The 71,373-nt window shown below is 41.0% G+C and overlaps 5 protein-coding genes and 1 long non-coding RNA gene across 6 annotated transcripts in view; 4 read left to right on the top strand and 2 right to left on the bottom strand.

The window, feature by feature from the left end:
• Nucleotides 1–7,678: 7,678 nt before the first annotated feature.
• Nucleotides 7,679–8,090, top strand: LOC143857686 (uncharacterized). Its single transcript, XR_013238732.1, has 3 exons — nucleotides 7,679–7,766; nucleotides 7,855–7,933; nucleotides 8,026–8,090. It is a non-coding gene; the product is annotated as an uncharacterized LOC143857686 (long non-coding RNA).
• A 127-nt stretch (nucleotides 8,091–8,217) lies between these two features.
• Nucleotides 8,218–8,891, top strand: LOC143858246 (putative ubiquitin-like-specific protease 1B). The gene is made up of 3 exons (XM_077368902.1): nucleotides 8,218–8,436; nucleotides 8,537–8,631; nucleotides 8,723–8,891. Exons 1-3 carry the CDS (start codon nucleotides 8,218–8,220, stop codon nucleotides 8,889–8,891), a joined length of 483 nt encoding a protein of 160 aa, XP_077225017.1.
• A 22,182-nt stretch (nucleotides 8,892–31,073) lies between these two features.
• On the bottom strand, nucleotides 31,074–31,881 carry LOC143858247 (uncharacterized). The gene is made up of 2 exons (XM_077368903.1): nucleotides 31,231–31,881; nucleotides 31,074–31,148 (listed from the first exon to the last, which is right to left on the bottom strand). Exons 1-2 carry the CDS (start codon nucleotides 31,879–31,881, stop codon nucleotides 31,074–31,076), a joined length of 726 nt encoding a protein of 241 aa, XP_077225018.1.
• An 11,796-nt stretch (nucleotides 31,882–43,677) lies between these two features.
• Nucleotides 43,678–50,551, top strand: LOC143857736 (luminal-binding protein 5-like). Its single transcript, XM_077368195.1, has 8 exons — nucleotides 43,678–43,816; nucleotides 45,679–45,946; nucleotides 46,056–46,270; nucleotides 46,402–46,644; nucleotides 47,711–48,190; nucleotides 48,952–49,106; nucleotides 49,660–49,742; nucleotides 49,853–50,551. The coding sequence occupies exons 1-8, from the start codon at nucleotides 43,759–43,761 to the stop codon at nucleotides 50,346–50,348; spliced, it is 1,998 nt and encodes a 665-aa protein (XP_077224310.1). The 5' UTR covers nucleotides 43,678–43,758; the 3' UTR covers nucleotides 50,349–50,551.
• Nucleotides 50,552–58,083: 7,532 nt separating this feature from the next.
• On the top strand, nucleotides 58,084–60,147 carry LOC143858138 (uncharacterized). The gene is made up of 2 exons (XM_077368770.1): nucleotides 58,084–59,457; nucleotides 59,537–60,147. The coding sequence occupies exons 1-2, from the start codon at nucleotides 59,014–59,016 to the stop codon at nucleotides 59,999–60,001; spliced, it is 909 nt and encodes a 302-aa protein (XP_077224885.1). The 5' UTR covers nucleotides 58,084–59,013; the 3' UTR covers nucleotides 60,002–60,147.
• Nucleotides 60,148–70,516: 10,369 nt separating this feature from the next.
• The window catches only part of LOC143858000 (glucan endo-1,3-beta-glucosidase-like), an 8,000-nt gene continuing 7,143 nt past the window's right edge, over nucleotides 70,517–71,373 (bottom strand). Inside the window, exons 4-5 of the mRNA XM_077368579.1 lie at nucleotides 71,270–71,373; nucleotides 70,517–70,760 (exon numbers count right to left, since the gene is read on the bottom strand). The exon at nucleotides 71,270–71,373 is cut by the window's right edge and continues 203 nt beyond it. Coding sequence (XP_077224694.1) covers nucleotides 70,732–70,760; nucleotides 71,270–71,373 — 133 coding nt within the window. The 3' untranslated portion in view covers nucleotides 70,517–70,731. The remainder of the gene's footprint in view (nucleotides 70,761–71,269) is intronic.

Genomic DNA, 71,373 nt, shown 5'->3' on the forward strand with positions numbered 1-71,373 from the left:
ATGGCCTTGCAGTTGTCTTATAAAAATTTCCCTTCAACTTGGTAGGGATTTTACGGTCGCACAAAACTCCTTAGGCAAACTTCCACTTCAACCAATCTACTCTTCTTCTATGGTTAGCATCATCTTCAATCTCTCATTCCTTATGTAGAATTGAACCAAGATAGCGAAAGATATCTCTTTTAGGTACCTCCTGTACAGTCATATTTAGTACATCCTTGTCCTGCCTACTTACATTACTAAAGTTGCATTCCATATATTCTGTTTTAGTCCTACTCAGTCTAAAACCATTAGATTCCAAAGTAGTTCTCTACATCTAGTTTAGCATTTACTCCTACTTTGGTTTCGTCAATTAATAATATGTCATCTGCAAATAACACACACCTCATCCTTGATACCCTCCGTAAGCTCATCCATAACTAGCGTAAAAAGATAAGGGCTTAGAGCTGATCCTTGGTGCAGTCCTATTGTAATTGGAAACTCACTAGACGTGCCATCCATAATTCTGACACTAGTTACTGCTCCATCGTACATATCCTTATCACATCAACATATTTAGTACGCACTTTTTTCCTTTCAAGGACCCACCACATAACACTCCTGGGAACCCTATCATACGCTTTCTCCAAATCTAGGAAAACCATATGAAGATCCTTTTTATTTTCTCTAAATCTCTCCATTAACCGCCAACGCCAGAAGATAGCTTTCATAGTCGATTGTCTGGGCATGAAGCCAAACTGATTCTCTGACACCTTAGTCTATTTGCTTAGTCTATGCTCAATTACCCTCTCCCAAAGCTTCATTGTGTGACTCATTTGCTTAATTCCCTAATAATTGGTGCAACTCCGAATATTACCTTTATTTTTATAAATAAGTACTAATGTACTCTTCCTCCACTCATTAGGCATCTTCCTAGTCTTCAAAATATTGTTAGACAATGTAGTTAACCAAACGAAACCCACATCACCCAAGCATCTCCAAGTCTCAAAAGGAATATCGTCAGGCCCCCTAGCCTTACCTAATTTCATATTTTTCATAGCTACTCTTAACTATGATGTTCGGATTCTACAAACAAATCTCCAATTTGTATCATCAAAAGTGTTATCAAGTTCTCCCAAATTCGCTACAGATTCTCCATTAAACAACTTATCGAAGTAACTTCTCCACCTCTCTTTAACCTCGTTTTCTTTTACTAACAATCTTTGATTCTCATCTCTAATGCATTTTATATGATTCAAGTCTCTGCACTTCTTTTCTCTCATCTTAGCAACCTTGTAGACATATTTTTCACCCTCTTTTGTCCCTAACTTGTGGTATAAATCCTCATATGCCTTGCCTCTAGCTTTCCTTACTGCCTTCTTAGCTTCTTTCTAGCCAATTTATACTTCTCAATGTTCTCCTCTTTCTACACTTATGCAAACATTTATAACACTCTCTTTTAGACCTATTCGCCTTTTGGACCTCCTCATTCTACCACCATGTGTCTTTAGACGGCGGCTCACTTCCTCTAGATTCTCCAAGTACCTCCCTAGCCACTTTCCTGATATAACTAGACATCCCATTCCACATAATATTAGTCCCCTCGTCAAGACTCCAAGGTCCTTTAAGCAGTCTATCCTTAAACATCTTTAATTTTTCCCCTTTGAGAACCCTCAAGCTAGTCCTCGGATGTCTAACAACTCTATCTTTTCTCCTCCAACGTTTGATGCATATATCCAACACCACCAACCTATGTTGTGTGACTAAACACTCATTGGGTATATGACTTTACAATCTTTACATGCAACTCTGTACTCTCTCCTAGTGACGATAAAAGCTATCTGGCTACAGTTGTTGCCACTGCTAAAGGTTATCAAGTTTTAATCTCTTTTCTTAAAAAAAAAAATTTGTTAACATAAAATCATATGTCACTGCAAACCCTAAAATATCTTCTCCTGCCTCATTCTTACTTGGACTACTTCATCCATATCGTCCCAAAATTGCCTCTTGACAGAATCATTTAATCCTATTTGAGGGGCATACGCACTAATAACATTAATCATCTCTTCACCTAATACTAATTTAATTAGAATAATTCTATCACCCTTCCTTTTAACATCTACAACCTCATATCTTAGGCTCTTATCTATTATGATCCCTACACCATTTCTATTCCTCTCCTTCCCTATATATCATAACTTGAAACCCATATTTTCTATTTCCCTAGCTTTTTCTGCTACCCATTTAGTCTCTTGAAGGCAAGCTATATTAACTCTCCTTCTACTCAGTGTATCAACTAATTCCCTCAGCTTACCTGTTAGTGAACATATGTTCCAACTGGTTAAACGAATCCTACTCTCTTGGACTAGCTTCCTCGCCCTCCGCACCCATCCAGTAGAGTGCGAGGACCCTTGCCCATTTTCCACCACACCCGGGCGCCAATGTGGCACGTCACTAAGAGAGTGACGGCCCAGGACTCACCTCCTCACCCCCTGCACCCGCCCATGAAGGTGCAAGGACCCTTGCTCATTTAATACTACATCCGGGCGCCGATGCAGCACTTCGCTAAGAGGGTTATGCCCCAACGAATTTTCTAATGGATTCATTTCATAGAAATTCTAATCATATGGTAGATCCAAATGATAAGAGAGAAAAAAGTAAGTCTATTTTCCTAGAGATTCCCTACATGGAGGCATTCTTATCATTTGGTAGATCCAAGTCCATGGCCTAATTCGGGTTCACTCGGAGCTTTGGAAACCACCGTAGGAGGTGTGATGGACATGCACCGATTTCAAGGGTAAAAGTTTCCCTGCATGTTGATAATTCGTGCTTTCCGAGACGTTGCCTGTCACTCAGCATGGGAGAAGGGGCTGAACTGCACACTTTCGTGTGTCAAAAGTCTTTTGACTGTTTGAAGATGGCAATGGTGATTGAGCTGGTGCTGAAGTTGCTTGAGTTTGATAAGCCATTTTCGGTTTCACTTTCTTCTGATTACCCTCGTTCTCTCACTCCTTCAAGAGCTTCTTCAGAATGTGTAAGAAGGGTAAAATAGTCTTCATCCCTCCTCGTCAGGTGTAAAAATGTGCATTGAGGAATTATGTTGAAAAGTGAACAGGTAGAGAAGTTGAGCGAATTAAGTCGTCGTATTGGGTGTTTTCCTCTTCTCTCCCTCTCTCCAACATGAAATGTTGGCGGGGCCTAACAATTGGTTTATTTAAATCTTTGAACAAGATAGGCCCCACTCTTACTTATTATCACAACTCTCACTCTTATGTCTTTGAACAAAGGGCTAGTAATGAACGGTTTAGATATTTGAAGAAGGTGGACACCATATAAATGTATTTTTTTTAAAGATACTTGGGCTTACTTTGTTCGAAGATCCAACCGTTCATTTGTTGCAACCCATTGTAAAAAGGCCTTGCTCCAAAAACAGGTTGTTCCTGACAGTTTAATCTGTTGAGATTCATATACGGTGTCGTCGGAGGGTTAGGATCGCCGAGATGATTTTTGGGACATATCTTATATACGTTGAAGCTCAACAAATGAACATCTTGGATTTTCAAACAAAGTGGCCCTGTGAATTTCCGAAAATATACGTGTTATAATATGTATGCATGTAGGTAAGGTGGGTCCTATTATATATATTGCATATGTTTGTAGGTGAGCATATATTTCAAAAAGTACAATGAAGGCCATCTTGTTTGAAGATCCAAATCATTCAATTGTTGGGCCTTTATGTTACTAGAATGTGCCCAAAAAATCAGCTCAATCGGATGATCCTAAACCTCTCTTTTCTATGGATAAATTATACCGTATATTTATTTCTATTGATCAAAGGGGTAGGTCATCCAATGGAGATGACTTTCATGGTAAGACGTATTTACATTAGGGAATACCAACTGAATGGCTTGGATCTTTGAATAAGCTGGGTTCCACTCTATCTTAAAAAATAAATACGTGCACCTCCGTACGTATTCCACATAGGAAAAATTTCCAAATGACATCGGAAAAATAGGGAAATGTCTGTTTGAAGTCACCAAATTCCAACATGTCAAAGTGGTGTCGAAATTTAATTCCCGCCGGGGAAAAAGACGGAAATGCCCTCACGTTTGAAAATCAAAAGCAGGCGAGAGTTACTTTTTACTTCAGTCTTTTTTTTTCACCGTTTGGAAACCCTTGTTTTCTTCTTCCTCCGAAACCTAATGGTGGCCGGAGAATCGTGGTGGTCCCACCGTTTGGAAACTCTCGTTTTCTTATTCCTCCAAAACCCTTACCTTTTCATCTACCTTCGCCGCGGCCATCGCCGTCACCGTCGTCTTCCTTCCGACGTTTAGTCTCCCGGCATAAATAGGTAAGTGGAAGTTACTTTTTTCACTGGTTCTTCCGGCTACTTTCCCGAGAAGACAGTGGGTACCATTGAAAATCCCCCGTTTAGACTTGATACCCCCTCTAAATATTGGATAACCCCCATGTATATGTTGAAACGTTGTTTTGCTTATGATCTGAAACCTATTTTACAAATAATAACTGATATTTGGATTTTTTACCCTTCTTGGGACTTCAGAAACTCTTGATAGCCTGTGTAGATAATTGATAACCCCAGTTTACCATAGAAAATCTTGCTTTTTTGGTGTGTTCTGAAAAGTTATTTAGTTTCTTTGATTTTGTTGGTGTGTTCTGAAGAAGTTGGTATGGTATAAATTGATAACCTCAGTATAGAATTGGATAACCCTTGTTTATAAATTGATGACCTCAGTAAAAATTGGATAACCTCTGTATATTTGGATAACCTCAGTCTAGATAAGCTTAGTATAGAATAAACCTCAGTATATAATTGGATAATCCTTGTATAGAAATTGATAACCTCAGTATAAATTGGATAACCTCTGTATAGAATTGAATAACCCTTGTATATAAATTGATAACCTCAGCATAAATTGGATAACCTCTGTATAGATAACCTCATTATAGAATAAACGTCAGTATAGAATTGGATAACCTCAATATAACTTGGCATCCCATATGTATAACTTGGCATCTCTTATGTATAATTGGATAAGCCTTGTCTATAATAGGATAACCCTTGTTTAAACTTATAAGCATTGCCGTTAGATTATCCATTTGAATTACTTTGAGTTTCCTGAAATTAGATCACAATACGAACAAGCAAACTAATAGATTATTGTTTATACCTCTGGTATGAAACCAAAAAAATCCATCTTTCTTCTTCTTGTTCTTCTATTTGTCATTTCCATCTGTTTGTTTAGATGTGCTGATTTCTAATGTGGGTTTTGTTTATTGATTATGTTGGCAATGAATTCAGTTTAGTTCTTTTAATCTCTAATGTGGGCTTTTTTTTTAATTCTTTGTATCATGAATGAATTCAGTCTAGTTAGAAGGCAACATAATATGAATGAAATTATTTATTTGTATCTTGAATGAACTCATTCATTTGTTTCTTTAATGTGGGCGGTTTATAACTTTTTGATGATGTTTGTACAGACCTCGATATATTTGTTGATTTGTTATATGGCTAAGGGAGAAAGAAGGGAGGGGGGAAAGAAGGAAGGGAAGAAACCTGTAAGTGTACTCTATTATAGTTTACTATTTGATGTATTAGTAGTTCTTTTATGTTCATTGATGACTTAACCTATCATGCAGGTTAAAAACGTGCTGGCACGATGTTCGCCTGCATGTTTTACAGCTGCTATGGGGAGGATAAAGCTGAGGGAATGGCATAAGAATGCTCTGAAGATGACTCCCTTCAAGGATTTAATGAATTTAGAAGATGTGGTGATGCACAAGCCCCTAATCAGAGCACTACATTCTAATTGGAATGCACATACGAAGTCCTTTATTTTAGGGAGCATCGCAGTTCCCTTTGAAGCGACCGATGTTGCATTGGCGCTAGGCCTCTCACTGAGAGGACAAAGACTAAACGTAGCTAGCGTAATCCCTACTGACAAGAGGAATCCCCCTCCTCTTGTGCCGGGTTGGGTGTTTCCCAAAGCATCTGCGATGGCACCGGAGATTGAGAAGAAGATTATGAAGGTAGTGAACAGGGAGGACCAAGTGTCGATCGACGCAACAGTGAAGTATTTTCTCCTTCACCTATTTGCGACGGTCCTCTACACGCAGACCGCACATCGGGCAGACCAGATGTTCTGGCCCTACATAGAAGACCTGCAGAAGATAGGCGACTATGCCTGGGGCTACGCAGTATATGACTGGTTAGTTGAGTACCTGTCATCTGGAAAATACCTCTGCGGCTACTCTTTGGTAATTCAGGTATGGTGTCATTTTAGCTTCTTTAAATCATTATATGTAGTTTTTATATGTTCGCTAGTTATATGACGATTAGGTGTATTATGCAGGTGTGGCTCTATGAGCATACCAAATTATGGGTCCCAAAGAATCCAGAAGCCCGACCATGTCTACTGAAGTGGGAGTGGAATACTAAGTCCGGGTCGGAGGAGGAGCGGCCGAAGTATCAATGGATAAAAAAAAACGCATCAGTTGACATGAGGTGAGACATAACCAACATGATTGTTCATTAATTGTTGTTTTTAAATGAGGTTAGACAATGATAATAGGTTATTGAAATCATCAGGTGGTCGTCTCATTAACTCCGGATGGGGAGGATTTACGGTACCTGCCCTCAAGCTACCAGGTAATGCACTTTATATTGTAATCACGGTATTTCATCGCTTATTTCTCTCCTTACTGTCCTTTTATTATTTACTCTTTTTGTATGGCAGGAGGATGATGAGCCAGGTTCGATAGAGGGGCTTCTATCGCTGACGCATTCCCCTACGACCCCTGCATTTGCCAACCCACCCGAGAGACCAGAAAATGAGAGAGAAGACGACCCAATTGGTGGTGGTGACTTTAACGATCCTATGAGAGAGAAGACAAAATAGAAAAGAAGAGAGATGAGCTAAGAAAAGAGAGAGAGGAGTTAAGGAAGGACAGAGAGGGGAGAAGGAAGGAGAGAGATGAGCTAAGAAAGGAGAGAGAGGAGTTAAGGAAGGAGAGAGAGGAGAGAAGAAAGGAGAGGGAGGACATAAGCAACGCGAGGGAAGAAATAGGGAAGGAGAGGGAGCAGGTAGCAAAGGAGAGGGAACAAGTACAAAAGAGAAAAAATGAGCTGAGAAAAGAGAGTGAGGACTTTGAAGAAGAGAAATCTTCCTTTAGGAAGCAGACTGAAGAATTTAGGAAAGTGACGGAAGCTTTCGTAAAATAGAGGGAGGGGGTGAAGAAGTAATAGAAGAAAGGGTTGGTGCATTGGAGGAGGAGACAGTTGGTATAATGGGGATGGAGGGTGGCAGTGTTTTGGAGGAGAAGGATGGTGATGTGTTGGAGGAGGCTCGAGTTGGTGTATTGGAGGATTTAGTGGGGAAGGAGATTGAAGATGTGTTGAAGAAGGTGGCTCTCACCATTACTGACAGTCCTCTACAAGTTGTAGATGTCTTGGAAACGGTGGTTGTCACCATTAATGACAATCCTCTAGAGGTTGAGAGCACACCATTCATTATTAACATTAAGGACAACCCTCTGAAGAGGAAGCAGGCCGAAGCTCCTCCTATGGGTAGTACTGAAAAGGAAGTGAAACAGAGAACGACCAGGGCTATGACCAGGTTCAAACAATCACCCTTTGACGTGGAACCTCAAACCGATGTGCAGGAGACGAAGGCAGCCCCCAAGAAGGGGAAGCGAGCCCTTAGGGTGAAGAAGAATGGAGGAGGCAGGCGAAGCGCAGCTATTCAAAAGCTCATAAAGTATAATAAAAAGTACGTAAATGCGAGGTTGTAGCACATAGATTTATTTCTCCCGGTAATGCGAGTGTGTTGCAATTTTAACGGCTCTATGATTATGCAGCTTGGAAGTCATTACCTGCGACGATGGCGCGAATGACTTGTACGAACTCTAGAGCCTTAGAGGGTACCTTGCAACCTCTGTAAGTGGCATTGCACTCCTCTCTTCAAATTTGGTTCGCATTAGCACCAATAGTAGTTTTGAATTAAATTCGAATCCTTTTTTTTTGAACAGATAGTAGACATATGCGCGAAGGCCATTCACTCCAATTACCCTTTAACCGGTCAGAACTGAATTGCATTAGTCAGTTCGTCACTCCATGTAAGAGGGTTTCTCTACATATGCATGTTACATAATACCTTTATTTATTAATGTTCATTTCTTTTCAACTTAATATTTGCATACACGGTTGTTCAGGGGTATCTAATGGTTGGCCTTGAGCGGATGGATATAAAAAGAAAGCTGGAGGTCTGGGACGAGAAGAAGATGTTGGCCGTTGCTATTGGGGATGAAGATCTGACCCAATTGGATATGATCTTATTCCCGTTATGTCAAAACATGCACTGGGTTTTTCTCGGGGTTGACATGGTGGAAAAAGCCTTCGTCGAGTTCAATTCAGAAACGGGCATGAAATTTGAGGAATTAGTAGCACCGACGTAAGTAAAACACCTTTTGTATAACACCGTTTGATTGACACCCTAATTTATTTGTATAACACTGTATCACACCTTAATTTCTTTTTCAGATAGACTACATAAACCAGTATTTCAAGGATCGTGGTATGAATATAGATGAGTTTCCGTATGAACAGAGGAGTGATTGCGCACAGCAAGACAATGGGTTAGTCAGAATAGAAAGTTTATTGTAAAGTTGTTTAATTGTAACTTTAGTAAAAGTTTTCTCACTGCTTTTTTCATCATTTATTATGCAGGTTTGACTGTGGATTGTTTGTTCTACAATTCATCGACCATCTTTATCGCGGAGCCCCTTGGAAATTTGGCCCGGCAGACATCCCCGACATGCGTCAGGCTCTTTGTCAAAGATTTCTAAAGGGGGACTTTGGAGAGTGTAAAGTTAGCAAAGATGATCGTGATATGTAAGATGTTGTAGGTTGAGTTCTTGAATACGTTGTGTTTTGAGTTGTTGTAAATATTTTTTTTGGTGTAAAGGATTGGGACATTGTAAACATTGATCTACGGAAGTTGAATTGATAACCTGTTATCAATTGTAAGTGAAGTGTTGAACAAGCACCAATGTAATTTTTAGAAAATGTGTTTTGAGTTGTACACATTTTCTTTTGTGTAAAGGATTGAACGTTGTAAACATTGATCTACGGAAGTTGAATTGAGTTTTTGTTATGGAGATTCATTGGGTGTTTTAACTTGTACATATACAGGTTTGAGTTGTACATAAACATGTTTTGAGTTGTACACATTGTATCACTGAGTTGTTTGAAACCCATTACACATGTTTGGGATGTTGCTGAACAAGCACCATTGGGTGCTGATATCTGACAGCTACACAAGCACAATTGGGTGGTGAAGTAGGGAATGTTACTGTTTTTCAAATCTTAACCCTTAAGACTAAGCAGGGTCCCCCATTATTACTGGGAGTGTAATAAAATGGCGGTGCTCCGTGTAACAGAAGTTACCACGGAGCTTTGAAACAGGTCCCCCATTAGGCCTTTTTTTTTAAACACACAGAAGATCCCACGGAGCTCCGTCAATTTATACGGAGCTCCATGTAAATGCACAGAGCTCCGTGGGAGCTACTGTTATTTTTTAACAAAAGAGTACCACGCTCGGAGCTCCGTGATTTTCCGCAGAAGTCCGCACATGGAGCTCCGTATAGTTACACGGAGCTCCGTGCGAGATTTAAAAAAAACAGAAGTTCACACGGAGCTCCGTGAATTTCCATGGAAGTCCGCACACGGAGCTCCATGTAAATGCACGGATCTCCGTGCGAGATTTAAAAAAAACAGAAGTTTACAAGGAGCTCCGTCTAAATTTACGGAGCTCCATGCGAGCTTCTAGCTCGTTTTTAAAAACCGGGCCCTAGTGATGCCCTTTAAACTTCAACTTCCTTCAAATCCTTTTTCCCCCCTTTCTCTCTCCCTTCTCCAAATACACTTTTTCCCCGCTCTCTGTCTCCCTTCTCCAAATTCCCTTCTCCAAACCCAAAATCCACTCATTATCTTCCATCCAAACCCTTTTTTCTTCCCCAAATCTTCCCATTTTTTATTTTTCCCTCGCGTGCGGATGGCACGTGGTGAGCGCTCACGCAGTCGTCGCAATGACAATCCTTCTCGAAAAAGGGCTACAGAATCTGATCTAGAAAACCCTTCCCTCTTCGACAGTCCATCCACACGCGACACATGGAACAAGATTCGTAATCGGGGCATCCTAATGGGTAGGTACGTCGAACCTCTCATCAGTGAACGATTCAATCTCCATTATTGCTTCGATACCTTGGGTTGGACACCCATCCTTCAAATTAATGAACTTGTGTACCCCCGTTTAGTTAAGTTGTTATATGCGAATCTTCGCATCTCACCTTCAAATTATGTAACTGAAACCCGCGTGAAGAAAACTACCATCAAAATGGACCAAGGACAATTTAGTACTCTCCTAGGCATTTCATCGGCAGGCAACGACTACTACTTTAGGCCAGGTGATAAAATTGATACAACTAACGTTACTAGAGACACCGTTTATAGGACTATCACCAATGATTATGACCCAAACATCCCCGTTCGATCTGGTCATCTCAAACTTGCTGCAAAGATGCTTCATAATCTCTTTTTCAACAACATTACCCCTCGCGGTGGGCAGACTGATGCCTTGCGGCCCCTTGAGGCCTTCATCATTTATTGCATCTTAGAACATCGCCCTCCTGAATCTGGCAAACATTATCTTTCGTTTCATGAGCGAAGCCCCTCGACGAGCCCATTCGTCCATGCCCTATGGTATGCTTTTGACCCGAATCTTCAAGGGCTATCGTGTTCCTCTTTCTGGTGAGATGACCTACACTCCTACTGCTCCATTTGATGGACGATCCATCAACAGGATGGAGCTGGCTGTTGCACCAGAGATTGACGACGAGGAGCCCGACGATGAGGACGAGGCAGCTCATCATGTTGAGGAGGACGACGAGGCAGCTTAGCACGTTGAGGAGCAGGACGATCAGGCAACCACGAACATGGACAGTTCACAGGACCTCACTCGGGCAGCATGTACCCATTAGGATTTATTGGCCCTGCAGCAAACACTTGAGTGCTCTATGACCTCTCACTTCCAGCAGCTCCATACTCATAGATGATCAGTTTACATCATTTTGAGAGTACCTCTCCAGCGGTCAGTGGGGACAGTATCCAGGCAGTTCATCACACCCTTCACCTCCTTCAGAGCAGTAGTTGGATTATGCTCCTTTCATCACAGCGCTAGCCGATGTTCACTCATTTTGGGCTTATCGCTGCTTTTGATATTATGGTTGATCTGTATAGGCTACATAGGTTATCTTTGTATGTATGGTAGACATAGTTAGCAGTATACTCAGCTATGTTTTGATGAGTATGGAAGTATGTTATGTATGGCCTTTCTCCTTATATGACATGCGCATTGCCTATGCTCTTCAGCTTGTATGGTTTTATATTGCTTGGGCTGCTTACATTTCCTATCTTGGCTTATATTCCCAATGGTTCAACAAGTACTCCCAATTAATTGTCTTGATGATTAACATGCTCAATTTGCTCAACAAGTACTCTCAAGATTGCTCACCAAAGGCAAAATGATTCAAGTTCAAGTCAATTAAAAAAGCATGAGGAAGGCAAGATCTTAGCAAGTGCAAGAGAAAACCTCAAATCAATCTTGAAACATTTTTTTTTGTATTTACAAAAAGTGACTACATATATTCATTTCATCCACAAAAGAAATGATTACTTACATCAAGCCCCTACAAAAAAAACGGAGCTTGATTACATCAAAAAATGAGTATACAAATATTCAATTCATCTACAAAAGAAATGATTACTTACATCAAGCCCCTACAAAAAGAACGGAGCTTGACAAGATACACCCGACCTTTTGAATATAGGTGTAGAAGCCCCAATAGCACTATGGTCAGCAAGCTGCGCTACGATAGGAGTTTCTTTGCAAGTTCTTTTGTTGTGACCAAGCTGTCCACATTTGCTGCACTTGTAATTTAATCCACTCTGCAATTCGTGATCCGTTCTTCTCGTTTGCGGCCTTCTAGGTGGTCGTATTGGACGTGGCGGTATTACTTGCATGAAAGGTTCGAGAGAGACCTACCATTGGGTGTGATCTAATGTGGGGTACAACACCTCATCATACGTCTGCCAATATCGGTCCACTTTGTAGCAAGGCTTACAGAAGGAATACGGATTCTTTTCTTTTGTGATGGCAATCGCTGCCATGGCATGTCCGCATGGTAGCCCGATCGTTTGGAACACACGACAACTGCACGTTTGAAGATGCAAGTTTACAGAATCTTGAATTTGAACGGATCGTACTTCGAAAACATGTAAACCAGCTCGATATGCCACATACTGCAGGATTTCTTCCTTTTCCAATCTGATATGTTTTTCTGCATAATTGGTTAACTGTGTCCGCCACTCATCACCATATACCCGACGTTTCTAAAAGAAGGCAGAAGTCTTCCATCTAGTGTGCTCCACCAATGATGCAATCGGCAATTTCCTAGCATTCTTCAAGACTGCATTCAACAACTCCGATCTGTTGGTTGTAATGACATCATATCTATCTCCCGTAAAATAAAAACTAGCCCAGCTTTCCTTCAAAATTGCGCTTATCCACTTGTGAGCATTTTCATTCCTTGCCTTAATTTGATCCATGGTATCTTTAAAAACACTCTCCCTCAAAGAGTGGGCAGCTCTCCAAAATAACCTCTTAAGTAGGACATCTTTGAACTCGGAGTAGAAATTGGCGGCGAGGTGACACATGCAGTAACTATGATGAGCTTGATAAAACACAAGCTTTAACATAAACTAAAGTTATCACGTTTTTCGACATGGTCAGATTTCGAGCGTGTTTGATTCGGCATAGTGACCAGTGTGGGAAGTGAAAGCGGGAAGCGAAGGCTCTCAGGAAGCGGGAGACATCAAAGGTTCTAGAAGCATCAAGGGAATCAATAGGGAAGTGTGAAATAACAGTTGGGTTTTGTGGAAATAACAACAAAGGCCCTCCATGTTTGAGATGTTAGGCTTAGCACAGTTGGGTATTAAAACCGGCCTCCAAAGTGTACCAAAGATAGTTGGATTTGGTGGAAACGGCCTCCTACAAGTTTTTTCAAACTAAATACAGTCGAGGCAACAAAAGGGAATCCGAGAGAATCTGGTGGTGGAGGGGTAGTCTGAGATGCCTTTGCAAAGGTTATAATAGCCTATTTTGTATTATGAAAAAAGTACTAATATGATAGTAGAAACAAGAGCGCTTCTCGACGGCCTTAGGATTTGAAAATGAACTCGGCAACTTAAGAGGGGGTGAATTAGGTTTAAAAACTTTTATTGTATTTAAAAACTTAGCTTTATCAAAACACCTTTTAAAACCTTGTTAATAATTATTTTATCCCTAGTTACTTTGAGGATGTAAAGAGTAAAGTTAAAGATATTACCAAGAAGTAGAAGCAATGAGAGATATAGCAAGAACCGCACCACAATGAATGCCAAGATTTATAGTGGTTCGGTCTTCTCAAAAGACTTACTCCACTCTTCCAAGTTTGTCGTCCTTGGGTTTCTTCACTATTCCGAACACCACACTACGGCCGGGTCCGAGGCCTCCTTACAAACAACTGGTCTTCAAACTCTCCAAGGGTCACAACCCTTCTTTTACAACGAGATGAAGAAGTGAAAACTCACTTGCCTCTCTTTTAGGCTAGTACAAAGATAGAAGATAATAGATTAACTCTTGTCTTACTCAATACACAAACCCCTAATGAATCTCTCTTGAAGAATAAAAGTAACGGCACTAAAGAGTAGTTAATGTTGACTCTCTTTCAATCAATAGGCAAAGGAAGTGTAGGTAGGAGTTAAGGCTTGATAATTGATGCTCAAAATTACAAGAGTTGTTTTTTTAGGGTTTTTAATGATGTATATGTATGAGTGTCACAAAAGAAACATTAGTTTTTTGTCTTAACGGGCATCGTGGATGAAGTCCGGACGTCCGACAAATAGTGTCGTTTGAAATTCCAAAGCGCGCCCAATTCCGTCAAGGACGTCGGCCGATTTCCCAGACGTCCGGCATTTGCTCGATTAAATTTTGTTTTCAAAACAATTCTTAGACTGACATCCGCCAATTTCTTGAACGTCCTCAATTCTCTCGTTATCTAAAATTGATTATTCAGGTTTTAGACGGACGTCCAACAAACTTCTGGACATCCGTAATTTCCTTGGAAATCAAAACTTATATTTCTGAGGGGAATTTTCAACGGACTTTGAACCTACTTTGGGGAGTGTTTTTCCTAGACATGTCCAAGGTTAATTGGGGACTCCCTAAGTGCCAAAACCATTCAATTCAAACAAGAGAGATTCTACAATATGGATTCACTTAACTAATCTTCTCTTCTTGTCGTCTTGAATCTTCATTAGTCTTCATGAGTCTTCGAACTTCATTTGACTCCAAATGTGTGTGCATCAAGGTTCCATGGGTCTCTTGTAATGTCCGAGTCGCCTTGCTTGAATGTGATGTGTTATACCTGGTAACTTCACAGGCAAGCAACATCAGGTGTGATAAATCAATGTGGGTTTGATTCCAATCAAAACTTAGTGTTCGATAGCCGTTCGACTTACAATCTACCCCTTTTTGATTGATGGCAAACCCAGATTGATTGAGAGAAATGAGAATAATTATAAAGTTAGTTTTGCTCCCCCTCAACTGAAGCTCCCCCCTGAATGGTAGCCATTTGAGACTTGGGAGGCTTCCATTTTTACATCAATCAATACTAACAGTTCTCCCCCTTTTGACATAAGCAAAAAGGGAGCAATAGATATAGATCCGAAGAACTAATAAGTAAAATAGCATGTTGCAGCACATATCCATGTGATAAGAAAGAGATATTCAATCAAAACATACCAAGTGACCACGACATGATAGGAATATGGATAATATCGATGGAAATAGTGAAAGATGATTAGAGTTCCTATACCAATAACATACCAAACCAAAATGAGGAGCCATTGGGCACCTCAAGTAGTATCAAGTGTTACGTGCAGAAAAGTAAAAAAAAATAGTATGTGAACCTGATTAATACATGTCAACAGATAACTTAAAATTAAATAAAGCACAAATGATAAAAAGGGCATGTAAGAAACAACACAACAGGACCCGAGGTCCTAATCCTCTGATGGTGGTGATGGTGGCGGATAGAAACGCCCCTGAAAAGCGGTAAAGTCCTCCTGAAGATGGGCAACATCAATAGACAACGACTCAATTGACCCCGAGAGGCTGTCATGCTGGGCCTTGTTCTCCAATCGCAGTTGCTCCACAGAGTGCTGGAGCCTATTATAGTGATGCAAGAAGGAACCTTGGAGACCACGGTACAGAATGTCGAAATCACGAGCCGTGCCTGTGAACTTGGGAGGCGTATGACCACCGGTGTAGGAATACTGTGGAGGAGAGGTACGTAAGTAACTGGAAGAGCGGTGGTGTTGTCCTCATCGTGGGTGTCCTCAGGAGCATCCGAGTCGACATGCGAAATAGAGGAATCAGAAAGAACCTGAGGAATACGCATACGACAAAGGGTGGTTTTGTCTATATCGATAGAGGCAGGAGAAGTCTTTTCATTTTCAAGGTCAATTTCAAGATAAGTAAAAAGACGATTGAGTAGAAGGCCATAAGGAAGATGGGTGTGTGCCTTTGTTTGAACACGAGATGTGGCGGAAAGTGATATACGCAAGGTTGACAGGGGTATAGTGAGAAGGACAAAGGTCATAAACACCTCGAGAGGGCCTACTTCATCCTTGCAACTGGCCCTAGGAGTGATGTTACTGTAAATGAGCAGGTGGTATAGTGGATGGGTCGTAGGCTTTGCAAATGGCACTATAGACGGTGGACGGTGGAATGCCAGTGGAGGCAATGCCATCATCTGCCCAAAAATAAATATCCCCGTCATTTGAAAGGTAAAAAATGTTTGCAAATTTAGAAAGGGTGAGTTTAACCCTACGGTGCTTAACTTTTGAAATCAGAATTACGTTTTCTATGGAAACTCGGAGATTTGTGAAAAAATCATAAAATAAAGAGGGACATGCATACCATGGATCTTCATATGTAAGGATGCCTTCCCATCCGAGAGTGGTGAACTGCTCTACGAGAGGGAATCATGAGTAGGCAATCGTGTCGACGCGGCAACCGCTAAGGATTTTCCTACGGGGGATTTGTTGAATCATGAGCTTGGAATACGTCTCGGGTTGACATGGAGGAGGAGAGGGAGACCGATCGTGGTCCCTAACTCTTTTTCCCTTGTTTCGTCCTCAGGAAGATCCTTCGTCGGGAGTAGTGCGAGTGCGAGGCATGATGAACACGCGTAGAGAAAGAAGAACGGAGAGAAAAGGACGGAGAATAGGAAGTACAATTGCCGGACGCTCGTCGCCGGAGGAAGAAGAATCCCGAAGGAAGTAAAAGAACAAAGAAAGAGTTAAATGTAAAAATGAGGTAGAAAGTGAAAAAATGAAGTTTTTATAGGCTTTGTCCGCTGGGCGAGCGCCTCCTCCGCGCATCGCCGAACGTCCGACAGATTGCAGACGTTCGCCAACTAGAAACAGTGCATTTTGAATTTTTGACCATTTTGGTTGATTCTGTCATGGTTTTTGGACATTTCAAGATGAGAACATACATATAGTGTCATGTGAAGAATGTTATATCATATAGAACCACATGCACTTGATTTTAAGATAAAAATAGCCAAGGAGACTTGCACAAACAATCCACAATATGATCCATAAGGACTTTTTTCATTCACTCCGGTTCCAACTAGTTCCTATGACCAGAGTATGGTCGCCATCCCACTCTCCATCCCACGATTTGGGGCACGATCCCAAATGTGGTTCGTCCGTGACCCAGATCACCAAACATGGCAATCTGAAGGAGAGAAAGAGAGAGAAGCACATACAATGAGAGAGAGAGAGAGAGAGAGAGAGAGAACTACAAATTTAATATATTTTGGGTTTGATTGGAACATGAATTTTCTTTTTGAAAAAACACGCATGGCATACATGAGGTTTTTTTATTTTGCGTATTAAATGTATGTAGTATATACTATTGAATGATATTCTTGAAAAAATATATGATGCTAGGGAAACTGAGCGTAGGACCTAAAATGGCACCGAACAATTGGGATGTCAGCACATAATCAAAAGTGACACGAGACAACCCGTAGATTTTGGAAAATACCAAAATCTAATCTTTTTTGGACATATGACACATTCTCATTGTAGGTTCCCTACTCAGTGGTACTCTCAGTCTCCATATCATTTTCCTATGTGTGTGTGTCTAGTGTGTGTGTGTGTGTGTGTGTGTGTGTGTGTGTGTACTAGAGCGACCTGAATTAGCGCTTCAAACTGACCTGCGACCCCAAATAGCGGGCCAATTTAGCTTACTATCATCGGAGTGCATACCAGGCTACCATCATACCTCGTACCGGAATGAACCGTGTTCTAGGTAATATGAATCCAAAGAAAAACATGGCGCTCAAAGAAAGATGTACTAGATCAACGTTGAAATTCCCATCTGCGATAATAATTCAAAGAAAAATCAGTCCATATATATTTGAGCAACAAAATCAGAAGATCAGTTAAACATAATCAGGAATCATAGCTCAATGATTGAAATCCTTTGAAGTCCCTCATAATTTACCATAATAAACCACCACATGTACATCAGTTACAGATCAAACAATAAATTATGAAGAAAGACATCTCAAATAAACACAAATTCAACATTCATATGAAGATGAATAGACAGTTAGATGTAGTATATACATGTTGTTTATTTGTTCCATAGATGAATTTGTGTTTGATTTTCCGTTTATTTTAATATAAATCTCTCATGTCATCAAGATTTTTTGGTTGATTTCAACACCTGAGGAAATTGATATTTTCGTTAATTTCTGGTTGTTATCTATAATCGTTATGAAAATCTTTATTTGCAATACCATACATGTCTATCAGCCACGACATTTGCTTACAACCAAAGTAACACTTTTTCATTTCTAATTTCAAGACCTGTTAAAGAATACCATACATGTCTAGGGTCACACAAGAGATTAATAAAACTTACAATTCCCTTGCTTAATCGACATAACAAAACTCAGCGATAATGAAAATAGACCTATTTAAAGCACTCAAATGATGAAAGAAAAGTAGAGATCTCGAAAACTTAACACGTTGAGAGAGCTTGGTGATGACAAATCCTTGAATTGGAAAGAGAGAGACGAGGGAGAAAGGAAGTAGTGACCTACTCAAAAATTAGTAGCTCAATGCTATCAAGGAACCACATGTTGCCACCACAAGTCCCTTCATCCATCTAGTATGTGTGTAGCCTCCTTCCTTAGACTGAAAATAATTTCCAAACATGTAGCCCCTTTGCTAGAAAAATCTTCATTTTCCTTAAGGTGCACCCTTTTTCACTTCAAGATCTTGCTTCTTCCCTTGGATTTCCGATCAAAGGAAGATGGGATCTGTATGATTAAAAGTAGACCTCACGCGCGCACACCATATAAAATCTCACCACGCATACGCATACGCACACACACGCACACATGGAATTTTATCTATAGGACTATCTTTTGTTAATGAGACAACTCCCTTGGTTTACATCTAATTTAGTTTTAATAATGAGACAGATAACCTTGTTTTACATATCTAAGTGAGCCGTCTCATGATGGTCGTGAGGCTATCAGTAGTCTTATCAAAACCATACTAGTGACACATATATAGGGTGATATATGCCATTAAACTAGTTAGCTCGCGCCGAACTAATGATACTAGCTGAAGGGTTTTCTACCAGCTAAATGTCAACTACTACAATTCGTTGGTCAATATCGAACAGTTGCCCTTATGCCATTAATCTGGTTAGCTAGCACAGAAAAATTATCCTGGTTGAAAGGGTTTGTACCCACTAAATGCCTACCACGCTGAACTGATGATCCTAAGGCTATGTTTGTTTCGACGTAATATGGATGTAAAACAGTTTTTTTGCTCATTTTTTATTGTAAAAATAGGCCTAAAATTTGTTTTTACGCCCATTTTACATAGAAAGAAACGGAGCCTAAGTGAAGGTTTTTTACCAACAAAATGTCAACCACTATAGGATTCCTTAGTCAATATCAGACGGTTACCCTTTACACCATGACTAGACCTAAGTGCAAAATGGATCATCTTAAAATCGTCAAGATCAAATGGTTACTATAACCCATATCACTCTAGTGGTGAACCAATCAAATCAACAGTTGTGATCACCACACATGCAACATGTCTCGTGGGCTCGGAAAGGATAAGGCCGCTTTGTCAAAATGGGTAACAAAAAATCACGGAAAAATACACGCATGTAGTGGATTAAGATTTTCCGTCTGCTTGCTGTGTATCTTCTTCTATTGCGTCCCTTCAAATATAGCATCTCTATACACCTCATCTCTTAAAGACCAAAATCTCTCTAAATTTACTTACCAAACATATACTATTCATTTTATTTTACCGTTAACCTAAATAAGAAAGAATATTATCAGGAAATCCATTTGTTAGATTTGCCACCCTTTTCTCCTACTATAAAAATTGAAAATCCGCTCTCAACAGACTCACACTTCCTCTAATTTGGCCTTTGAATCTTACCACCAAATCTATCAGAGATGGACTCCGATCAGCTTTCTCTTCAATCCGACGCAAATGACAATCTGACGAACTGCTTACCAGAATCTGAAACATCCGTGGAGGATTCCGGCGACCTATTCATGACTCCTCCTAGCACAAATCTCGAGCAGCAGGATTCCTTAGGGGAGGAAGGTGTATGGTCGTCTGTGAGTTCTACAAGCTCCGTCGGGGGAGTTGTAGGGGCTCTGGTGACTCCAGTCACGAAGAGTGACAAGACACCGGATTGGTTGCCAGCGGGATGGCATATGGAAGTGAAGGTTAGAAGTTCCAGCAAGAACGCAGGGGCAAAAGACATGGTATTCTATCTTTGAATTATTTTTTTCTGTACAACTCTTATTACTTTTTTTGTAAATAGAAACTCTTTGAAAGTAGATATTTTGATGTTGTTCTTTGCTTCTGCATGATGTTTTTCTTGTTATTTCAGGGGTTGGATAATTAGAGAGGTTATGTGCTTCTATTATTCTCTAGATCTTTTATATATTCTTTAAGTTTCTTCTATTATTATTTAGATCTTTTATATTCTTTAGGTTTCTTCTATTAATCTTTAGATATTTTATATTCATTAATTTTCTTCTATCTAATCTTTAGCATTACGAAGACATGACAATGGCGATGTTAGTAATGGTACCATGAAAAATTACTTTAATTATGTCCCGATCTTAGGTGTGTACGTTTTTCAAAATACAAGCTTTAACATAGACTCAAGTTGTCTGGTTTTCAAACTTTACCAGTTGTCATGGTCGGATTCTAGCCTTGTTTGGTCACAGTCCCCGATCGCTTGAAGCTTTAAAATCCATTTGAGCGTGTTTGGTTGAAAGGCATAGACTTGGAGAGTAGTGAAATACGTAGTCAACTGGAAGGAGACAATCATTGGATTTGCCTGGAACTCTCCTTGGATAATAGAGGTAAGTAACGTTTAGTTGTCTACGTCATATATTTGTATTAGGGGGTGTCATTACCAATATAGATATATAAAGTTGGGGCTCTTATATCTTATATTCCTAGTGGCAGCACTTTATATAAAATATTAGAGTGTATTAAGTATTAGAAAATAAGTCTATCACCCGATTTTTCTTACAATCTCACCACCCCTTATCACCCTGGCATAAATTTCATTTATTTTTTAACATCTAATATTGAGACTCTGAGAGAGACAAGGAGAGGGTTATCCTTGTAGCTCAATGACTGAGGCTTTGTATCTCAACTTTGAGGTCGCACGTTTGATCCTAGCTTACCTGCCAAAAAAAGGAGAGCGTGGGAGGAAAGAGATGTGTTGTCTTAGCTGTTGTTCTCCACATGATTCCATACATGATAGAGTTGGAAACTAACAAGTGGTTTGAATTGCTATTTGGTATGATAAAGGTTGGGAATGTGCTATGTATCTATTTTGGGGTTTGTGAAAATAGAATTTAATTGGATATTGCTTGGTATGATGATGATGACGACAGTATTTGAATTATTTACCATTTATGGAAGGTGCATTATATTTACAGTGGAAAGATGTTGAACTAAAGGTAAATGTTGGTGGGCTTGTTGCTATATTTTTGGCAGATATTTGAACCTCTTAGAAATGGAAAAAGTCATAACGGCTGCAGCTTAGCATGATGAAATGTATGGACTACTATCTAGTTTACATGTATTTTAGGTTAATGAAAATCGACTTCAGCTGGATATTGGTCTATATGATCATTATGAAACAATTTGAATTTATATAATGAATATGTGGAGACACCTCATTTTGAAAAAAAAACTGGACTAATGATGAGTTGTCGCGATGATAAATCCTAATGATGACATTTGGCACCGCTCTAGGGAGCCTTAGCCTTTATTTATAAAGGGTGAAAATGGTGTAACAAACTCCTATCCAACATGACACCAAACCCTACTCCCCTACCCCTTTTGAGTTCCTTCTTGCCAAAACTAGCTTACCAATGGGGCCACGTGCCAGTCACACTGATCCTACGGGATCTGACCAAGAGAATCGGATAACAGAAGCTTCTGGTTTTGTCCCGAAAGAAACCCTGACTGACGGAAAGAACCCTAACCATCCATCCCCCTTTCAATGATTTCCCTTTTGGCCAAAAGACAGATTACCCACGGGGCCACGTGCCAGTCACATTGATTCTGTGGGATCTCACTGAGAGAATCGGATAACAGAAACTTCTGGTTCTCTCCTGAAATAAACCCTAAGCTAACAAAAAGAACCCAAACCAAAGGCAGGAATATCCTAAAGCCTTTGAACCAGTCTGGACCTCGATCCCAAACGCTCAACCAAGAAACCAAATGAGAACCAACAATTTCTTGTTCCTCCTAGAAGGAACCCTAGAACTGCTGAAAATTATCAGAAACTACTGGAAATCACCAGAAACTACTTACCCCTACCCAGACCTCATTCCCGGGGCATTAGGGTTAGTCTAAAACTCGATCCCATAGGTCTGACTAGGAAACCTATTAAAAACCAAGAATTCCTGGTTTCTTCCGATTTCTCCTAAAAAAACCTAGAACGACCAACCGCTTCCCGGAACACTCACGGAGCCTTAGGGCTAGTCTCGACCTTGATCCCGGAGGCTTGGCTAAGAAAATCGGAAAATAGAAGCTTCCGATTTTCTTCCGAAAAACCCTAGAAATGACCGGGAATCGCTGGAAAGCAACAAAACCAAGAAAAAACCCTAAAAGGACCTTATTGAACCCCTTTCATAAGGCCCAATCGGCCCAGACTGATAGCACTCCGAAATCAAGGCAACATAGACCCACATCAGCCAGAACCCAAAAACCGGTCATTTTCAACTTCTATACATACAAACTAAGGTATTAGTTAAAATAGATCCATGAAATACTCTTCCAGAAAAGGTTTCTGAGATAGAAAGATAAAATCTTTTCTCTGAAAACTTCGGAAATGTTTGGAAAAAGCTTTTGGCGGAAGGCGGTTTCCCTCGGAGTGCGGAAGCCCTGAAGGATTTTAGCGGCAACGAATCGGAGTTATTCAACCCTTGGTAAGATTACATTTGTTTATTATTGTTTTAGTTTAATTAATTAGCTTAATTAGTTCAGTTAATTAGCTTAGCTTAGTTTAATTAATTAGCTTAGCTTAGTTTAATTAATTAGCTTAGTTAATTAGTTAGTCTAGTAATTAATTAGTTTAGTTAATTAGTTAATTAGCTTAGTTAATTAATTACCTTAGCTTAATTAGTTAGATTTATTTGGCTAATTAATTAGATTAGTTCAATTAATTATCTTAGTTAGTTAATTAACTAATTAACTTAGTTAATCAATTAGCTTAGCTTGATTAATTATCCTAGCTTAATTAATTAATTGATTAGCTTCGCATAATTAATTAGATCAACCTAAATTAACCTACTTAGCTTAGGACAGCTAAGAGAGGGTAGCCCTAGGGTACGGGGATCCTTCGGCCCTAAACCCTAAAGCACCAAAATCCCCGAATTAGGCCTAACACACAGGAGGAACTCTCCCTTTGTCTTTCCTTTCCCGATCATCCTCTTGGTCCTTTTGTAGGACTTAATTGTGGGGATCGAGCTTCGTGGAAATGACTGACAGAGAAGGAACCCTCCCACCAATAACAGGTTCTTCAATTCCTCTCTCCCTTCCTTATCACTCTCTCCAGTCCCGTGGTGCACTGAAGGAAAAGACTGATGAAGGGGGGACCTTCTACAGCTGTATCTTTTTCAAAAAAAATATAATCCCTCATTCCCTCAATGCTTTCGGAACAACTTGAAGGGCACATCACCTTTCAATGTGATGTTGCATTCCATTCGAGACCCGAAATCAGCTTAATTGCTAACCAAGAGCCGGGATCTGTGAATATTCAAATTCTTCTCCAATCACTTTAAAGCTTGCATAAATTCCAATGTAAAGCCAAAGAGACCGGATTCATCCGGGCAGGGGCGGTGCCTAACTCCTTCCACTCCTGTAACGACACCCTTACTCAAATCAGTTAGACCAAACCTTTTTAAACAAAGTAAAAATGGGTCCTAGGCCCTAACCTAGGTGGCGACTCTGAATTATGAAGTTTGGTCTACTCTCAATTCTTTGGAATTGGGAGTAGGACAAACTTCTCTGACCAAACACACCCAAGAAACAAACTGGCCTGCCCGCCGCGAACTTGGAAGTTACTCCCTCCACCGGGACAAACCTTGCGCCTCTATAGACCGGATCTCACCTCCCGAGGTCCGCGATTTTTCTTGCCTCCACAATATGGAAACTGCATAATATTTGTAGCAATCATCTGGAGAAAAATATTCTCAGGTTTCCTGTGGTCCTTTGCCAAATACCGAATGTGATAGAAATGGAAATTGTCAGTTAGTTAGATTTGCAGTTTGATACCATAAAATGTGTGGAATGGTACCTAGATTGCATCTATTTTAGGTTAGTGGAGAGAAAATACTGATGAATATTGGTTAGTTTGATCATGACGACAAAATTTGAATTTGTAAACATATGTGAAACTGCATTATATTTACGACAGAAAAATATGTTGAGCTAAAGGTAAATGTTATTGGTTGCGTTGGTGTTCCTATCCAGATTTCAAATGTGATAAAAATGGAATCTGCCAGCTAGGGTCACACTTTGGTATGCTGAAATGTATGAAATGCTCTAGCTTACATCTGTTTTAGGGTAGTGAAGAATGAATTTAGCTAAATATTGATTGGTCTTTTTTATATCTTTTTTGCGTTAGTGAAGACTGAATGTACCTGAATACTAGTCAATATAATCATAAAGAAAAACTAAAATATTTGCGATATATGGGAATTTCATTATATCCTTCATTAAGTTTTCTTCAATAGAATTTTAGATCTAGTTTACATTAGTTCTTTTATTTGGTCATAACAGAATATTTTTCTACGGAGGCTCGAATAGGAAGTGACAATTGCTATCTCTATTGTTAGGAGTATCAAAAGATGCAATTATGTGTAAACTTTTCCAACCGAAATATTTATCTACTTTAATGTATGGGTATTATGTCCTTGGAGTGTAATACTTCTATGAGATTGATATGTGAATGATGTTTTGATAATGTGATGAACTCACCTTGTTATACAATTCCCAAAAGGCTCCCAGCAACCAATCAGAGAACTCTAAAGCAACTTAAGTTGTCTTGTAATCAAAACATGGTCTTACAGATATCAGTAGCCTAGTTTTAATGTAGAGGCATTATATCCTTTGAATTAACAAATATAAACATTTAGGGTTTACATCTAATGAGAAAGCTGGCAATACCAATCGTGTTTTGAAAACCAGAATATTCATCACACAAAACTCACAACTTGAATTTAATTGCTATTAAACTAAATATGTACAGAGCAATCAATTAAACTAATTATGTGCAGAGCTATCTTTGATCCGTGAAAGTTGATGTTGAACTAAATTCTTCAAGCCTTTTTTATCAGAAAATCAATAAATTAATAACTTGTTTGTCTTGTTTATGAGGAAAGATTGAGTGTGAAGCGTCCACACTAAATTACAGCATGAGAAATGTTTCCTGGAATTGGGATGCTGTGGCTAAAAAGCTTGAGAAATTTATTGAGTTCTTTATTATTTCTATGATCAAAGGTTCCAATCAATGGAGGCTTTTGATATTTATGGTCAGATTGCATAATATGTGTTTTGCTTTTTATGTATTACCACTGTTATAAGTTGCATTTCATATTTATTAAGTGGGCTTTAAAATAAGGTTTCCTGTCATTTTTACACTCCTTTTCTTGGAAAATCGTTTCATGAAATTGATATGTTGTGGATAATAAGCATGAGAAATTTTATTGGGTTCTGTAGTACTACTATGATCCTGTCTCGCATAGAAGGTTCAGATCAAAGAAGGAGGTGTTTGATTATCTAGGATTAGGAACTTCCCAAAGGCCCGTGCCCAAACCAATGGCCGAGGACTCCATGGATAGCAACACTGTGAGTTCTATAATTTTTTTTGCTTGACCAATTGAACATATGCTGGAAATTAGTATTGTATTGTTTGCCTTACCTGTATGCATATCCTCCTTTTCAGTCTTCTGCAAGCTCAAAGGCTATGGAGTTCGATGATAACAACGTACCCAAGAAGGTCACATGGGTTTTAAATGGCCCTGGATCGTGGACACCATTGATTGGTGAAGAACAGGTTCCTAAGTCTACAAAGAAAGCATGGGATGCTGTCTTTGAGCGCCGTATGGGCGGTCAAAATTAAAAATTCTATGAGTTCTAAAAACATCTCTTTTGTTGGGTCTTTTCTCTTGAATAGCCAACAGCACATTCAATTGGCAAACATTTTAATCAGGGAACCCAAACTTGATGCAAATAAAGTACCTAAACTCGATTCAAATAAAGTTATTTTGTTTCCATTGTATGTTCTTTCTGTTGACGTTAATGTGTGTGGCCCACATTAGTGGGATCCACTCTAAGGCAAAAACGAGTAATCTCCTTCCCTCATAAGTTGTATTTTGCAAAGGAGTCTTGTGGTCTATCCCAAAGGGTTTTAAAACTTCTTGGACTCTTAGTCTTTGAATTGTGGTTGGATGCAAACCGTGAACTCCAAAACTCTATAAATACGTGGGCGTTTGATGGGAACAAACACTTCGTTTTATAGCTAAAGTCCATCCTAAAGAGGGTCCCTAATATGCGAGGAAGATTGTGCCTGCGATCCATTATCAAGCCCTAAAGAACTTCTCAGGATTAGAAGATCCCCTTCTGTTTGTGCAAAACAGTTCGTGTTCGTGGATAGATGAGATTTGTGATCTTTGATTCTAATCCCCATGGCCCGAGGTATGTTCCGCATTTGTTTTATTAGCGTAGTACTAACACCTTCACGTAAGATTTTCGATTGTGACCGTTCATTTCCGAAACGATCCCAAGATAGCATTGATCATCAAAAGGCCAACTTCGAAGCAGTGTATTCTTCTGAGAACTGCTAGGTAACTGACATTGGATTATCGATGATCAGTTGATTCAATTTTGTGCATTTTGTGCAATGGTTTGTTGGGTCATCGACTATAGACCGAATAATCTTTGTATTTTTCAAACCTGATGACTCCTCTTCCTAGAATCATGTTGATTAAAGGCACAAAATGCCTTCTAGTCTGCTCACATGTGCTATGTGGATGTGATCCGGTCCGTTGATCTTACTGGGAGCAGAAGTCTGGCATTTTACTGTTGACCCCACCTTGATGGAATTATGCTAGCCCCTTGATCCATCAAGTCTTGTTTTGGTTTCTGCCAATGAAAGCTAAACCATTGATTAGCTAGTGCTAGTGGGCCCACCGGTAGAAGCAAATCAGGATTCTATTTTCCTTGCTCAGTGTGAATCGGCTGACTATTTCATAATTCAATATGAGAATAGAGTTCCTAAGGTGTCACCTCATATAGCTTATATGACATGGCGCTTAAAAACATAAGGGGCCCACCTTGTTTGGATGATCCAAAGCATTCATTTGATAGGCCCTCACAAAGATAGGGTGTGCCCAAAAAATCAACTTCATAGGATCATCCTAACCCTTCCATTTGTGGAGGTTGAAATGGATGGGTATAGACCTCCATGAATCTGCCCATTTTTAACCTCTATAAATGGAAGGGTTAGGATGATCCTATGGACCTGATTTTTTGTAGGCACCATATCCATCTAAGGGCCTTTCAAATGAGTGGTTTGGATCGCCCTAAAAATGTGGGCCCCTTATGTTTTGTGAGCGCCACCTCATATAAGCTATATGAGGTGACACCTTAGGAACTCTATTCTCATATTGAATTATCAAATAGTCAGCCGATTCACACTGACCAAGGAAAATAGAATCCTGATTTGCTTCTACCGGTGGGCCCACTAGCACTAGTTAATCAATGGTTTAACTTTCATTGGCAGAAACCAAAACAAGACTTGATGGATCAAGGGGCTAGCATAATTCCATCAAGGTGGGGTCAACAGTAAAATGCCAGACTTCTGCTCCCAGTAAGATCAACGAACCGGATCACATCCACATAGCACATGTGAGCAGACTAGAAGGCATTTTGTGCCTTTAATCAACATGATTCTAGGAAGAGGAGTCATCAGGTTTGAAAAATACAAAGATTATTCGGTCTATAGTCGATGACCCAACAAACCATTGCACAAAATGCACAAAATTGAATCAACTGCTTATGAAATAGGCATTTTCCTGGCCTGTTTTGAACCTGATTTTTGAGATTCTAAATGGAAGAATTATGGAAAATGGTAAACTACAAAGTTGTAGGTCTCTTTGAGATCTTTCTAACAAGTATTTGTGCTTGAAAATTGGACAAGAGGGTAGAAAGTTATGTCAGTTTTTGTGGACTGTGTCTGTGGGTTCCCAAAACAGTCAAAGTTAGTGAGTTCCTATGCAATTAATGTTATGTTAGTCCCTAAGCTAGCTAGTGGAGGAGCTTGAACAAATTTGATTTGGTTTTATTTTATTTAAAGAGTTAGAAACTATCTTGAGAGGGGATTTTTGATGTTGATAAACTTATGTAATTGATGGAATATCAATTGGGTTGAGCATTGCTCCCATTTTCTTCTTCTTCTCTTGTTGTGTTCTTGATTTATATTTTTCTTCTTCTTCCCTCTTAAGCACCCGCATTAATATATGAGAATAGAGTTCTTAAGGTGTCACCTCATATAGCTTATATGAGGTGGCTCTTAAAAACATTAGGGGCCCACTTTGTTTGGATGATCCAAAGCATTCATTTGATAGGCCCTCACAAAGATAGGGTGTGCCCAAAAAATCAACTTCATAGGATCATCCTAACCCTTCCATTTGTGGAGGTTGAAATGGATGGGTATAGACCTCCATAAATTTGCCCATTTTTAACCTCTATAAATGGAAGGGTTAGGATGATCCTATGGGCCTGATTTTTTGTAGGCACCATATCCATCTAAGGGCCTTTCAAATGAGTGGTTTGGATTGCCCTAAAAATGTGGGCCCCTTATGTTTTGTGAGAGAATAGAGTTCCTAAGGTGTCACCTCATATAGCTTATATGAGGTGGCGCTTAAAAACATAAGGGGCCAACTTTGTTTGGATGATCCAAAGCATTCATTTGATAGGCCCTCACAAAGATAGGGTGTGCCCAAAACATCAACTTCATAGGATCATCCTAACCCTTCCATTTGTGGAGGTTGAAATGGATGGATATAGACCTCCATAAATCTGCCCATTTTTAACCTTTATAAATGGAAGGGTTAGGATGATCCTATGGACTTGATTTTTTGTAGGCACCATATCCATCTAAGGGCCTTTCAAATGAGTGGTTTGGATCGCCCTAAAAATGTGGGCCCCTTATGTTTTGTGAGCGCCACCTCATATAAGCTATATGAGATGACACCTTAGGAACTCTATTCTCATATATATATATATGAGAAAACGGTTTTTGCAGTTAACCTCAGGAAAGTTACATGTGGTGGCGTGTTATAAGGATTCTCATTGGCTAAAAGATGTGGGCCCATGTGCGCTGAAAAAACTTAAAACGCAAGTTCAAAATGACAGTCCAACCCTTATATTTCATACGGTTTCAATTTTTTGACATTCAAGTCCCCCGCAAATCTTAAAAAACAGGAATCTAGGGTTTTATGCGCTTCTCTTCTTTGCTTCTCTCTCTCTCTCTTCCAAACGATAGTCCAATCTAGGGTTTATCCTTTTGCTTTATCTCCATTTCTGTCATTTTCTTTATCCTTTTCCTCCTTTGCTTTTAGGGTTTCTTTCCCACTCCAGTTTCTTCAGTTTCTTTCTGTTTTTTTAACTTTTTATTTGGTGCAGCAGTCTGGCATTGAAGGACAAGGCAAGATGGCTCGGATTGGGGAGTAAGGATGATGAGTATGAGAGCAGATCAGGAAGCGACAGTGGATTGGGCGATGATCAAGAAGATAATCCACCGAGGAAGAAGAGATATCATTGCCACACACCTCATTCATTGTGAATCAGCTTGTTAACTACAGTGCAGAAACAAGCATGGTCAAAGTCTCATTCATTGTCCGGTTCAAAATTCAGAGATATCTGATCTTGTATTTTTTCCATTCCAACAGAGACCTTGTGAAGGGGATGTTTTGCTTGTTTGGGAATTATTTGATGTGGTGGCTCTTTTTTTTCCCCTCAATAATGTGTTATGACTCTATTAAACATTCATTGTCCTCATTGTCCTGTTAATCATTTTACAATTCAATCTTTTTTTTGTTTGATAGTATCTTTAAAACCTTGTTAATGAGTGTCTATTTAAAACCTTGTAACATGCAAGGAGGATTGCAAAATTTCGAACCAAAATCTTTCCTTATTTAAATGAAGGGAAGTGATATATTCCATCCCTTTTGTTCCCTGGGAGTGAATGCAAGTGATATATTCCATCCCTTTTTTCGCTAGGAGTGAAGGGAAGTGATCTATTCCATCCCTTTGCTTCTCTAGGCCAGCCCCACTCATCTAATAATGAGTGCCCTTTTACACTGCAAAGGGGTGGCCCAAGGAAGAAAAGGAGATGAATTTATCATTTCCTAGTAGTTTATTTATGACTGTCTAATTAAAGAAAGAGGAAACACATGCGATCCCTTGCTTAGGACTTAATTGTTTTGGTCTTCTTCTTATGTAGTTCAGAGATCTACAATTGCTAATCAATTTGGGCTCAAAATGGGTATTGAATACAGCCTCAGATGAATTAAATAATAGAAGGCTCAATCAGCTACCCCTCTTGTAGGCTATATTCTACCTGCTTTGTACATAACCAACCATCAGACAACAAAATGAATATCCTATTTTGGATACAACCTGATCGAATCTAAAACCTGTAACAACCTGTCATTCATATACAACCTATTGAAATGTAAAACCTAATCCTTACATCATATAGTTATAACGATAACATAAAACTTGAATACGCATTAAAGTTCAATTACAGAATGTCAGAAGATGTACAAATTGGATTCTCTCTACTCTAAATTATACAAAACACCTTGCTAATCCACTAATGCGAGTCATTTTCATTGAAATAGCCTTCAGATAGCCTTCAAGGAGCCTTCAAAATGAACCCTCAAGCAGCCTTGGAGCTTCATCATCCATTCCATGGCACTTGTACTACCTGCATTGAGTAAACAACCAGGAAAAAATATTATCTCTCTAATCAACAAGTTGTACATTTCAATGGTTCTCAAATTCTGAAACATACAGGGACTAAACAGAAATCTAATAATGGACTCAAATGTACATTGTTCAACCTAATAATCAGTTTTGGACTAAACAATCTGTTAATTTTTTTTATCATAAATTTGACTACAATAAATCAATGGTTCTCAAAATCTGAAACAAAGTAGCATTCAAATAAGGAAGACAAAACTTTATTTTGATTTTTTTTTTAACAATGGCACAGAAGAGCAATATCACATACCTTGCTAAATGAGCAATATCAGGATGCAATATCATCTTCTTCCTCCTCCACCTCCCCTTCCTCCCTTGTACTCATCTCCTCCAGTATACGCATCTATAGGCAGAACTAAACATTAACTCACATGGTTTAAAATCTTGCAACATAAAAGAAGACAATCATTACATTTGTTCCAAACCTTCTGTTTCTTTCGTTTTTGTTCGTTCTTAACTTTCTTCTCACAAGTTGTCAAATAATGACCCATTTTCCCACAATAAGAGCACTTCCATTTTTTTGGTTCTTCTTGGGAGGTCTCTATTGAAGATTTCATATGTGAAGCAATCTTCGGGTGGCTCTTGGTCTTCACAACTGGTGGGTCTCGGATAGTTATCTCCGGTATTTGACTACAAACAAAGTTCGACTGCACTTGGTTGCCAATGATTTCTGACTGACTTTGCTTCTCTTTCTTCTTTTGATCGACTTCCGCTAACAATGCATCGCACATTTCTTCCATCTTGTTAAAAAGAGTCTCATCATTATAAGATTCCTCGTCCTGTCTTCGTTGTTTTGCCTTTAGACACCACCTCCTTAACGGAGTTACGCCCTTTTCCCTACCTTGTTCCCTTGTAGGAACTTTACCCAACACTTGATATCGTGCATCAACTGTCCATCTCCTAAATATGTGACCCTCAAGAATAGCAGTTAAACACTTCTTCTCGAATATTTTTAGTATATGTCTGCATAATATACCTGAAGTCTCGAACATCACGCAGTCACAAGTCACATTTACACATTCGGCATCGCTATATAGAACAATATGTCCTTTTTTGGTTTCAAAATCACCATCCATGTGTACTACATTGTATGTTGTGACATTCCCATCCTCCCTAAGCTTCTTACACCAATAATCATAACTTCTCTTAAGCTTCGCCTAAAATAGCCCAAAAATAACCCTTGTATAGTATTTTCCAGCCTCCTTTTCCAATGGGCTTAATGTTATTATTGTAGCCTTTGAATTTTTCGACTTAAAATCTTCCTATGTTTCTTTCCTATGACGGTCAGCAAGCATTTTCTCGTATTGCTCTAGGAAATCATGCAGAGAAGTCTAGTAAAAAATCCCGTGCGATGCACGGGCCGACAAATAACTGTACGGACCACATCATAGGTTGATCCAAACTGTCCATGTGATGGAACACAACATCAATATGTTGTGCCCGTAAAATCATTTTCATAGGCTGATCCTAGCCTTCCAATCTATAGAGGTTTCCATAATTAAAAAAGCATAGAGGAGGGGGGTAGGATTGAAATTATGTGGCTTTAATGGGTGTCTTTGTTAAAAAAAGTCAAAAAAAGTGATGTGTAATTCTCATAGAATTTTGGGAGAAATTCAAATAATTCTCTCCTTTTCTCTTCTGCTATATAGTATACTAGTTGCAGTCCCGAGCGATGCACAGGGCAGCCAAAAAAAATTAAATTAATAATAAAATTTATTAAAAGCATATAGGAGTTCAAGAAGAAAATGAACAAATTGCTTAATGAATACCATAATGAAACATGGAAACTTTGGAAAGCTAAGAGATGTTTCAGAAGAAAACTGTTGGATTATCCCTACGTGAAGTGTTGCTTTATTGTATTGCTAAAAATAAGGCAGTCAATGGTGACCTTTCCTATTCTACTGAAATACTTACTATTAATTATGAGGCTTATGTGATTAGACCTTTCCTATTCTACTGAAATACTTACTATTAATTATGAGGCTTATGTGATTAAACGCAAAGGAAAACAGGGAGGAGAAAGGAGAAACAAAAAAAAGGGGATACATAGATGAGTGCAGATTTTTAGGAAGTGGCTTTTGGAATCTATCTATTACATAGACGGCCCTGATTGCGCTTTAATTGAGATTTTAGAAAGCTTTGTAATATACGGGATGAAGAGGGGCTAACAGGTGGCACCACCACGGCTTAGATTAATTTCCTTATTGATGTTATTTTTTATTATAGAGGAAAAATAGGCGTTAAAGGGTTAGAGGAAATAGGCGTAGAATAGAGATTAATTAGGCGAGGAAAATGAAAAATTCGGTTTAGTTTTTTTCTAGTTGGTACGTTTGGACCAAATGAAATAACAAAAGGGAAATGAAAAAATAAATAAATTACCTCGCAATAATTTGTTGTGGGGAGAGAGATTTAGGGCAACGAAGTAGAAACACTAATGAGTGAAAGAGAGATTTTAGGAATATTTGTGATAGGTTTTGGATTTCTTTCTATCTATATAAAGACTCTTTATTTACATTCTAACCATTGGAATAAAACGTTTGTGACGTTTGAAATCGGTAACCAAATAAAACGGTTATTATAAACTTGGTTGAATGCGTAAAAAAAAGGGTTGAATGCGGTTTGCAGAGGGGGTGCCACGTGGCACACCCTCAGAAAAGGGTTCCTGATGTTAACCTCATATAGCTTATATGAGGTGGCGCTCACAAAACATAAGGGGCCCACATTGTTAGGATGATCCAAAGCATTCATTTGAAAGGCCCCATCATAGATAGGGTGTGTACAAAAAATTATCTCCATTGGATCTTCCCAACCCATCAAAAGTAGAGGGCAAAATGGATAGACACTTTTTGCCCACAAATCTGCCCATTTTTTCCTCCACTTTTGGAGGGGTTGGGATGATCCAATAGAGCAGATTTTTGGTACACACCCTATCTATGATAGGGCCTTGCAAATGAATGCTTTGGATCATCCAAACAAAGTGGGCGCCTTATGTTTTGTGAGCGCCATCTCATATAACCTCTCTCTCTCTCTCTCTCTCTCATCTATTATAATATAGCTGGATGGGGGTTTCACTGTTCACACCCACGTGGACAGCTCCCCCATCGCGCGTTTGATCGTACGTGGCATCCTCCTTCAAACGAGCCGAAGAAAACCTTAAAAACACTTTCCTATTCAATTTGGTTTTCTAAAAACTCTCCAAAGAGTCCAATAGACATGATAAAAATATTATGAAGATTTACTCCTATAATTTAAACCTTAAACACTTTCCTATTCAATTTGGTTTCTCTAAGAGTCCAATAGACATCCTAAAAATATGAAGATTTTGGTATCTTATGAGATATCTCTACAATCCCTCCTAAAATCTCTCCCTGCTATTTTTTTTTCTTTCGGATTATATTGAACAATTGCCTGGTTTTTTGGGCAAATCTCTCTTAAAATCAGTAATTAAATTAGAAAAGATATTCCTAAAATCTCTCACCCTCTCTCCACTACTCATACGAGAGAATATCTCTAGTATCCCTCCTAAAATCTCTCTCCCTCCAAATTTTTTTTTTTCTTTCGGATTATATTGCGTTGAACAATTGTCTGGATTTTTGGGCAAGTCTCTCTCAACATCCAAGGCGATTGGGTTTCCTTTATTTTGCAATTAATCTTGAAGAAGGAAACTTCTGAAAGCATACAATCCTTCCTCACTTCGTATTCGATACGGCTTTTGTCTCTATCCTTTCTCCTATTTCACAATATTCAAAGGAGTGATATTCTGTTTCCCATGAAACAACAATGAAATCTGCATATTTTCTGATAAGTTTGTGGCTTGAATCACTCTTTTGAATATATTTCTAATGATTCCTAAGGTACAATTTATTAGAAAGGAAATCTCTGTTCTTAACCTTCTACCTTCTTCTCCGTGGCTTCAAAAGTTGCCTTATTCTTCATTTTGTAGCACTCTCATTACTTTCTAATTGATTTTGGTTAGGGTTCAGTCTAGGATTAATCGGTTTCTGTTACTGCAATTTTTTTTCACGGCTATTATTATTGTTGAATTTTCCTTCTTTTTTTTTGCTGTCAGTTTTTCAATAATTATTGTATTCGAGATGTCTGCATAACTTCATCTGTACTTCCTATATTCTAACAGGCTGTCTTCATTATTCAAGTTTATTAAAGGTTTCTTTTTGCAGTTTTCTTACCAACATGCCATAATTGACTGTCCAATGGAAGGGTGAACTCCCCCTAAGAAGAGCTGGTATTGGATCTTGGGTTCATATCTATCAACGGATTCATTGGTGAAAATAGTCATGTACTTGCGGCTGAGATAACTTCCAGTTACAATTTCTTTCGGATCTAAACTCTCAAGGTGCTATCAACATCCAATCCAAAAAAGTATAAAACAAAGTGAGTAGTACCATTATCAAAATATGATTGTGGGATATCAGTTGCCGTCTTCTTCATTTACTTTTCTAACCTCTTTTTCTTTATTTTTTTTCAATTTTTTGGCATTATTATTAAGTGAATGCCTGTCTTTTGGTGTCTGTGATACAACATAGCCAATTTAAGATTTGATTTTGAACTTGACGCTTGGTTTTTCCTGTGTGCTGTCAATTTTAATATCTGTATGAGAACTGAATCTTTTGCATTTTGGGTCTGCCAAGATTCATATGTTGCTAGGAGATGAATGAATAGAGAATTTAGAGAAATGGACATTGAATACTTTGGCTTTTGTATTTGTTGAGATTGATCTCTCACAGTAGAGTTGAAAACCAAATTGAAATGGAGGTGAAAGCAAAGTGGATGGGCACATTATATTATTGCATGTCGTTCTCAAAATCGATTCTCCAAATCAATAAAGAGATGTGTCACCATAGAATTGATTTTGAGTCACCGTAGAACTACTATCCACAGTGAACACAGAGAGACGCATCAAATTAGACAGCCGAAGTCATTTTTTGTAATCGCATTGTCTGCCACGTGGTGTTCAATAAATTACCCTATTGTATAAACTCTTTAATTAAAAAATGATTAATTTATTAGAAGATCTATCTGCAATATGGAATGTGACACAAAATAAATTCTCAAAATCCAAAATGAACAGAGCTTTGATCTTTGGCTAGAGGAGTGATATATAAGGAGCCTAAAAATGAGAAACACATTAAGAAGTTTAATGCAGCCCACACATGATCTGTATCGTGAATCTAGGTCCTTCTGGGGAGACTTTTACAAAATCCTTTACATTCAAGTGAGAGCAACCGATGTAATTTCCTGTTTCTGTTATATATATGATTTGGTGTGTTTCATGTTTTGGTTTTATTTTTCATGGTTGGTAAGCTGGGATCGAACCACCGACCCCACGGTTGATGATCAAAGCCTTAACCATTGAGCTACGGCCTCAATCCTGTTGTTTTGATTTAGACTGAGTTTTTAATATTAGTAAGCAAATCTACATTGCTTTCTCTTTCCTGATATTAGTAAGCAAATCTGCATTTGCTTTCTCTTTCCTTTTAAAATTTTCAATTGTGGGAACCTGGCAGATCTGCATGGTGAAACCCAAAGGTTTTTTATATTAACTGGCAGTGAGATCATCTTTTATCATGCTTTCAGGGCTGATTTTTACTTTCTTCGAGTATCGAATATGTATAATGATTGTAATTTTAATGAGGTATCACGATTTGTGTTTTCATACGAGGAATCATCTCGATTATTCAGTTTCTACTCTTGCAGCAGATTTGTTCTCTCATAAAGAGGGGAAATGGGGAAACATCAGAATGGGTCAATTGAAACATCTATTTTTATCGACTTGAACTATTTAAGTTTTTTTTTTTTTTGGATGGTACTTGAAGTGTTTGGTAGGTGATATTGCTATAAATTATTTGGACAATGGATAGTTTCTCTATGTCAATTATTATATGGATTATTTGGATAACCGAATAACTCTCTATTTGTGCCATGCTAAACTTTGGTTTCCTCCGTCCACCCATTGTATACAATTAATTAATTTACAGCTGGGTAGAGAAATTTTTTAGATATATGATTTTATGACACTGTAATATTTTGTCAGAAAATGAAGGTTGATAGAGTTTACTCTGTAATAGCCCATTGTTTCAATGGGGATCATCATTCTTGAGGAGACATGGTGAAACTGTCTGTTTCAGTAGCTTTGTGCCAAGTCATGCATTTGTACATCTTCATTGTATCCTGAAATTGATTTTGGGCTTGAACGCATGCGGAGAGACACTGAATGTACACTAATGTACACTGAATATGCCCAAATGTACACTGGTTGGCATCTACTATATGAGCTCCAGGGCCAATCTTGAGAGGTGAGAAATTTGATGGAGCAGAAGCTCTTCTCAATTGTTGCTATAAGTACGATTGGAAGATCGGGGGCAGATCGCACAACAATAGTTTTGGGCTAATTGAGGGAGTCTCTTATTGTGATTTAGTAGACCAATCTTACATGCTTGTATATTCAATCTAACATGTTTAGTATGTGCATGCACTGAGGAACTATCAGCATCCTCTTTTGTTATTGTATAGACTGGATAGGTTGTGCCTCCCACCAGTGGAACAGAGAAGAATTGAATGGTTAAATGTGATGCTCTTGGAATGGTATTTGTATATTTCAGATGCTTTTAAAATCAGTGCCCACTAAGTATAATTTGGGTTTTGTTGCACCCTAATATCATTTACATGGAAATGATATGTATGGTTTGCAGTATCTGTGTATGGTTAGCTTGACTATATATCCATGGTTTATAGTATTTGTTTGGTTTCCAAGTATTTTTGCCGTCATCAAGTTTATGTCCTGCTATTGTAGCATATGTGTTACCATTCCATCCAAAACTAATTGTGTGTTCAATGCTGAAAATGTGATAAAATCCAGCTGATTGACTGATATCTATTATCAGGCTATAGACAACTCACTAACATCATATCATGATTTCACATGTCTTATTCACACAAACTTTAACTCATTCTTTATATTTTATTTTTCCCCCTTTACCCCTGTTTGTTGGCACTGGAATGGCAACTTGGGTGCAACCTATGTTCCTCTTAGTTTGCATCTACATGTACATGCTACTGACACATGGCATCTCATTATAAGAGAAATATACGTCTGAGAGAAGGTTCAATTGCCATTAGCAACCCATAATACAGGGCACACACAGCGAAGCATTCATAAATTGAGTTAAAATGGGATTCGACCAAATTATGGGATCCGAACCATTTATTTATCTCTCTCTATCTTCCAATTGGAGGATTCTAACCCTCATAAATTTTTCTTCTTATTACTTTGTTCGTACTACTCTTCATCAGTTTTGAATGTCAAAAAACTGATTCTTCGTGTCTCTTTTTTAGCTCTTACTATGTCTTTCATTAGCCTCAAGTCTCAACTGATATTTTTATTGTTTTTCAGTCATTGATAGTTCTTTGATTATGAGTTTATAATTATTATTTCTATTCTACATGCTTTTAAAACTTTGGATTTCCTCCTATAACTTTTGAGTTATTACTAACATGTGCATTGTCCCACCAGTTATTATATATATATATATATATATATATATATATAGAGAGAGAGAGAGAGAGAGAAAACGGTTCCTGTAGAGAGTTCTCTACACACTAGCTTAAAATACAGTGGGGGCCCACATTGTTTAGGTGATCCAAGCCATTCATTTTAAAGGCCCTCACATAGATAGGGTGTCTACAAAAAATCAGATCCATAGGATCATCCCAACCCTACGATTTGTGGAGGTAAAATGGATGTCTTTAAACCTTCACAAATTAGTCCATTTTTTGCCTCCACAGTTCGAATGGTTAGGATGATCCTATGGATCTGATTTTTTGTAGACACCCTATCTATGTGAGGGCCTTAAAAATGAATGGTTTGGATCACCAAATAATGTGGCCCCCACTGTATTTTAAGCTAGTGTGTAAAGAACTTCTCTACACATATGTGTAGGAACCGTTTTCTCATATATATATATATATATATATATGAGAAAACGTTTCCTACACATATTCTCTACACAATAGCTTAAAATACAGTAGGGGCCCACATTGTTTGGGTGATCCAAGCCATCCATTTTAAAGGCCCTCACATAGATAGGGTGTCTACAAAAAATCAGATCCATAGGATCATCCCAACCCTACGATTTGTGGAGGTGAAATGGATGTCTTTAAACCTTCACAAATTAATTCATTTTTTGCCTCCAAAGTTCGAATGGTTAGGATGATCCTATGGATCTGATTTTTTGTAGACACCCTATCTATGAGAGGGCCTTAAAAATGAATGGTTTGGATCACCCAAATAATGTGGCCCCCATTGTATTTTAAGCTAGTGAAGCTACACCGCCGGCTTAAAATACAATGGGCCCACATTGTTTTGGTGATCCAAAGAATTCATTTGATTGGCCCTCACATAGATAGGGTGTCCACCAAAAATCAGCTCCATAGGATCATCCCAACCCTATGATTTGTGGAGGCAAAAATGAACGTGTAAAAACCTTCACAAATTTGTCCATTTTTGCCTCGACAGTTTGAAGGGTTGGGATGATCCTATGGAGCTGATTTTTGGTGGACACCCTATCTATGTGAGGGCCAATCAAATGAATGGTTTGGATCACCAAAACAATGTGGGCCCATTATATTTTAAGCCGGCGGTGTAGCTAAGTTAGCTACACCGGCGGTGTAGCTAAGTTAGCTACACCGGCGGTGTAGCTTCACTTTCCTCATATATATATATATATATAGAAGTGTTTCCGCGCAGTTGTAGAGAGCTATCTGCGCAGCTGTGCAGAGAGCTATGCTATCGCTCCTTGGTCCCGTTGTAATTGTCAAATGTCACTACACCTATTTCGTATTTTCTTTGTAATTGTCATACTTTGATATCTTTTTTCCGTAATTTTTCATTTAAAACTTACTATTTCTATCACAAATCTATTTCTATCACAAATCTAATAAACCGTAATGATTACTATTTTTTTTCTACTTTTGCTAGCAACCTTTGCACCCATTTACTTCTTCCAATCTTTGCATCTGACGGGCCACAAGCCGAGCAAGTGGAATCGGCGAAGGTGGCTAGCAAATTCCTGTAAAAAGAAAAAGGGAAATGTTATCAGCACTACTGTATTTTGATGAATGCACTCTTACTTTATTAAAAGTACGGCCGCACCAGGATGATCCAAACCGTCCATTAGATGGGCCACAACCCATATAGGTTGTGCCTCAAAAATCATTTCCGTAAGTTGATCCTAACCCTCCTATCTGAATGTTAGAGGGTTGATCCTAACCCTCTATAGATTGGATGGTTAGGATCAACCTATGGAAATAATTTTTGCTACCACAACCTAGTTTTTTGGGTATTTTGCGCTCGACTAATGGGGTTTTTGGGTTTCCATTCGCCCAGATCAGTGGGTCCCATTTAATGTGAGGTTTACAAACCACAAAAGAGGATTTGAAAAATTACAGCCGTGTCCCTCCCCATCTCTTTCCAGCGTAAAAAAACCCCATGATTCACATGTATATTTTGGATTAAATTTTCTAGGTGTAACATTGCAATTCACAGGTGTTAGCACATGAATAAATGTGCATTTTGGATTAAATGTTAGCACATGATTCAACATTGCAATTCACAGGTGTAATGTAATTTTTTATTTCAAGTAATCTGGGCCAAGAGATGGATGGATTGAACTAGAACTTTATTGAATATAATTATTATGAAATTTCTATCATCTGGTATTCTCTACAAATTAGAAGTAGAAACTTACAATTATTCGTCTCAAAATACTAGGTACGGCCCACTTTTTTTTATGATCCAAACCGTTCATCTGTTTGGGCGCAACGTAAACAGGTTGTGCACCAAAAATCATTTCATAGGATGATCCTAACCCTCCGATCTGAACTGATCTGAATATGGAGATATCCAAAAATAATTTATGGAATTTTCTACAAATCGGAGGGTTAGGGTCATCCTATGGAAATGATTTTTTGGGCACAACCTATTTCGTTGTGCCCAGATAGATGAACGGTTTGGATCATCAAAAAAGTGGGCCGTACCTAGTATTTTTAGACTTCACGTGTTTTCACTAGACCTGGCAAAAGCGACCCGTGCCCGCAGGTCGACCCGACCCACCCACAAATTTGCGGGCACGGGTCTAAGTTTTAGTGACCCGTCAAAAACTAACCCGCGGGTGACCCAACCCGCAAAAACACGGGTCGGGTCTGGTCAACCCGCGGGCACCCGCACCATAGGATTATCAGCACTACTGTTTTTTACGAGGGAACTCCTCACTTTATAAAAAGTACGGTATGGCCCATAGCCTAAATAGGTTATGCCCCCAAAATTATTTCCATTGGTTGATTCTAACCCTCCAATCTATAGAGGGTTAGGATCAACCCTCTAACATTCAGATTGGAGGGTTAGGATCATCCTATGGAAATGTTTTTTTGGAGCACAACCTATTTAGGCTATGGCCCATCTAATGGACAGTTTGGATCATCCTATGGTGTGGGCCATACCATACTTTTAATAAAGTGAGAGTGCGCTTATAAGAAAACAGTAGTGTTGTTAACATGTTTTTTATTTTATAAGAATTTGCTACCAAACTTCTCCTATGACAACTTCTCGGCATGTGGCAATCCCGGTGCAAAGATGTGCACATGGTCAAATGTTGCTAGCAAACCAAAAAAAGTAATCATTACACAAAAAACTAAAGTACCTAAAGTTAAAGTTATAAAGTTATAAAGTTTTAAATGAAAAATTACCTAGAAAGGGTTATAAAGTTTTAAAATTACAAAAAAAATACCAATAAAATATAAAAAGATATGACAATTATAGAAAAAACAGATGCGGTGAAATGGAAACCCAAAGACTCCATTATTGCGCAGATAACGTCTCTATGCACCTGCGTAGAAACACTTCTCTCTCTCTCTCTCTGTATATATATATATATATATATATATATATATATATATATATGAGTTAAGTGAAGCTACACATACGTGTAGCTAACTTAGCTACACCGACGGCTTAAAATACAGTGGGCCCACATTGTTTGGGTGATCCAAACCATTCATTTGATAGGCCCTCACATTGACAGGGTGTGCCCAAAAAATCAGCTCTATGGGATGATCCCAACCCTTCAAACTGTGGAGGAAAAAATGGACAGATTTGTGAAGGCTTTTACACGTCCATTTTTGCCTCCACAAATCGTAGGGTTGGAATGATCCTATGGAGCTGATTTTTTAGGCACACCCTATCTATGTGAGGGCCCATCAAATGAATGGTTTGCATCACCGAAACAATGTGGGGCCCACTGTATTTTAAGGCGTCGGTGTAGCTAAGTTAGCTACACGTATGTGTAGCTACACTTTCTCTCTCTCTCTCTCTCTCTCTCTCTATATATATATATATATATATATATATATATATATATATATATATATATATATATATAGACACACACACACATAGGGAAGTGATATCAGCACAACCATGTTTTAATAATTGCACCAACTCATCTTTTCTTTTATTACTGACCAAGGTTATTACAGTCCCAAAAAGCTCTCACAAGCCAATTTAAAAAGAAAAGACATGGTGAGTTTGTGCAATTATTAAAACATGGTAGTGCGAATATCAGTAGCTTATCTGTGGGTGCAAAGATCAGATAATTCTGGAGTAAAAACAAAAAGCAAACCTTTCCCCAAAAACTTCAATGAAAATTCTTGAGCATTTCATAAACTTTATGAAACATTTTTGTAAAAAATTGCAAGAGGAATGATAGATGCAAGGGAGCCCTTACATAAAGAGCCGGAAACCTCGAGAGGAAAGATATCATTCCTCAAATTGCAATGGTCTTCACAAAATAACTAGAAATTGTCGTTGATCTCTGAAACTGACGCGGAAAGAGATCTCACGGACGATATGGAGAAAAAATATTACTAGGAGATAACCCAGTTGGGTACCCAGAGTGGAACCGAACAAATAGCCTTTCTTTTCCTTGATTTTTGGCTTTTTTTCCATGAAAATGGCAAAACATGCCACATGGCATGTGGAGATTTGTTAGGTTCCAATCTCGGTTCCACACTCGGTCTCCATAGTAGCAGCCGTTTTTTTATGGTGTATGAAAGTATTTTTCAAAAAGTGCTGTAGGGCCAACACCATAGGATGATCCAAATCGTCCATTTGATGTGCTACAAGGTTGTGCCCCAAAAATCATTTTCATAGTATGATCCCAACCCTCGGATCTATAGGATTATCCCTATGGATTAGAGGGCTAGGATTATCCTATGGAAAGGAATTTTTGGGCACAATATATTTACGTTGTGGCCCATCAAATAGACGGTTTGAATCATCCTATGGGCCCCACAGTACTTTTTGATAAAAACTCGTTTTTGAAAGGGCAATGATAAATTCGCACCCCTGATGTGAATTGACGTTGAAAAGCATTAAAGTCTGCCACGTTAAAAAAAAAAAAAAAAAACATTAAGGGGGGCGAATTATCCTACAAGGGGTGCAAATTTATCATACTCTTTTGAAACAGTGGATTTTACCTTTCTGATGAATGGCTGAGATTAATCTAACTGAAAAATCATTTCTTTAATCCAACAAAAACTGAGATTAGTACAACTGAAAAAACTTATTCTTATACACGTGTCAAACTTTTAGAAACTCCCTTTTACTAATCAAATCCGCATCCTGTTTTGCTACCAATTGAAAACCCAGATCGAACGGTCAGAATTGCCCCAACATCAAAACACTTCCAATTGGTGGAAACCTTTAGTACTCGTAATCCTATTGGTCCACGTCATCTCATATGACATGTTCTCTCGTTCTTATTTTACGTGACGCGTTCCGGACATGAAGCCCTCTATAAATAGCTTTTAAATCTCACTCGTAAGAAGATTAAAATCAGAAAGAGGAAAAAGAAAAGAAAAAAAAAACCCTAATTTCCGCCATGGATCGATCGTGGAGAGATCGTGGATCTCTGATCTTGCTATTGATCGTATTATCAGGTAAATTTTTATTTTTCCTCCAATTTAATTAGTTCTTTTTAGTTCGATCTCTTTTTTTAAAATAAAAGTATGAACTTTTTCTTTTGAAAAAACTGGATTTTACTTTTTAGGTTCTTCGAGAAATACATTAGATCTGTTTCGATTCCTTTGTATTTTCCTTTGAATTTCATTGCAGATTTGATCTTTTATGATAGGAAGCAATGCGAATTTTTTCATTTTATAACTATGCTGGATGCATTTATTTTCATTTTAATTTTTTAGGAGTGGATCTGATGTGATTATGCAATTTTTTTTGAGATCATGAATTTTTTAAGCTCTGAAATGATTTCTCTTCGCAGATTTAGGTAATAATCAGTAATTAATGTAGAATGCGATGTGTGGATCTGGTTCAATTTAATACTAGTAATTACTTGCCAGTAATTCAGGGGAAATCACTTTTTCTAGTAATACAAACTAGAAATCTGTCCATTAAAAAAAATTAGAAATCTTTGATTCTGTTAGAATAGAAATCTGAAGAGATTAGAGATCTGCTTACTTGAAACATTAGTTTTTGCCTTTTTGGTATAGTACTCTGAGGATCATGAAAGTAGCTTTGATTTTTTGTGAACTTTGTTTTAGTTATCTAGAATCATGAGGTTGTTTATATTGAAAATAATTTTAATCATTGATAAAAAAAATTAAAGATAAAAGTCTCTTGGAAGTTTGAACAATTTTCTGTTATTTGCTCAAATCATTGAAATGGAATGTTTCCCTTTCAAAATTACAGTATCTCACCAAGGTTCTTTTTCTAAATTGGAAATGACGAACTGAATCATCCCTTGTTATTTGCTTGATATAATTTTTTTGTACAACGATATCATTTTCTTGTGCAACTTCATAAATTTTTTCTTGTTTTATTGTCTCTTAGTGCAACACAACTGCTCTCATTGTTCGAAGCAATATTGACTCCACGAACTGCTGTGGCAACCCCATTAATTGTTGTATTTCCACAACTTAGACCAACGAGAATGGACAACTGCCCATTCTTAACTAGCTTCTATTCACGGCTACTGCGCTTGTCCTCTTTTTATACTAGTGAACTTCCGTTCTACTGTGTGTATTGCTGAGAATTAGCCTTTTACTTTAATGTGAACGACATAGATTAAAAGACATTATTTTTAGACAGATGAATCCCATCCCTTCACATTGAAGTGAAAAGGATGATTTCTGGGCTATGCACTTAGTCATGATGGATGTGAAAAAATCTCTGTAACAAATACACCCATTCTTGAATAACTCTTGTTTTCTCTGTTTTTTTTGTACCATTTTCTTTTGATAGTTTTGTTGTGTGTTCTACTTACATTTACATTACCATGTCTTCCGATTTCATCATCATGTATGTGGATGTCTCATCGTGCCATGTTTTCTATAGTCACCATTTTTTATATTGGCACATGGTTCATTTGTCGAATTGAGGTAGCCCGCCTCTCTAACCAGGATATTTAATCATTTTGAGAATGAAGCTGATATTTACATCCTCTTGCTTTGGTGCCACCACCCTCTTTCCATTTAGAATCCTCCATTTTCTTGTACAGCTCAGGGAACTGGAACATCCAATGAAAATTTTTAATATAGAAGGCAGGGGGTTGGAAGTGTGGATGATTCAAATCAAGGGTGTAACAATATTAGCGCCTTTCTAAAAGTTTCCTGGTGTCTAAACACTGTATCTCTTTCATACTGCCACACGTTTTAGCATTGTTGATACGGTCATTGTGATTAAATTGTAGTCGTGGCTACTTTACTTTCTTGGTAATCTCTTCCTCTCTTTTAATTTTGAGTCAATCTGCTGATATAATGGAATGGTATGTATAATTTTGTCTCAGGATGTCTATTTGCATTCACCATTGCTAAAGAGGAGGCGACCAAGTTGGGAACAGTCATTGGGATTGACCTTGGTACAACGTATTCATGTGTTGGTGTTTATAGAAATGGTCACGTGGAAATTATAGCCAATGACCAAGGAAACCGCATCACCCCATCTTGGGTGGCATTCACGGATAATGAGAGATTGATCGGTGAGGCTGCAAAGAACCAGGCTGCTGTCAATGCCGAAAGAACTATTTTTGACGTCAAAAGACTGATTGGAAGAAAGTGAGTTTTCACCCTGTTCCATTTGTGTCATTCTGAGTGTGCTATCTTTTTCTTATATTTGTAATTTAACAGGAATATGCTTACTGAAATAGTAATATATCTGCCCCAGGTTTGAAGACAAAGAGGTGCAGAAAGATATGAAGCTTGTTCCATACAAGATTGTTAACAGAGATGGAAAACCTTATATCCAAGTTAAAATTAAGGATGGGGAAACCAAGGTTTTTAGCCCTGAAGAGATCAGCGCCATGGTTCTAACTAAAATGAAAGAGACAGCTGAAGCATTCCTTGGGAAGAAAATAAAGGATGCTGTTGTCACTGTCCCTGGTAAACAAAATTATTCATTGGATGCCTTTTTTTTTTCTGCTTGTTCTCAAGCTATTGACATGCCATTTTATGGGTTTCTCTTTTGAATGACTACAAATTTTTACATGGTTTTTCTTCCATATTCTCTTCAGCATATTTTAACGACGCCCAGAGGCAGGCTACCAAGGATGCTGGTGTAATTGCTGGCCTAAATGTAGCAAGAATAATTAATGAACCAACTGCTGCAGCCATTGCCTATGGTCTAGACAAGAAAGGTGGGGAGAAGAACATCTTAGTGTTTGACCTTGGTGGTGGCACATTTGATGTTAGTATCCTGACAATTGATAACGGGGTTTTTGAGGTTCTGGCCACACATGGAGACACTCATTTGGGAGGTAAGAACTTTATCAGCAACCATACACTTTTTGTTATTGTTCTTTTTTCTACAAATAGTTGCCATTTAGGTTGCTTAACGTGTTGAGAAACACTTGGGGAAATATTATAGGGAATCATTCTACAATTTGCACCAACTTTAGTAGCTAATTGTTTACAAAACTTAAATATAGTTCATGAAGTGTACTTATTCTTATACAAAACTTATATATTCTTCATGAACTGTAGTTGTCCTTGTACAGTTAGAAAAGGTTGCCAACTTGTATTTAAGTGTTTTTCTGTTCTTCTAGCTCTGAAACACTTCACTCTTATATTTCAAACATGAAAAAAGCAAATTATTCAAAAAAAAAAAAATGAAAAAAGCAACCACCCACTTTGAATGTTTTTTAAACATGAGAAACTCAATCAACTGAGTTTTCAGCAACCATTAACTTTTTCTTATTGTTCTTATTTCAACAAATAGTTACCATTTAGGTTGCTTAACGTGTTGAGAAACACTTGGGGAAATATTATAGGGAATCATTCAACAATTTGCACAAACTTTAGTAGCTAATTGTTTACAAAACTTAAATATGGTTCATGAAGTGTTGTTATCCTTGTACAAAACATGAATATAGTTCACGAAGTGTAGTTGTCCTTGTACAGTTAAAAAAGGTTGCCAAGTTGTCTGTAAGTGTTATTCTTTTCTTCTAGCTCTGAAAAACTTAAATCTTATATTTCAAACATGAAAAAGCAACCACCCACTTAGAATGTTTTTTAAACATGAGAAACTCAATCGACTGAGTTTTCAGTGAACCCAAGTTGAATTTCTCAGTATCAGAGCTTGCTCGTCTAGTTTCTTGGTAGTTATGCTTTTTATAGCATGAAAAGTTACTCAACCGAGCTTTTTTGGCAACTTTGAGAAACATTTTTGAAGAATATCTCAGAATAAGATTAGCACTTTGGATTGCTACGAGTTGATGCAATCAACTGGATGCAAACTTCCATAAAATTAAAAGCTTCTAATGAACTGGTTGTATTGTAGAGTGAGGAGCCATTTATCGAAATTGATGTTTTATTGTCCTGCAGGTGAGGACTTTGATCAGAGAATCATGGAGTACTTTATCAAATTGATCAAGAAGAAACACGGAAAGGACATCAGCAAAGACAACAGGGCTCTAGGAAAGCTAAGAAGGGAGGCTGAGCGTGCCAAGAGAGCATTGAGCAGCCAGCACCAGATCAGAGTGGAGATTGAATCTCTGTATGACGGGCTGGATTTCTCTGAACCGCTCACCCGGGCCCGTTTTGAAGAACTGAACAATGATCTGTTCAGGAAGACTATGGGACCTGTGAAGAAGGCCATGGAAGATGCTGGTTTGGAGAAGAAGCAAATTGATGAGATTGTTCTTGTTGGAGGAAGCACTAGGATTCCTAAGGTTCAACAGCTTCTTAAGGATTACTTTGATGGGAAAGAGCCCAACAAGGGAGTGAACCCAGATGAGGCTGTTGCTTTTGGTGCTGCTGTACAAGGAAGCATCTTAAGTGGAGAAGGTGGTGAAGAAACAAAAGGTATACCATTCTTTTCTACTTTCCACAATGAATAATAAAAAACCATCAAATGAGTATACCTCAATTTTTTTATGATAGACCCTAATCTAAATAGTATCAAAGACTGATATCTTAGTGGAATATTGGCTTTATAATTTTAAAGTATAATTTGCTATGATGTGGAATTTAATTATAGTTATGGAAAAATTAGGTGATTATTGGGCTCAAAATTATGTTTAATTTCGAGTCCAATAATCTGTTTGACAATCCCAAATGAGCAGGGCCTAAATGTAAATGAGTCCAATAATCAGTTTTGGACTCACAAGTGGTTCTCAAAAACCAAAACAAACAGGGCCTAAGTTATGTCAATCGAATTACATGTCTCACTTGGTTGTGATTTTTCATTGTAGTATGGCAATATTAGCTTTGAATTTTGTCCCCAAAAAAAAAACAAAAAAACTGAGGCTGTTTCTGGCAACTCTTCCCGTGAGTAAACCTGACCTGCCACACCAATTTCTCAAAAATACAGCACAAATGCCAGGGAAGAATCAGATTTTCTGAAGCTACACTGTGTCGCTTCTGGAGATTCTGATTATCCCATGTCCACCCATTTCTTCAGCTGAGAATGAGAAGTCTTGCTGAACATGCCCTAAGATTCATTTGGTTTTGAAATGGCCGGAATGCTTCATCTATTTGTATGCTGCTTACTATTATTAATTTTGGTGGGCTTTGATAGTTGTTAGCTGGAGTGACTCTGAATTTCATTGACTTACTGGATGCAGACATACTTCTCCTGGACGTTGCCCCTCTTTCACTTGGTATCGAGACCGTTGGTGGTGTGATGACTAAGCTGATTCCAAGAAACACCGTCATCCCCACAAAGAAATCTCAAGTCTTCACTACTTACCAAGACCATCAGACAATTGTCTCAATTCAGGTACTCGACATTTTCCCCTTGATTTCACACATCTTACAAGTCTCTTAATCTGTGGGTGCGGGCCAAAATGCAGCCAATGCAAATCCCAGTTGACCCGGTGTGGCACGACCGAGCACTATGTAACTGAGTACCCCGTTGCCACAGTCATAATTATTGTCATAGGAGTTTTTATTGACTTTTTAGTCTTTGTTGGGTAAAATGCATACTCTGAAGATAATGCGGCCAAGGTAAAAGAGAGCTAATTGACTCCAGCAAGTCGACGATGGCGTGTGGGGTTTTGAAAATATGTTTATAACCATATTTTTGTGATTTTCAGCACTGCAAACCCATCTTAGGCCCTGTTTGTTTTGGATTTTGAAAACGATTGCGAGTCCAAAACTCTGTTGAGTTCAATAATCAGTTTTGAACTTGCAATCGGTTCTCAAAATCCACAACAAACGGGGCCTCAGTCTATCTGAGTTCTATTAGACATAATCATCAATTAGTTGTATGAAATTCTGTTTAGATCTTACTTGTGTTTATGCGTTTGCGAATTTGGTTGCTAATTTTTTAGGTTTTTGAGGGTGAGAGGAGTCTCACAAAGGACTGCAGGGAGCTAGGAAAATTCGATCTCTCAGGAATCCCTCCAGCTCCAAGGTTTGTCTTCTGCTTTTATCTGCTAGTAGAAAATGCTCTCTCTCTCTCAAATGCCCCCAAATCTCCATCAAAGACTTGAACCAAATTATTAAGTACTTGTGTATGAACAGGGGCACGCCTCAGATTGAAGTCACATTCGAAGTAGACGCAAATGGAATCCTAAATGTGAGGGCAGAGGACAAGGCCGCTAAACGATCAGAGCAAATCACAATCACAAACGACAAGGGTCGGTTGAGCCAGGATGAGATTGATCGGATGGTCCGAGAGGCAGAAGAGTTTGCGGACGAGGACAAGAAGGTTAAGGAGAAGATAGACGCGAGGAACAGCCTGGAAACTTATGTGTACAACATGAAGAACCAGATTAACGACAAGGACAAGTTAGCCGACAAGTTGGAATCTGAAGAGAAGGAGAAGGTTGAGACTGCTGTGAAGGAGACTTTGGAATGGCTGGATGAGAATCAGACCGCCGAGAAGGAGGATTATGATGAGAAGTTGAAGGAGGTGGAAGCTGTGTGTAATCCAATCATCACCGCCGTTTATCAGAGATCTGGTGGTGCTCCTAGTGGCGAGTCAGGCGAAGATGACGATTCTCATGATGAGCTTTAGGATTTTCAGAGCGAGACGCTAAGAGAGTTTCTTTTGTTTTTGCTAACAGAGAGAAGAAAATGGAGACAACATAGGAAGAAAAACATTGTGTTACATTTCTACCTTGTTTTTTGAAAGGTAGAAGCTTTTTTTTTCCAGTGTGTAGACACCCCATTTTGACCGAACCCCAAATAAACCTGTTTGAATAAATCTCCTTAAAACAATTGAATCTGTGTCCCAAAATCAGTTATAGGGTAGTTCCAGATCCTATGTAGGTCTCAGCAAGGTTTCAAGTGAATCGAGCGAAGCATGGTAATCAAAAGGACAAGCCGAGTTTGTGCCCTTAGTATAGCTTCATATTACAGAAAAGAAGGGTGCCATTACCATGTAATCACCTATCCGGCAAAAGAGTAGTCACCATGCAATAGGGGGCTGTCCTGGAAAAGGAGGGGTCAAATACATTTTTAGTTTTGCTTAGATTCATCTTACCCGAGCCCCCCCCATAGAACAAAGGATTAGTCGCAAATACACTGCATGGGGTTGGTCCAGTAAGCAATTGGGGGGGGGGGGGGTCGAATTTACGTTTTTTCTTCACTTTATAAAGCCCCAAACGAATTAGGGTTAGAGGAGGGATCTCATTTTCTAAAAAAAGAAAAAAGAAGAAGAAGAGAGGGGAGCTGGTTTCTGCAGCCGCGAAGGAGAGAGGGAGGCTCGGCCTCGGCTTGTCTTTCTTACCCCATCTCTGGTCCCCACTCTGGCAACCACCTCCGACCCATCTTCCCACCACCATCTCCTCCACCTCCTTGAACTTCTTCCTTTGAACCCAAAACCCAAAACCCACTTCCCAAAACCCAAAACCCAAAACCTCAGATTTCTGCAGCCGCAGGGGAGAAAAAAAAAATCCTCTGATTTGCAGAGAGAGGGAGAGAGGAAGAAGCCGATCATCTCCCACCTCCCATCACCGGCCAACCACCTCCGACCACGATTTCCCACCTCCAATCGATCCTCATCTCAGCCACCGCCACCATTTCTGACCTCCATCTGCAACCTCTACCACCACCTGCTACACCCAAACCCTCTTCTACCTTACCCCCTTCCACCCTATCTCTTCTTCTCCGACCACACCCCGCCGGAATCCGGCAAACCCCATTCCACAGCCACCTCTAATTTCTCATCTAATTTTTTAATCCCCTGTGCCTTTGAAACCCAAACCCACCTCCATCTCCTCTGCCATTTCACTCCACCACCAACCACCATCGTCTTCTCCAAATCCCCAAACCCATCTCCACCTCTGTTGAAACCCATTTCTGAAATCCAGGCATCCTTCTCTCTAATTCCAACTCTTCATCTCGATTCCAATTACCACCACCCCTTCGCTCCAATTTCAGGATCCAATTCCGGCAATCCTGTTAAATCCAACCCATTCCAATTAGGGTTCCAAGTTGGTTTTCCGGCTGCAACCCCTCCTTTCTGACAAATAATCAAACAAACGGCAAGTTGGAGTCAAAGCTTGATAATCTGTATTTATTATTGTGGTTCCATGATGGATAAGAAGGTTGGGATTAGCGTGAAGAAGATGTCTCAATGTGATGTGGAAGCTTTGAAGAAGTGCTTGGAGCAAAACAGTGGGAACTATTTGAAATGCCAGTTACAGTTCCTGTTCTGTGAAGAACCCCCCACCTGCTCGGGCCTCTCCAAAACTCTCTTATGCTCTGTTTGGTTGTCGGGTTTTTTTTGTTCCTGGGAGTTATGTGGGAGAGTAAGTTAAATTTTGGTCCCATCCCACGTTTGGTTGCCTTTTAGCACTAAGGTTTTTTTTAATCCCACTCTTGTAATGATTATTTGTGGGGTGAATTTTTTAATCCCACTTTTGTAATGATTGCCTTTTCATCCCATCCCAAGATAACCCCAGGAACAAAAATAAACTCAGGAACCAAAAATAAGCTTGAGAAGAATTTTTTTCTATCCAACAGTTCAAGCAACCAAACAAAGGTTTTTTTTTTTCCCACCATATCTCCCAGGATATTTTTTTCTCCCACATAACCAAACATGGGATTTTTATTTTACCAGGATACTTCTAGGACTTTTTTTTCCCACCTATCTCCCAGGGTATTTTTTTCTCCCACATAACTCCCAGGAACAAAAAAAACCCGGCAACCATACGGAGCCTTAAAGGTCGGGATTGCATAACGATCATTAGTAGCAAGTGATAATTCCATGATATGTTAGTAAAATTTGGTATCTATAAAGCAATTGGGATTTCATCTCTTCATATGTTTGGACATGTTTCTCTGCAGTTCATGTGAATTCAGGTATGTTTTGGATAGTTGTAATGCAGTTGAGATTTTCAGTTTATAATTGAATTCAAGCTATCTGTGTTTTTAAACATTTATTTCATTTTTGTTGAATCCATACACCACTTTCTTAGCTTTGGGTTTTGGGAAAGGCTTTATTTGAAATCAGCGAGTCGCATAGTTGTCATAGTTGGTTGAGTCGCATGTCTTTGGGGTTCTCATCGGAGTTCAGGTTTGTTTCCAATGTTTGGTACTGTCATTGATTTCAGAAATCCTGCTGTCGACGCCAGGCGATGAGGGAATGTTTCTTGAGCCAACCCCTTGCCCTTCCTATCATTTTTCCTATCTTAGGGTCTTCACAGGGTTTGAGGGGTTTCCTTTCTTTTCGGAATTGTTCTTTGCGCATTCCTTTGTATCATTTTCGAGTTTCGGGATCCCATCAATTTTGGGGGCTCTTCTCATCTTTCTCTTGGGTTCGGCGACGATGGAACGTTTCTTGAGCCAACCTCTTCCCTTCCTGCCTTAGAGTTCTCGCAGGTTAAAGGATTTCCTTCTCTCAGAGCGTTTAACTAGTTAGGACCCTTCCTTAGTGGCTGATTGTTCCGTAGTTCTTCCTATAGGGTTCTTGTTTGTCCCTTTTGTTTAGAAGTCTGCCCTTAGGGTTAGAAGGTTTTTCATCTCTCGTTTATTTAGGGTTTTCCCTCACAGGTTAGAATTCCTCTCTTTTGGATTCTAGCTAAGCCTCGTCAGCTTTTGGTCATCTCTTTGAGATCTTTTGTCTCGTATCGGAATTTTAGTTCCCTCGCTTGTTTTCTTTCCCCCCAGGCTTTAGGGATCCCGTTTCCCTCTAAATTACTCTACCGCGATATGGTGGGTAATGAGGCTCTTCTATCGGATCCCCTTTAGCTAAAAGGGTGTTAACACTTCTTTTAAATCGTCAAAAATATAAAAGCATTTCAAAAACATTTGAAAACATCAAAACCCCTTAAAAAAATCTAAAGTGTTGAGTGTTTCTTTTAGAAGCGTAGTTTGAGAGTTCGTTTCGAACTACGTTGGCTTGATCCTCTTTCACGAGGTACGTAGTGCAGCTTGGGATTCTTATCCCAGGTCCAGCCAAACCTTTGTAAATAAATCATTTAACCCTTTTAAAAATACCAAAAATCTTCCAAAACCTTGCTTTCGAAAAAATTCTTCCTCTAGAGTTAGGGTTTTGTCTTAGATAGAGAGTTTTAGAGTTATGGTCTTGTCTTTGATTTGTTGTCTGTTTGTTGTGTGCTTGTTTTAGAGTTAGGGGTTTGTCCTAGAGTTATAGGAGCGCCTCCGTCCGGTCAGTTGGCGATTCACATCGCCGGCTGATGACTAGGTCTTGGATACGTTAGCAACCCTTTGTTTTTCTTAGAAAATACAGCCTAGTTACACATAGGTTGTAGGAACCACCTGCATTAGCTTAGGACTAATCTGCATTTAGTTAGGGCATATAGGGTGTCCTAAAATTCACAATTCACTAGAATTTAAATAATCGTACAAGAAGCTTTTAATAACTAGTCCGGTCTTTTAGATCGAGTCTAAGATAGAGGTCTAGGTGTCTTAGGCATCCTAGCTTAGAATAGGCGCGAAGAACTACGTTGCCTTGATTTTCGTGGAGGCGGGGATACGTAGGCTTCTTTGGATGAATACCAGACCATCCGAGGACTCGGGCTAAATCATTTAGAGTCTTAGGATTTGTTGTGTTATATTGTATATTTTGTTGTGTTTTCTTACTTTCTTGTGCAGACCTATACCTTTAGCTGTAGCATGCATGTGTTCGTCCACCAGAACTTAGACACCTGTTAGGCATGTCACTCATAACCTAGTTGTCATTAGGTGACACATCTTTTATCTTACTTTATGTGTGTTTATTATTTCATCCCCGAGTCATGCATGATTAGGTAGACGTTCACTCGGGGATATTTGTTCCCATTTCACATGATTTTTACCCAAACTTCTTCGAAGTTAATGAAAAATGGCATAAGAGACCAAGTGTTCGCACTCGGGCGAATTAGGGGCGCTCTTCGGACCTTCTCCATTCGTCATCAGACACGGACCTTTTGTATCTCTGGTTATCCATTGCAAACAGAGCATTTGTTTTGGTTCCATGGCGCATCCATGGATGGCGACTCTGAGTTATTTTCAGATATATCTTGGTTTCGAGCCCTGACTCCGGATCATGATGTATCTCTTTCTTTTTATATCGCCACTCATGCTATGCTGTGAGGGTGGCAACAGTTTCGAGAGTTCCCTGGTAGAGCTCTCCTTCACGTTGTGGAGATCTTAGAGGATTGCAGGAGGGATCTCGCGTCCCTCGGCACCGTCCTCGGATCGGGGTCCACACAGTGACACTTATATCATTCTACTGTTCTCTTGAAAAACTCTTCATTCTGTCAGTCTCTAGTCTTTAGGTGCTACTTCTGACTAAGATGAAAATATACTTTGTTCAATGGAGGCCTTTTTTCTTGTTGATTGGACCGTTGATCTCTCTTTAACCACTATTTGATGATTCCTTGAATGTGATTCGCTTGCTCCAAGGCATTAGGCCTTATACTTGGAGATTTGCGGGATTCGTTGATGAAATTCAATTCATCATCTATTTTCTTTAAGCATGCGCCTCGATCTGCAAAGGTGTGGAGATGAGCTTGCTAGACAAGGGGACGAGAAGGAAGATTTGGAGCTGTTCAATTTTTTACCCCGTTGATTTGTTTTTGTTTGTTGTTATTTCTAAATTCACAGGAGCCTTTTGTAGAAAACGGCCATAAGGGCCGCACCATTGGATCCACGTCATCCTAAGGGTGCGTTTGGATCGTCGGAATAGGGATTGAGAATCGGTATCTGATTCTTTTTAAGTTAATTCTGCCGTTTGGTTCAAAACCTGGTAAGGGAATGAATATGACGGGCGGAAAATATCCTGGAATCTTGGGCGGATTTTGTTACCCACCCTAAGTGGTGGTATTCTGATTCCCATCTCCTTCTATACGCTTTCTTGCGAATTTTTTTCCCTTCAACCACCGCCCTCCCCACTTCAAGATGCCCAGAAATTTTCACTGGACATGGAATAGACCACTCCATTGATGGCTACCTACAGCTGCAACCAATATAATTTCTTTTTGCTGCAAACCCCATCAGTACCCTCACCCAAGCCCTATTCCCTCGCCTCAGCCCCAACCCCTCTTCTTTCATGAACCTCCACCCCACACACTCAAAAAGCCCTTCCACTCGCCACTCTCACCCAAACCCTATACTTTTTATCCCCCTTGCTGGTATGATGGGAGATGTTAGACCTAAAATCGGTAACAGGTACAGCAGTGATGTAAGGGCTGAGCTGGATGACTAGGGGAGCTGAGTCCTGAGGGACTGGAGTGAACGAGGAGTGAGGTGGTCGAGAATGAGTCCTGCTATGAGGGCTGAGTCCTGCACAAGGCAAGCGAGGTCAGAAGACCAGACCGGGTTTTACTCCGGACAGGCCCTTCGACACTCAAGTCAGTATGAGCAGGAGTGAAGGGGAGATGTCTAAGAGTTTTTAGGGAGAGAAGGGATTTTTCATTACCCATTGGTCTGAACTTTGATCCCCTATTTATAGGGAAAATCTGGTGAGGTGTCCTGGACAGGTGCCTAGGACAGGTGGCGGCCTGTGAGAGGCTGCAGCTCACCTACTCTGGGACAGGTGGCGGCCTGTGAGAGGCTGCAGCTCACCTACTCTGGGACAGGTGGCGGCCTGTGAGAGGCTGGTGTTTTCACACCCCATCAGTTGCCCCCCAGTTTTCCAAGTCATTGAGAGACTTGGGAAAGTGTGATCACTCGTTATTCGGGATGGGCAGACGTTGTTTGAAAGTGAATCGGGAAATTCATTCTGGAGATCCAGTCCGGAGTCTGGAGTTCGGAGTCCGGAGTTCGGAGTCCGGAGTTCGGAGTCTGGAGTACGGCTTCAACCGGACTGGCTTTTGGCGCGGTATAGGACGCGTCATATTCAGTCCGGAGTACGGCTTCAACCGGACTGGCTTTTGGCGCGGTATAGGACGCGTCATATTCAGTCCGGAGTCCAGAGTTCGGAGTCCGGAGATCGGAGTCCGGAGTACGGCTTCAACCGGACTGGCTTTTGGCGCGGTATAGGACGCGTCATATTCAGTCCGGAGTCCGGAGATCGGAGTCCGGAGTACGGCTTCAACCGGACTGACTTTTGGCGCGGTATAGGACGCGTCATATTCAGTCCGGAGTTCGGAGTCCGGAGATCGGAGTCCGGGGTACGGCTTCAACCGGACTGGCTTTTGGTGCGGTATAGGACGCGTCATATTCAGTCCGGAGTTCGGAGTCCGGAGATCGGAGTCCGGAGTACGGCTTCAACCGGACTGGCTTTTGGCGCGGTATAGGACGCGTCATATTCAGTCCGGAGTCCGGAGTTCGGAGTCCGGAGATCGGAGTCCGGAGTACAGCTTCAACCGGACTGACTTTTGGCGCGGTATAGGACGCGTCATATTCAGTCCGGAGTTCGGAGTTCGGAGCTCGGAGTCCGGAGTACGGCTTCAACCGGACTGGCTTTTGTCGCGGTATAGGACGCGTCATATCCAGTTCAGCTTTTGCCGAACTGATTTTTGTCGTCTTGCGGCCAGTCCGGTTCGGACCGGACTGATTTTTGTCGTTTTGTTGAAACGCGTTATATCCAGTTCGGCTTTTGCCGGACTGATTTTTGTCGTCTTGCGGCCAGTTCGGACCGGACTGATTTTTGTCGTTTTGTTGAAACGCGTTATATCCAGTTCGGCTTTTGCCGGACTGATTTTTGTCGTCTTGCGGCCAGTCCGGTTCGGACCGGACTGATTTTTGTCGTTTTGTTGAAACGCGTTATATCTAGTTCGGCTTTTGCCGGACTGATTTTTGTCGTCTTGCGGCCAGTCCGGTTCGGACCGGACTGATTTTTGTCGTTTTGTTGAAACGCGTTATATCCAGTTCGGCTTTAAAGATCCAGTACGGAGTGCGGAGTGGAGATGTGAATTTTCATGCGCGTAGGAACACGCGCATGCTTGATCGTATTTTTTTGAGTGGGAGAATGTGTCCGTCATAAATATGGGACACGTGGCGACATTCGAGTGTCCTCGAGATGCGTGCGTCGCATTTATTGCCCCACCGCCTCTGAAAAGCTATAAAAGGAGGTTTACCCCCTTTCATTTTTTTACTTTTTACTTTTCATCTTTTCTTCTATTTCTTGCTCTGGGAGCTTCGACTTCTCAGTTCTCAGTTCGCAGTGGGAGTTGCGCAAGGACTTGACGAGCTCCACTCACCGGTATTCCTCTCAGCCCTTCTCTTTACTGCATGTCTGATAGTAATTCGAGTTCCGAGTCCGGTACGGAGTCCTCCACTAGCAGTAGTTCAGAATTTAGGCCGCCGCAGGAGCCTGTAATGGCTAAGACGTCCGCTAGGATAGATCTTGTAAATAGAGACGACGGAGGGGACAGGGACGAGGTGTTTTTAGACTTGAACGCCACTCCACTCCCCACTAGTAGTCTCCCCCGAGCAGAAGGGAGTGTTGAAAGTGACGTTGTTGAGGCGTCTACAACATTCCTTCCTGGCCGGGCGGTGGAGGTGATCGCTAGAGCGCGGATGGATGCCAACCCAAAATACAACCTGCGAGCTCTAGTCGAGGAGAACTACCTCACCAGGTCCATGCTAGGGGACATTAGGGATAAGTATTGCGTGCCTCCAAGATTTGAACTGAAGGCAGTTATAGAGGGAGACAGAGCCTGTAACGAGAGCCGAGATCTCTGTATCTATGAGGAGTCGATGAGGGCGGGACTCCGATTCCCTTTGCACCCATTTTTTGCAGCGGTGCTTCGATACTACGGACTGGCCCCAGCTCAAGTAGCTCCGAACTCATGGAGACTACTGACTGGGTTCTTGTATCTCGTCCACGGCCGGTTAGAGAGGAGCGTGAGCTTGTCGCTATTCCGTGCTTGTGCACATCTGAAGAGGCATAAGGAAGGGGGCTGGATCTACATCAGCCAGTGCCCGGAGCTAAAAATCATTACCGGCATCCCCTCGTCAATACATTCATGGAAGAATAGGTTCTTCTACGTCGAGGATAAGGAGGCCAGTGAGCCCTGGCCTGTCTCTCTAGTGTGGGACACTCCGGACACTTCCAAATTAAGTCGAAAGCCGCTCCTCGAGAGTGAGGACAGAGAGACTTTCGCCTTGATGCGGAAGGAGATTGAGCAATCAGGCCTTATCCACTGTGCAGAGTTCTCAGGAGAGGAGATGCTAGTTGGATTGGGCGTGAGTGCCGCGACTCCAGAACATATGTAGCTAGACCTGTCTTTAGAATTTGTTTATTTTTATATGCTTGCTTCTGACTGCTCGCTTGTCTTGCAGAAATGAAGAAACAATCGACCGTTGAGAAGATAAGACAGGGAGCCCAGCCACGGGCACAGGAGGGTGCTGCACAGGCACAACAGGAGCGCCAGAAGAGAAAGGCGACTGTATTGGCGAGTCCGGCCCCATCACAAGGCACTCCTCCACCCCCATCTCAGAGGGCCAAGACTACGGTGAAGCTAATAGGCCCCTTTGCCCAGGGTGGTGGCTCTTCTAAGTCCGGTGGTGCTTCTACTGGAACCGGCTCTGGAGCCCGTCCTCCTACGGAACTAAATGAGAACGTTTTTCGGACCAATTGGGCTGTTCTGAAGGATGATACTGCCCTAGGCGAGAGCCGGGTAGCAGCAGAGATCATGAGCAAGTGTCTGCTGCGGAAGGACAAGCAACAGGTCCTTCGCGAGCCGCCAGCTACAGGAGAGGAGGCTGTGTTATCCTCAGCTTACCAGGTAAGGAAGAGGTCATCAGTCTGCTAACTTTCTGCCCATTTCTTCCTTTTACCATACTGATGCCTGTTTCTGTCTGCAGATCTTGCTCTACTATAATGATCTCAAGGAGAAGAGCAAGAAATTCTCTGAAGCAATTACCGAATCCGAAGAGGAGAACGGGAAGCTGGCCCGTGAGGTCCAGGAGCTTCAAACGAGCATCGGGCGAGTACAGGAGGAGAAGAAGTTGTTGATGGAGGATCTGGCCTCAGAGAAGAAGAAGCTGGATAAGGCTGCCGAGGCTATGAGCGCCCAGAGAGAAAGAGCCAAGGAGAGGCAGAACGTCGCAGTGAAGGCGGCTGTAGAAGAAAAAGAGGCCGAGCTCTTCAGCCTATCGAGTGAGGCTTATAGTCTCGGATACTACGACTGCCTCCAGGAGCTCCAGGCCTGCAATCCAAACTTAGTGATGCAGAATATGACTCTCCCTGCCAGGCCAAAGATTACTGATGAGGAGCCAAATGCTCCTACTGATGCTCCTGCTGACATCACCTCTCTTCCAGACGCTTAGTATTTTTCTATTTTTATTTTGACCTCATTTTGTAATGGTCATTGAGACCCTACAGCTCTTAGCAGCCTCTTTAAAATGAATTTTGTAATGGCCCTCGAGGCTCCACATATTCTGATCAATGAAATCACATTTGTCCTTCTTTGTCTCTGATATTTCTCTACTGAGTGATTTGCTCGACTTGTCTTTTTAATTTTGATAACCTGGGACTGAGGCTGTTGATAGTCGAATTGTGACGAGCTGGACTTCCAGCAAGTACCCAAGTTTAGGAACTGGGTTTCCAGATACAAACACCCAAGTTTAAGAACTGGGTTTCCAGTGAGTACCCAAGTTTTGTGAACTGGGTTTCCAGTGAGTACCCAAGTTTAAGAACTGGGTTTCCAGTGAGTACCCAAGTTTTGTGAACTGGGTTTCCAGAGAGTACCCAAGTTTTGTGAACTGGGTTTCCAGTGAGTACCCAAGTTTAAGAACTGGGTTTCCAGTGAGTACCCAAGTTTTGTGAACTGGGTTTCCAGAGAGTAAGAGTGAAACAAAGTCTGCAAAAAAGATTATTTATTTATAACAACAAATTTACAAATTTACAAAGTCACCTTTTTACGCCGGATAGTTTTGGCTATTGATAATAATTCCTGAGATTTTTGGAGTTCCATGCGTGAGGTAATAAGTGCTCCTCCAGTGTCTCTAGCTTGTAGCTTCCTGGCCGGATAACTTCTTTCACTCGATATGGCCCTTCCCAAGTCGGGAAGAGTTTCCCGACTTTTGTCGGTTGGGAGACGGCTGCCTTTCTCAGAACCAAATCTCCTGTCCTGAATTCTCTGGGGCGAATCTTGGAGTTGTGATAATTTGATACCCTCTGCTTATAAGCGGCGACTCGGATTCGAGATTCTTCCCGGATTTCTTCTAGTAAGTCGAGATTGGCACGGAGCCCGTCGCCGTTAAGCTGCTCGTTGAAGCTGGTGATTCTGGGAGACGGAGCGCCTATATCGACTGGTATCACAGCCTCAGTACCAAAGGAGAGGTTGAACGGCAATTCACCAGTCGTCGTGCGAGGAGTAATGCGGTAAGCCCACAGAACGTGATAGAGCTCATCTGCCCATCGGCCAGCTTTTTCATCCAGCCTCTTCTTTATCCTCTGAAGCAGGATTCTATTAGTTACTTCCGTTTGCCCATTGGTCTGGGGGTGAGCAACCGAAGTGAATCTCTGTTCAATCTTTAGGTCCGAGCAGAACTTTCGAAAGTTCCGGCAGTCGAACTGTTTGCCGTTGTCTGTGATTAAGGCACGGGGAATCCCAAATCTACAGACTACTGCCTTCCAGAAGAAGTTCTGCACATTCTGCTCAGTGATCTGGGCTAGAGGTTCTGCCTCCACCCACTTAGTGAAATAGTCGATCGCCACTACCACGAACATGCGCTTTCCAGAAGCCGGTGGGAAAGGGCCCAGGATGTCCATCCCCCATACTGCGAAGGGGAGCGGACTAATAATTGGATCCATTGCTACGGCGGGCTGGTGGATGGTAGGAGAGAACTTCTGACACCTCTCACACCTTTTAACCAGATCCAGGGCATCCTGCCTGATAGTAGGCCAATACAGTCCTCTGAGCAGCACCTTTATCGCCAGAGCTTTGCCTCCCAGATGTTCTCCGCAAATTCCTTCATGAGTCTCCTGTAGTGCATACGCGGCGTCGCTCGGCCTCAGACACTTCAGATATGGGAGAGTATATGACCTTTTGTATAGATTGTCACCACTGAGGGAGAATCGGGCAGCTCTCTGTATCACCTTACGAGCTTCCTTCTTATCCTCCGGGAGTCTAGCATTGCGTAGATAACCCATGATCTCATCCATCCAGCACGGCTCATCTTCCACCTGCATGACTTCCATGGCTTTACTGTCGATGCTGGACCTTTGTAGAAACTCCATGTGTATGCTTCCGAGAGTAGTATATCCAGAGGCATCCAGTTTTGACAGTAAGTCAGCTTTGGCATTTTCTGTTCTTGGTACTCTGATGACCTCGAAACTTGCAAACCGGCTGAAAAGTTGGCGAACCTTGGCGAGGTATTTAATCATACGCTCGTCTCGGGCTTCGTAGACCCCTTGGATCTGGTTTGCTACCAGCTGCGAGTCGCAGTATGCTTTTAATTTTTGGGCGCCGGTCTGAATTGCTAGGCTCATTCCGGCAAGGAGGGCTTCATATTCTGCCTCATTGTTTGATGCACGGAATCCGAATCTCAGGGCGTAATCCGCAGTGAACTCATCAGGCCCAGTGAGGATGAGGCCGGCTCCACAGCCGTTTTTATTTGAAGATCCGTCGACATATACTTCCCAAGTCGGTGTGGTGGTTATGGAGTCCTGTTCGGCTGACGGTGGCCTGATTTCCGTCCGAATTTCCTCTGTCATACGCTCTTCAGGGAATGCTTTCTCTACAACTGGGAGCTGCACTGCTTCAGGGTCGGCGACCTGCTGGGGGATAGTGCACTCGGCTACAAAATCTGCCAGTACTTGGGCCTTGATAGCTGGCCTGGGTGCGTACTGAATATCGAACTCGCTTAGCTCTACGGCCCATTTCACTAGTCGCCCGGAGATATCTGGTCGATGGAGAACTTGTCGAAGTGGCTGATCAGTCAAGACCTTTACAGTGTGAGCTTGGAAGTACGGCCTTAACTTCCTGGCGGCCATTACCAGCGCGTAAGCCAATTTCTCGACCCGCTGATACCTTGTTTCTGCGTCGTGAAGAACCTTGCTGACATAGTAAATAGGTTTTTGCTGGCGGTGCTCTTCACGGACGAGGACAGCTGCCAGAGCAGTGGAGCTAATGGAGAGATACAAAAATAGCTCCTCGCCCGGCTCCGGCTTTGTTAATAATGGCGGAGAGGACAAATACCTTTTCAGCTCTTCGAATGCAATCTGGCATTCTTCCGTCCAGGGCGCAGTCTTGAGTCCCTTGACCGCGCTGAAAAAGGGCAGGCACCTCTCCGCTAATTTGGAGATAAAGCGACCCAACGCCGCTATCATTCCCGTGAGCCGCTGGACTTCCCTGATGGTTTTTGGAGCAGTAAGCTCCATCACGGCTCTGATCTTTTCTGGGTTTGCTTCTATCCCTTGCTGGCTCACCATGAATCCTAAGAACTTCCCCGAGCTGACACCAAAGGTGCACTTGGTGGGGTTAAGTTTCATGTTGTGCTTCTTCAGGACCTGGAATGTTTCTCTGAGATCAGACACATCGTCCTGCGCACTCCGACTTTTGACCAGCATATCGTCCACATAGACTTCCATGTTACGGCCGATCTGGTTCTGAAAAAGTCTGTTCACAAGCCTTTGGTAAGTAGCTCCGGCGTTTTTGAGGCCGAAGGGCATAACTCGGTAGCAGTAAGTCCCCTGATCTGTGACGAAGGAGGTCTTTGGTATATCCGACTCGTACATCCTGATCTGATTATATCCGGAGAAGGCGTCCATGAAGCTCAACAGTTCATGACCCGCTGTGGCGTCAATGAGTTGGTCGATCTTCGGGAGTGGATAGCTGTCCTTAGGACAAGCCTTGTTCAGATCGGTGAAGTCGACGCAGGTCCTCCATTTTCCATTAGTCTTCTTGACTAGGACTACGTTTGCCAACCAGTCCGGGTATCGAATCTCGCGAATGAAGTCAGCCTTCAGAAGCCTCTCCACTTCTTCTTTTATTGCCTGCCGCCTTTCGAAAGCGAAATGTCGTCTCTTCTGCTTCACCGGTCTACAGGTTGAATCAACACCCAGCCTGTGTGTGCTGATCTCTGGATCAATGCCGGGCATATCGGCAGGAACCCATGCAAAGACATCTGCATTGTCCTGGAGAAAATTGGTGAGCTGGTGCTGAATGCTGCTGCTGAGGGAGGAACCGATCAGAGCGACTTTCTCACTGTCCTCCGGGCATAGTGGGATGGAGAGGAGGTCTTCAGTAGGTTGAGTCCCTCTGAGCTCGTCCCTTACATCGAGCAGTTCAATTGGCAGTGATTCCACTGCATTTTTGCCTTTGAGTGCCATTGCGTAGCACTCTCTGGATTGAGGCTGATCTCCTCGAACTTCCCCCACACCATTGGGGGTTATGAACTTCATTTTTTGGTGGTAGGCCGAGGCTACTGCATGGATGAGGTTCTGGCCAGGCCGTCCCAAGATAGCATTATAGACCGAAGTGGCCCTTACTACCAGAAAGTTGACCATGGCGAAAGCTTGACAAGGTGGGTCTCCGACAAGAACAGGGAGCTCGATCTGCCCCACCACTTTCACGACCTTTCCGGAGAAGCCAAATAAATCTGAGTTCGCCGGTTTCAGACGGTCGTCGCCTATCATCATTTTCTCAAAGGCGTGGTAGTATAGAATGTCCGCTGAACTCCCATTGTCTACGAGGATTTTCTTCACCTCCCAATTGGCAACGAGCATGGTTAAAACCAGTGCATCGTCGTGGGGCAGGATAAGATTATCCAGATCTGCATCTGAGAAGGAGATCTCATTCTCCGTTCTCGTCTTTTTGCTGGTTGTGTGCACGGCGTTAACTCGCCGTGCATATGCTTTGCGAGCGGTAGAGGAGGTGCCCCCAGCCGCAGGCCCACCCATAATTGTACCGATGACCCCCCTTGGCTGAGATCGGGGTGCCTCAGGCTGCGCATTGGCCAGCTGAGGGGTTTTGTCCCGAGCAGGGGGCTGCTGTGATCTTCGAGGGCTGCGGCCCTGGGGGCTCTTTCCTCTGCACTCTTGGTTGCGACTGTCAGTTCGGATATACTTTTTCAAATAGCCCCGGCTGATGAGTTGCTCAATTTCCTCCTTGAGTTGCCAACAATCATCTGTGTCGTGGCCGTGGTCCTTGTGGAACCGACAGTACTTTGAAGGATCTCTCCTGTTTCCCTTGGAGATCATTCTAGCAGGCCACTTCACGAACTCCTCTTCGCTGATTGCCGCCAGTATGTGCTTTCTGGAGGTGTTGAGAGGCGTGAAGTTTTCTTCTCTTCTCTGAAGAGGCGGAGACTTCTCTGTCCTGGGAGGTTTATCCTCCCTGCGCTGCTTAGGGAGATTCTTCTCTTCAGAGGTTATCCTCCGATTTGAATTAAGAGCTGCCAGTGTTTCTTCCACCGTTATGTACTCTTCTACCCCGGCCATAAGATCCGCTAGTGAGTGCGGATTTTGTCGAGCCACCGCTCGACGGAAATCATTAGACCTGGCGCCTGCGAGGAGCGCATTCATTGCTGCTGAGGGATCTAGATTTGGCACTTGAAGTGCCTCCCTGTTGAATCGGCGGACGAACACCTTCAGAGGCTCGTTGTCGTCCTGTCGCAAGGCCATCAGGGAAGCTGTTGTTTTCCTTGGCCTGCGGCTGCTCATGAAGTGGCGGACAAGATCCTCTCCAAAATCATCAAAATTGCTGATGGAGTTCGGTTTGATCCTGGAATACCAGTCTCTTGCCGCGCCAGTTAGCGTCGTTGGAAACGCTCTGCAAAGAAAGCCATCGGAAGCTCCGTGGAGGAGCATAATTGTTCTGAACGTCTCCAAATGGTCCACGGGGTCTGTAGTGCCGTCATACTGAGGGACGGCGGGCATTTTAAACCCTCTGGGTGCTGGAGCACCCAGAACATCATCAGTGAACGGCGTCCTGCTTGAGAACGCCCTGGAGACGGGCCGGCTCTGGTCCTTCGCCAGTTCCTCTATCCGATGATCCATCTCCTCCATTCTCTGTAGTAGTGGATCCGTCCTGTGGTCCAAGGACCTGATCCTTTCCACAGACTGGCTCGCCGCGGAGCCGGATTGGCTCTCCCGACTCATACGACGAGGTCGACGTTTCGCTGGTGGCGCACGATCTTCATGAGCTCGGCGCCTCTGTGCGGAGTGGGACCGCGACCTTTCACGGTGATGAGGCTCTGTTTGGGCATGCCTCGTCGTGGGGTGAGGGACTTGTCTGGTGGAATGATGAGTTCGGCCCTCACCATGGTGTGATGACTCTCCCCTGCGGACACCTGGCCTTTCCTGGCCAGGTCGCGGGGCCTCTGGAGGAGGTTGAGGGGGCACTTGAAGTAGTTGCTGGTACTGCCCAACGAGGGCTGTCATCTGCTGAAATAGAGCTTGTACTTGCTCCGGGGTGAGCAAGGGATTCAGATGTTCTGAGTGAGCCGGGTTCTGCTCTGCTGTAGCAGAAGTTGCTACTACTAGTGATGCAATTCGCTCGCTCCGAGTCCTGCGGGGTAGCGCGGTTTGGGTAGTCCGCGCCCGCGCAGTAGGCATCCGCGTACTCTTGCGTCCTGCCATTTTTGTGAGTGGGATGTGTAAGGGCAGCTTTTAGTTCTGGGGTCCCACGGATGGCGCCAATCTGTTAGACCTAAAATCGGTAACAGGTACAGCAGTGATGTAAGAGCTGAGCTGGATGACTAGGGGAGCTGAGTCCTGAGGGACTGGAGTGAACGAGGAGTGAGGTGGTCGAGAACGAGTCCTGCTATGAGGGCTGAGTCCTGCACAAGGCAAGCGAGGTCAGAAGACCAGACCGGGTTTTACTCCGGACAGGCCCTTCGACACTCAAGTCAGTATGAGCAGGAGTGAATGGGAGATGTCTAAGAGTTTTTAGGGAGAGAAGGGATTTTTCATTACCCATTGGTCTGAGCTTTGATCCCCTATTTATAGGGAAAATCTGGTGAGGTGTCCTGGACAGGTGTCTAGGACAGGTGGCGGCCTGTGAGAGGCTGCAGCTCACCTACTCTGGGACAGGTGGCGGCCTGTGAGAGGCTGCAGCTCACCTACTCTGGGATAGGTGGCGGCCTGTGAGAGGCTGGTGTTTTCACACCCCATCAGGAGACAACATGCTCTGCTCAGTTACTCCTTCGGCATGATCTGTTCTTTTTGCTTAGAGAGAGAGAGAGGTTTGGGAGATGCCATTCTTCTTTCTAGAACATATGGATTTGATTTGTAGTTATGCATATTTATTTTTATTTCTTGTATCTACTTGTGATTTTGGGTATTGTTATTTCTAGGTTTATTCAGAGTATTTCTTGTTTCTCGATTTTATGCAGATTTTTTTTTGTGACTAGTGTACTTTTAATGAGTTTTAGCAAGAGCTGGTTGGAGAAAGAAGATGAAGTTGATGCTCATGATTCCCTAATAAATTCCAATGCTTACCCAAACGTTTGAATTGGAATTTCCATACCGTTTACGGTGGGAATTGGAATAGGATTGGAATGTGATATCGATACCGATTCTTGATTCCAGTAATCCAAATGCACCCAGTGCATTTAACATGGCACTGATAACGGTTAAAGGAAATGACGCGGATCCAATGGAGCCGCCCTTGTAGCCACCTTCTACAAGGGCTACTGTGAGTTTAGCATCCCTCATTGTTCCTGTTGTTTTGTCTGTTCTCATCTCGGTCCTTTTTATTAATATAGCTACCATTCAAAAAAAAAAAAATTCCGGAATTTACAGTGGTCATTCATATATAGCATCATGTTCCATTGGTTATTTTCATTCAATGAGCACCTCACAGTAGGGTCATTCTTCTGTTTAGTTCCGAACCCTGGACCGTCCGGCCGGTCCACCCAGGTTTGATTCGGGCGCTCTCTTTAGTTCTCAAAATAGTTGAGGTATTTTTCCATTTCAAAAAAGAGGGGATGCTTTTTTTTCTAGGAAATTGATATTTTCGCTCCCCTTTTAGACCAATCCACTCCAACTTGGAGTGGAAATATCAGCTCTTTTTCTATGGAACATAAAATTTTTAGCAGTTGGTAAGCTCATTTTCAAAATAAAACTGTCTCTGTTTTCAAAGGAAATTACAATCCTACTAGACCCTGGACTTTTTTCCCTACATCAAAACACAACGTGGCGCTATTTGGATGTAGGGAAAGTTTTTGTTTGATTATTTTTCCCTCTCTCCCCCCACACAGACACAAATATACCGTTGGTGGGCCCAACAGAAACAGTTGGTGGAATGGTGGGCCCATCTTTGAACAACGTAGACCCCGCCCGTACCACACCATAAGATAATCCAAACCGTCCATTTGATGGGCCATAAATGTAAATAGGTTGCGTCCCAAATTATCATTTCCATAGGCTGATCCTAGCCCTCCGATCTAAATAGAAACTACATCTTATGCAACCTCTATAGATTGTAGGGTTGTGATCATCTTATGGAAATGATTTTTGGGGCACAACCTATTTACATTGTGGCCCATCAAATGAATGGTTTGGATCATCCTATGGAGTTGGTCGTAAAGTAACATTAAGGCCCGTCAACAACATAGGACGATCCAAGCCGTCCATGGTTTGGATAATCCTATGGAGTTGGTCGTACAGTAACATTAAGGCCCAATTTAGGCCCCACCCATATTTTTGAAAATGAAGTGTACCGTCCAGACCATAGGATGATTCGAGCCGTCCATTTGATAGGCCACGAATTAAATGGGTTGTGTCCCAAAAAACCGTTTCCATATGATGATCCAGCCCTCAGATATAAAGAGAAATTGCTTATTATGGAAACCTCTATAGATTGGAGGGTTGTGATCATCCTATGCCAATGATTTTGGGGGCGCAACCCATTTATGTTATGGCCCATCAAATGGGCGGCTCGGATCATCCTATGGTCTAGATGGTACACTTCATTTTCAAAAATATGGGTGGGGCCTAAATTGGGCCTTAATGTTACTGTACGAACCACACCATAGGATGATCCAAACCATGGACGCCTTGGATCATCCTAGGTTGTCGACGGTACACTTCAATTTGAAAAAATATCAGTTGGGCCTACGATTGGGCCTTAATGTGACTCTACGACCAACTCCATAGGATTATCCAAACCATGGACGGCTTGGATCGTCCTATGTTGTTGACGGGCCTTAATGTTACTTTACGACCAACTCCATAGGATGATCCAAACCATTCATTTGATGGGCCACAATGTAATTAGGTTGTGCCCCAAAAATCATTTCCATAGGATGATCACAACCCTACAATCTATAGAGGTTGCATAAGATGTAGTTTCTATTTAGATCCGAGGGCTAGGATCAGCCTATGGAAATGATATTTTGTGACGCAACCTATTTACATTTATGGCCCATCAAATGGACGGTTTGGATTATCCTATGGTGAGGTATGGGCGGGGCCTACGTTGTTCATAGATGGGCCCACCATTCCACCAACGGTTTCTGTTGGGCCCACCAACGGTTTATTTGTGTGTGGAGAGAGAGAGAAAGAGAGAGAGAGAGAGAGAGGTCAAATGGTGGGAAACGTCACATATACATTAAAGCCTAAAATTTAACATTAGGCAGCCGTGAAAGAAAGAGGTGGGGTGGGGGGGGGGGGGGGGGGGGGGGGGGAATATCAGCGCCCTTAACAAAATGTGATTCAACAAAGAAGGCATTGGTTCGAAAACAATACTTAGTAAAAAAAACATTCATATACACAACTACAAAAAAAGCATTTAATAAGTTAAAATTTTGTCATTTACAAAATAGGATAAAGTTGGAAAGTTAGCCAAAAAAACGAGTTTAATACACATTTTAAATGTTTTTTTCAGAAGAGATTTTTCCTGTAAATGTTTTGAACGGATCATTAAACAACTGCATTTTGCATACCATGGTCAGGCCCATAGTCAGCAAAATGTGATTCGGAAAAAACAGGGGAAGGAAAAAATTCGAGTTTACTATGGCATTGGTTAAAAAAACATAGTAAAAAAGCGGAACACAAGAAACTGAGGTGAGAAGTTTTCTCATTTACAAATATGGGAGGGGTAAAATTTGAAAGTTGCCAAAAAAACATGTTTAAAACGTTTAATACACGTTTAAAATGTTTGCCTAAAAATTAGAGTTTGATTCGTTGTAAAAATGTTTGCCCCAAATATCTTTAATCAACCCGCACGTCTCTCTCTCTCTCTCTCTAAGCACTGCCCTATATGGGGGTCGATTTATCACTACCCTTTAATATTGTATAAGGTAGGCCCCCTCATTATTAAAATTTGATGGGTCCTGACATAGATAAGGCCCAAAAAATCAGCTCCAGAAGATCATCCTAACCCTTCAATCTGTGGACGAACCGTCAACTGAGGGGGCCTACCTTATACAAATTGAAACTAAAGGGGGTGTAGTTGTCACGTTTTAAACTATAGGGGTAGAAGTGGATGTGTCAGAAACTTGAGAGGGTGTAAATGTAATTTTCCCTAAAATTTAAAACCGTTTTGCGGCTTATACATTTCCCACCAAAACTTGTTTGTACACGTGTACATGATCCAATAATCCAAATCGTTCGATCTGTGGCCTTGAAACTGATGGTTAAAAACGAAAATCAGTGCCTACTTATTTCTCAACAAAATCAGTGGGCAGGCTGTGTTACATGAGAGAGAAGCCACCTCACATGCATTGAATGAATAAGACAAAATCAGTACCTATGTGGTTGCTCTCTCATGCAACAGCCCGCCCGTGAAATGCCTTCTGTGATGGTCCCTAGCAGATCCCATCTAACAATGTTAATGTAGCTTTCCTTACGGCTGAAACATGAAATTGTCATATATGCAGTAGGAAGAAAAGAAGAAAATGTGTTTCAAAATATATTACTTAGACACCTCTAATCATAAACCCCTTTCTATGGAAAATAAAAAAGGGAAGCACACAAATATGAAGAAATTGAAAAGACTCACAATAACTAGCTTACACGAATCAGAATCATACATAACCTGTATCCTCTACCTACTACAAAACCACATGAATTTTCACTTGACAGGCCTTTGTTATCTTCACCATCTTCATGAGTTGTATTTGCAGCTTCCATAACCTACAAAGGGTAAAGTTAAAGCAATTACTGCTTAAAGTACAATATTTTCGAGAAAGATGGTGCTAGGGTGCCAAACTTTTAATAGCCATGTCATTTACCCTATTTGGATTGCAGGGAAATTATCTCTTGGGGAAATTTTTTTACTAGGAATTATTTTGTTTCCACCCTTCAGAGGGAAATGATAAATTTAGGCTCATTTGTTGGGCCACAACATAAGTAGGTTGTACCCCCATAAATTATCTCCATAGGATGACTCCTAACCCTCCAATCTAAGAGGCTTCTATAATGTGCAGTCCCTCTACATATGGAAGAGTTAGGATCACCATACAGAGATGATTTACAAGATACAGCCTATTTACGTTGTGGCCCAACAGATGAACGGTTTGGATCATCCTACGAAGTGGGCCCCACTGTACTTTCTGAAAAATACTGGACCACATGCACGCACCATATAAAATCTCGGAAATAAGAAAGAATATAAAGCTATTGGAGAAGGCTAAGAGCAATACTTGGATCAACAACAGTGATCACTCCAGTTTGTCTGAAGTCACAGTCATAAGCATTCCGTCCAGTGGCCTGGAAGTAAGCGTTCATGGCATAAGCAGCGTGGGCT

This window comes from Tasmannia lanceolata, unplaced genomic scaffold (assembly GCF_043159265.1).
Source record: "Tasmannia lanceolata isolate RefF3 unplaced genomic scaffold, GAP_Taslan_0.1 ptg000025l, whole genome shotgun sequence".
Classification (NCBI taxonomy): domain Eukaryota; kingdom Viridiplantae; phylum Streptophyta; class Magnoliopsida; order Canellales; family Winteraceae; genus Tasmannia; species Tasmannia lanceolata.

Bases quoted from the DNA above. Each gene is read 5' to 3' on its own strand.
- LOC143858246 (XM_077368902.1), top strand. From the start codon at position 8,218: ATGGTTGGCCTTGAGCGGATGGATATAAAAAGAAAGCTGGAGGTCTGG. The intron at 8,437-8,536 runs GTAGCACCGACG...TTTCTTTTTCAG, and splicing joins GCATGAAATTTGAGGAATTA to ATAGACTACATAAACCAGTA. The intron at 8,632-8,722 runs GTTAGTCAGAAT...TTTATTATGCAG, and splicing joins TGCGCACAGCAAGACAATGG to GTTTGACTGTGGATTGTTTG.
- LOC143858247 (XM_077368903.1), bottom strand. From the start codon at position 31,881: ATGGATGGTGATTTTGAAACCAAAAAAGGACATATTGTTCTATATAGC. The intron at 31,149-31,230 runs GTTTGGAACAAA...TTCTGCCTATAG, and splicing joins AAAAACGAAAGAAACAGAAG to ATGCGTATACTGGAGGAGAT.
- LOC143857736 (XM_077368195.1), top strand. From the start codon at position 43,759: ATGGATCGATCGTGGAGAGATCGTGGATCTCTGATCTTGCTATTGATC. The intron at 46,645-47,710 runs GTAAGAACTTTA...ATTGTCCTGCAG, and splicing joins TGGAGACACTCATTTGGGAG to GTGAGGACTTTGATCAGAGA. The intron at 49,107-49,659 runs GTACTCGACATT...CTAATTTTTTAG, and splicing joins AGACAATTGTCTCAATTCAG to GTTTTTGAGGGTGAGAGGAG.
- LOC143858138 (XM_077368770.1), top strand. From the start codon at position 59,014: ATGAAGAAACAATCGACCGTTGAGAAGATAAGACAGGGAGCCCAGCCA. The intron at 59,458-59,536 runs GTAAGGAAGAGG...TTCTGTCTGCAG, and splicing joins TGTTATCCTCAGCTTACCAG to ATCTTGCTCTACTATAATGA.